This window comes from Scyliorhinus canicula, chromosome 27 (genome assembly GCF_902713615.1).
Source record: "Scyliorhinus canicula chromosome 27, sScyCan1.1, whole genome shotgun sequence".
NCBI lineage: Eukaryota > Metazoa > Chordata > Chondrichthyes > Carcharhiniformes > Scyliorhinidae > Scyliorhinus > Scyliorhinus canicula.
The window spans coordinates 19,834,181-19,906,269 of record NC_052172.1 but is presented as its reverse complement, the minus strand read 5'-3'; the positions used below and the strand labels follow the sequence as shown (position 1 = coordinate 19,906,269).

Below are 72,089 nucleotides of genomic sequence, written 5' to 3'. Positions count from 1 at the left end.
AAAAGTCCCTAAACACCCGATTCACCCTCACCAGGTTCAGGACTGTATTCCCCCTCCTGCTCTTCACTTTGCCAATTCCCCCTCGCCGCCTCCTGCTTCCTCAACTGGTGCGCCAGAATCCTGCTTGCCTTCTCCCCATATTCGTACACCGCCCCTCTCAGCTGCCTCACCGCCTTTCACGTAGATAGTAAACTAAACTCCAACTGCAGCTTCTGCCGCTCCTTCAGCAGCCCCACCTCCGGGGCTTCTGTGCCTCCTGTCCACCTGAAGGATTTCCACTAGCCTACCCATCCATCCACTAACCACCTGCTCACCCCCCACTGGGCTTCTGTGAACTAGCCCATCCATCTAGCTTGGTAGCCCCCGCCCATGGCACCTAGCATCCTACCACCCACTGATTCCCCTTCTCCGCTGCTCAACCATCCTCCCAGTGCAAACTTAACCACCTCCACCAAACACACAGAAAAGATCAGGAAAAAACAAACCCAAAACAAAACAAAGGCACCAAACACAGTGCAAAAGTGACCCAAACAAACCCTAAACGAACTGAATGGGAACATCTCCTCCAGAATTCAATGTCCTCCTTTTCCTGCCAGTTCATTAACTCTAACAAAATCCATCAACTCCACCGGCGTCCCAAAGTAGAGTCCGAACCTTTACATGTTACCTAATGGCCCACCGGTACAGCATGCCAAACTTCACCCCTTCTTAAAGAGAGCCACCTTCACCTTGTTGAAACTCTCCTTTTGGCCAGCTCCGCACGAAGGTCCTAAACCATGTCAGTTCACTACTTTCCCGGGTGCAGCGCCTCGTCTGGCTGGCCCACCTCAAAATCCGTTCCTTATCCAAGAACGGTGCAGGTACACCACTAACACCGTCGGTGGCTCGTTCCCCTATGGCTTCCATATTAGCGCCCTGTACACTTCCAAAGGCTGAACAATTGCCCCCTCTCCCAGCAGTTTCTCAAACATGCACTCCACATACACGTCGGTGTCGCTCTCCCTCACTGCCATCCAGCAGGCCCACAATCCTTAAATTCTGCCTGCACGCTAGATTCTCCAAATCCTCCACTTTCTCCTGCATCCTCCTTTGTTGATCCCGTTTCAACCCCATCTCCACTGCCATTGAGACCAGCTGCCCCTCATGTCCCACCACCACCTCCTGCACCTTGTGGATCGCCTGGCCATGGGCCTCCAACCTCATCTCCTTGCAGTCGATCCCCACTTTTATCAGGTCCACCACCCTGGCCAGGCCCTCCAAGTTCTCCTTCCTCTGCTAGGCAAATTTCTCATGGGGGAAGCCCATTATCTGCTCCGTCAACCACTAAGCGGTCAGGATCGTTTCCCTGACCCTCCGCCATCTTCTCCTGTTTCACAGGCACCACACCAGCTTTCAACGATTGTTCCCACCTTTTTCAACCACTTCTGGTCCACGAATCAATACACCAGTGGGACACTCTCTCCTTCCACCCCTTCTGCAACTTTTACAAACTCACAGCCCAGCCGTTAGCCAGGGAAAAGTTCCAAAAGGTCCACCACGAGCAGGAGCCACTAAACGTACAACCACTCACACCATGGTCACCACCAGAAGGGCTAGGCTCCCTTTCCAATCAAATCTGGCTGGTTCCTCCCTCATGTCTTTGTACTTACCCATATTTAATTCTAATGCCATTACATCTGATTCCAGCTCCTCCCTCTCGAACTGCAAGGTAAATTCTATGATATTGTGGTCACTGCTCCCTACGGGTTCCTTCACCTTAAGTTCCCTAATCAAGTCTGCCTCATTACACATCCCCAAATCCAGAATTGCCTGTTCCCCAGTAGGCTGACACAAGTGCTCCAAAAAACATCTTAGACATTCCACAAATTATTTTTCTTGGGGTCCACTACCAACCTGGTTTTCCCAATCCACCTGCATATTGTAGTCCCCATGATTCATGTAATATTGTCTGTATTACATGCCTTCTCTATATCCCGATTTATTTTCTGCCCCACATCCTGGCTACTGCTAGGGGACCTGTACATAACTCCCATCGGGGTCTTTTTACCTTTGCGATTCCTCAACTCTACCCACAGAGATTCTATGCCTTCTGATCATATATCGCTCCTTGCTATCGATTTAACTTTATTCCTTACTTACAATGCAACCCCGCCCCCTCTGCCTGTCCTTTCGATGGGACACATCTCGAAAACAAGGACTCCTACATCAGAATCCTATTTATTGACTACAGCTCCGCCTTCAACACCATAATCCCAGCCAAACTCATATCAAAGCTCCAAAACCTAGGACTTGGCTCTCCACTCTGCAACTGGATCCTTGATTTTCTGACCAACAGACCACAGTCAGTAAGAATGAACACCAACACCTCCTCCACAATAGTCCTCAATACCGGTGCCCCGCAAGGCTGCGTACTTAGCCCCCTACTCTACTCCCTGTACACACACGACTGCGTGGCAAAACTTGGTTCCAACTCCATCTACAAGTTTGCTGACGATATGACCATAGTGGGCCGGATCTCGAATAACGATGAGTCAGAATACAGGACGGAGATAGAGAACCTAGTGGAGTGGTGTACCGACAACAATCTCTCCCTCAATGCCAGCAAAACTAAAGAGCTGGTCTACGACTTCAGGAAGCAAAGTACTGTACACACCCCTGTCAGCATCAACGGGGCCGAGGTGGAGATGGTTAGCAGTTTCAAATTCCTAGGGGTGCACATCACCAAAAATCTGTCCTGGTCCACTCACATCGACGCTATCACCAAGAAAGCACAACAGAGCCTATACTTCCTCAGGAAACTAAGGAAATTCGGCATGTCCACATTAACCCTTACCAACTTTTACAGATGCATTATAGAAAGCATCCTATCGGGCTGCATCACAGCCTGGTATGGCAACTGCTCGGCCCAGGACCGCAAGGAACTTCAGAGAGTCGTGAATACCGCCCAGTCTATCACACGAACCTGCCTCCCATCCATGGACTCCATCTACACCTCCCGCTGCTGGGGGAAAGCGGGCAGCATAATCAAGGATCCCTCCCACCCGGCTTACTCACTTTTCCAACTTCTTCCATCGGGCAGGAGATACAGAAGTCTGAGAACACGCACAGACTCAAAAACAGCTTCTTCCCAGCTGTTACCAGACTCCTAAATTACCCTCTTATTGACTGACCTCATTAACACTACACCCTGTATGCTTCATCCGATGCCAAGGCTTATGTAGTTACATTGTATATCTTGTGTTGCCCTATTATGTATTTTCATGTATTTTGTTGAATTTTGTTTAATTCCCTTTTCTTCCGTGTACTGAATGATCTGTTGAGCTGCTTGCATAAAAATACTTTTCATTGTACCTCGGTACACGTGACAATAAACAAATCCAATCCAATCCAATATCCTTGGATATTTTGATCCTAGCCCTGATCCCCTTGCAGCCACATCTCTGTGATGCGCAACAAGTTAATTGACCTCGTTCCATATACTGCACGCATTTAGGTACAACACCCTAAGTCATGCATTGACCTTGCTTCTCATTACTTGTCACCTTTTTGGTTCTGCCTGAGATTAGATTCCTGCCACCTTCTATACTCCCTATTACGTGGTCTGGACACTTTACTGACCTCTCCTGAACCCTCGGCTCCTTTAGCTAGTTGAAAGTCCTCATCATTAACCTGCACTTCTACCCGCTCCTTTAAATCTACATCTAACTTCCATTCCGGGTGCTGTTCCCCCCTCACTATTTAGTTTAAAGCCCTATATGCAGCCCTAGTTATAAGAATTGCCAGGATTCTGGGCCCAGCATGAAGACCGTCCCATCGAAACAGGTCTTCTTCCCCAGTACTGGTTTCAATGACCCATGAATTCAAACCATTTCCCCCACACACCAATCTTTGAGCCACGCATTTACCTCCTTAATCTTATTGACTCTGTGCCAATTAGCTCATGGCTCAGGTAGTAATCCAGAGAGTACCACCTTTTTGGTTCTGCTTTTTAATTTAGCTCCTAGCTGTTCATACTCCCTTCGAGAACCTCTGTCTGTGTTCTACCTATGTTGTTGGTACCTACGTGGACCACGGGATCTTTACCCTCCCACTCCAAGTTCCTCTGCAGCCAAGATGAAATATCCCGAAACAGAGCACCAGGCATGCAACATAACCTTCGCAATTCTCGATCCTGGTCACAGAGAACAGTGTCACTGCCCCTAACTATACTACCCCCAATTACAACTATTTTTTCTCCCCCCACTTGAATGGCTCCCTGAACCATGGTGCTGTGGTCAGTTTGCTCATCATCCCTGCAGTCTCTGTTCCCGTCCACACAGAGAGCAAGAATCCCGAACCTGTTGGAAAGGTTCAGGGACTGAGGCTCCTACGACCCTACCTCCTGGATCCCTCTACCTGCCTCACGCGCAGCCAAACCCTCCTGTCCCTGACCACCGGCCGAATTCAAGGTATTTAACTAAGGGGTGTGACTGCCTTCCGGAACAGTTTCTAAGTATCTCTCCCTCTCCCTGATGTGTTGCAACTCAAAATCCAGCTCATTAACTCTGAGCCGGAGTTCCTCGAGCAACGCTCGACTGCGCAGACCCACCTACTGACACAGGAACTGCAAGCAAGGCAACAAATCCTCCTTCCACACACCGACCGGAGTGAAAAACCTCATTGGACACAACTATTCCCTTAACACTGGATACTCTCACCATCTCCCAGGCTCGAAAAGAAGCAGTCACTCCAGGAAGCATGGAAAACGTGCAGGCCTGCAGGTGAGAGTGAAACAACGCGGCCTCAAAGCCCCTCTGCTCAGCTTACTCCTAGCTAATGTCCAATCTCCAGAAAACAAGCTAGACAAACTTAAAGCCCGACTCACTTTCCAAAGAGAACTAAGGGACTGCTGTGTACTCTGTTTCACGGAGACATGGCTCACTCCTGCTTCACCGGACTGTGCCCTACAACCAGAGGGCTTCTCAATCCACCGAAAGGACCGTACGGCAGCCTCAGGCAAGGCCAGGGGAGGTGGAGTCTGCCTCCTAATCAACACCACCTGGTGCCTAGATGTAGCAACACTGACAAGTTTCTGCTCCCCGGACCTAGAATACCTGACGCTAAAATGCCGCCCCTACTACCTTCCATGGGATTTCAGCTCCGTTATCCTGATGGCAGTTTACATTCCACCCCATGCGAAGGTGAAAATCGCACTGGACGAAATATTCACCACCAAAAATAGCCTTGAAACAAAACATCCCGAGGCCTTGTTCATTGTAGCTGGGGACTTCAATCAGGTCAAGCTCAAGAGCATACTACCAAGTTACCACTAACAGGTCACCTGTTCCACCAGAGTCCCAAACATCCTGGACCACTGCTACACATTATCAAACATGCCTGCCGCTCTATCGCCCGCCCACACTTTGGCAAATCTGACCACAAGGTTGTGCTCCTGCTCCCGGCTTATAAGCAAAAACTGAAGCTGGAGAATCCGTCAAAGAAAGTTGTGCATTGTTGGTCTGAGGAATTCGGGACTGCTTGGAATCAGTGGACTGGTCAGTAATTTAAAAACTCTGCGACCAGCCTGAAGGACTACACCACTACAGTAACTGACTTCATTAGTAAGTGTGTAGAAGACTGTGTGCCAAAGAAGCAAATCCACGTGTTTTCCAACCGGAAACCATGGATGAACAGGGATATCCACTGCCTGCTGAAGTCTAGGTCTGAGGCGTTTAAGTCAGGCGACCCTGACCTCTACAAGAAAGCCAGATATGATCTAAAGAAATCCATCAAAGATACCAAAAGACAGTACCGGACCAAGCTCAAGTCCCAGGCCAGTCACATGGATCCCCACCATCTATGGCACGGTCTGCAAGACATAACGGGCTACAAGATGAAGGCATAAAAAATCATCAGCTTCAACGCACCCCTCCCTGATGAGCTCAACGCATTCTATGCACACTTTGAGCAAAAACTCAGCGAGAGCGAGCCCTCCACACCAGAAGCCGCGGATGAACTTGTATCTGAGATCACCACTGCAGACGTCAGAGCAGCCTTCTCGAAGGTCAACCCACGGAAAGCCATTGGCCTGAATGGGATACCCGGACGAGCACTCAGGTCTTGCACGGATCAGCTGGCGGGGGTATTCACAGACATCTTCAACCTCTCTTTACAACAATCTGAGGTCCATATCTGCATCAAGAAGACAACCATTATCCCTGTACCAAAAAAAGTCAAGCAGCGTGCCTGAATGACTATCATCCAGTGGCTTTGACATCCATCATCATAAAGTGGCACGAATCAACTCCAGCCTCCCGGACTGCCTTGATCCACTACAGTTCACCAACAGGTCTACAACAGACGCCATCCCCACGGCCCTGCACGCTACCCTGGAACACCTAGATAACAAAGACACCTATATCAAACTCCTATTAATCGACTACAGCTCAGCCTTCAACACCATCATTCCTACGAAACTCATCTCCAAACTCCGTGGCCTGGGCCTCGGCTCCTCCTTCTACGACTGGATCCTGAACTTTCTAACCCACAGGCCACAATCAGTAAAGATAGGCAACAACACCTCCTCCACGATCATCTTCAACACTGGTGCCCCACAAGACTGTGTCCTCAGCACCCTACTATACTCCTTATACACCTATGACTGTGTGGCCAAATTCCCCTCCAACTCGATTTTCAAATTTGCTGATGACACCACCGTAGTGAGTCGGATTTCAAACAATGACGAGACAGAGTACAGGAATGAGATAGAGAATCTGGTGAACTGGTGCGACGACAATAATCTCTCCCTCAATGTCAACAAAACTAAGGAGGTTGTCACCGACTTCAGGAAGCGTAGTGGAGAACATGCCCATGTCTACATCAATGAGAACGAAGTAGAAAGGGCCGAGAGCTTCAATTGTTAGGTGTACAGATTATCAACAGCCTGTCCTGGTCCCCCCATGCTGACACTAGAGTTAAGAAAGCCCACCAACGACTCCACTTTCTCAGAAGACTAAGGAAATTTGGCATGTCAGTTACGACCCTCACCAACTTCTACAGATGCACCATAGAAAGCATTCTTTCTGGTTGTATCACAGCTTGGTATGGAGCCTGCTCTACCCAAGACCGCAGGAAACTACAAAAGGTTGTGAATGTAGCCCTGTCCATCACACAAACCATTGACTGTCTATAATTCCCGCTGCCTCAGAAAGACAGCCAGCATAAGGACCCCACGCACCCCGGACATACTCTCTTCCACCTTCTTCCGTCAGGAAAAAGATAGCAAAGTTTGAGGTCACATAACAACCGACTCAAGAACAGCTTCTTACCTACTGCCATCAGACTTTTGAATGGACCTACCTCGTATTAAATTGATCTGTTCTCTACACTTTGCTATAACTGTAACATTATATTCTGGAGTCTCTCCTTCCTTCTCTATGTACGGTATGCATTGTTTGTATACCATGCAAGAAACAATATCTTTCACTGTATACTAATGCATGTGACAATAATAAATCAAATCAAATCAACCAACATTTACCACAGACGTGATCACTGGGAATCACAATGAGGTCCAAAAGCTCCCACATCATTCATGAACAACACAACAACCAACCCTCCATCTCTATTTTATTTAATTAGTTTTTAAAATTTGGTTTTTAAACTTTATATATCTCATTACCTCAGTCTCAACACAATTTCTAACCAGTAATTTAAACGGATATTCAAATTTAGCACAGCTCCCTATTAGCCAATCAAATCATAGCCCTCCTGTGATGTCACTTTTAAGTTTTTATTTAGTCCGAACTTGGTGACAGTTTAAGGGAATCAAGAGTAGCCACAGCCTCCCCCACACAGCACTCTGCTTCTCCTGGTCACTTACCTTCCCCCACACTGCACTCCGCTTCTCCTGGTCACTTACCTTCCCCCAAACAGCACTTCTCCTCGTCACAGCTCCTGAAATGAGGTTAGTTTTTATATCACTTACCCTCCCAGGATGCTCTCTAGATCTCTCCCTGCATATTAACAGTTACGTAGCAAGAAGAAAGTAAACAAATCGCCAAAAACACCTCCTCCCACTCTGCACCAAATTACCAAACTACTCCAAATTACTAAATTTCAATCCCCACTCTGGCTGCGTAATCGACCCTCAACATGATTTTTTTTTTTTTTAAACCCAATAGAGTTGTACTGGCACCTCGATGCGGGACCAGATGAAGGATCACATGTATGCTCTCTAGTGCTCGCGGGGGGGGGGGGGGGGGGGGGGGGGGGGCACAGTTTTCCAGCAGCAGCCTTCGCCAAGAAAACCAGTTGCTATGAGTGCTGAATAGCAAAAAGGTTCAGGGAAGAATGCATTCACTTGTCAATCAATTCCTCTTCCACCCACAAACCCCCTGTCAATTAAGTTACTCTGCAGTGTGTAGGATTTGTCCGAGGGCTGCAGGGGATTTTGTATTTCAATCAGAGAAATTGTACTGCCATATTCAAGCAGATTTTCCCTATGAAATAGGGAAAATCGGTGGTAGTTGGCAGTGCTGAATTGACCCAGAATTGAAAAAATTAGCATGTTTTTTATGACGTTGGTTGAGGGATTGCTATTGGACAATTATTCTTTAAATAGTAGTATTACATTAACACGAGATCAGGTCAGACTTTTCTCATCCAAAAGATGGAACTTATCTGCAGCACCCACTCAGTACTGGCTGACTGTGTTCGTCTCTAGAATGCAAGTAGGGAAAACTAGAACCCTAGGGCATAATCTTAGATTGAAGGGACAATCCTTTAAAATTAGATGAGGAGGAATTTCTTCAGCCAGAAGGTGATGAATCTGTGGAACTCTGCTGTAGAATGCTGTGGAGGCCAAATCACTAAGAGCCTTTAAAGGCATAGATAGGCACTTTTTGAAAAAATATTTTTATTAAGTCATTTATCTATACATTAAACGCAACCAATACAGCACCGTGTGCTCCCCATACCACAATCTAGTACAAGTTGTGGGTCAGGTGAACACCATGATACACTTTGGGGTTCTCTAAACCCTGGCCCATAATAAATTGGGGGCTCGTGGGGATTAAAGTCTATTGGATTGGCTTAGTGAACTTAAAGACAGTGAGGGGGGAGCATATTGTGGTTGCTTTTCAGGTGTGGCATTCCAGTTGAAGTGGGGAATTTGTTGTGGACAATGGCTCTTTCAGAGGCTCTGAAGTTTTTGGGGGTGGAGACGGTTACACGCAGTACCTTACGGACAGAGACTAAAAGCAGATTGTTAGATTTGGCAAAAACTTTGCAGTTAACATTACCTGACAAAATGCAAAAAGATGAGGTAATTATGGCGGTGGCTAAGCATTTAAAATTGCCTGAGATAAAGTTTTAAAGACTCATTGGAAATGGCAAAAATTCAGTTACAAATTAAACAAATGGAACATGAGAAAGAATTAAAGCAGCTTGAATATGAAAGAGATATAGGAAAAAGAAAAGGAGAGAGAAGAAAGGAGAAAAGAAAGAATAGCCCTAGCAGAACAAAAAGAGATACAGATCAGGGAAAAAGATAAAGAGAGTTTGAACTTCAGATAATGGCCATGAAACATGACAGTCAGTTAAAATTGGCAGATGTAAAGGGAAACATACAGTTGGATGATAGTGATGAGGATAGTGAGAAAGAGCGCCATAGTCGAAGGCTTGGTGGGGATCTATTTAAATATGTCCAAGCATTGCCAAAGATTGATGAGAAGGAGGTAGAAGCCTTTCTCATTTCATTTGAGAAGGTAGCTAAACAAATGAAATGGCCACAGGACATGTGGGTATTACTCATTCAAACAAAGCTGGTAGGTAGGGCGAGTGAAGTGTTTGCGTCACTACCGGAGGAGATATCTGGGACATATGAGGAGGTGAAAAAATCCATCTTCGGTGCATATGAACTAGTGCCTGAAGCCTACAGACAAAGGTTTAGAAATTTAAGGAAAGAATTTGGTCAAACACACATGGAGTTCAAAAGGCTCAAACAGAGTAATTTTGATAGATGGATAAGGGCTTTGAAAATAGACCAAACGTATGAAGCTCTCAGAGAAATTATACTTTTGGAGGAATTTAAAAATTCAATTCCTGATATAGTGAGTACTCATGTGGAAGAGCAGAGGGTTACAACTGCGAGATTAGCAGCAGAAATGGCAGATGGTTATGAATTAGTTCATAAATCAAAGCTTGGTTTCCGACATCAGTTTCAGCCTGTAAAGGATAGAAATTGGAGATGGTAGCGTCAAAGGTGATCTGATGGGAGATAATAAGGGGAGCGTATCTCAGACTAAAAAAGAAATTCAGGAGGGTGGAAAAGAAATGTTTTCACTGTAATAAACTAGACTATGTAAAGTCACAGGGTTGGTGGTTGACGAAAAGCACTGGGAAGGCTGATATGGTAAAACAGGATAAGACAGTGGGGTTTTTTAAAGTGGTAAAGGAAAGCCCAAGTGAAGCGAAGGAGGTGCAAAAGATTGCACAGCCTGATCAAGAGATGATTGATCAGAAGGTGCCAGATCTCTTTGAAGAGTTTACTTGTGTGGGTAAAGTTTACTCATGTGTATCAGGAGCAGGTAAAGAAGTCACAATTTTAAGAGATACAGGAGCTAATCGATCTTTAATGCTAAGAGATGAGGAGTTATGTAGTTTTGGAAGAATGTTGCCAGAAAAGGTGGTAATATATGGAATTCAGGGTGAGAGGAGTAGTGTTCCATTACATAAGGTACAGTTTGAAAGTCCAGTGAAGCGTGGTGAAGTGGTAGTAGGAGTAATAGAGAAACTATATTGTCCGGGAATACAGTTTATCTTGATTAACGATATAGCTGGATCGCAGGTGGGAGTGATGCTGACTGTCGTTGATAAGCCAGTGGAAAATCAGACAACTGAAGTGTTAAAGGTCGAATATCCTGGGATTTTTCCGGATTGTGTAGTAACAAGGTCGCAAAGTCACAGGTTAAGACAACAGGAGAAATCAGAGAGTGAAGATAAAGGTGAAGTGCAATTATCAGAAACAATTTTTGATCAGATGGTTGGAAAAGAACAGGTGGAAGATGAGGCTGATATTTTTAGTTCATGAAAATTGGCGGAGTTACAACAGAAAGATGTAGAAATGAAACGGATGTATCAGAAAGCATATACGGAAGAGGAATCTGAGTGTATACCAGAGTGTTATTACCATAAAAGGGAAGTTTTGATGAGAAAATGGAGACCTTTACATATGCAGGCAGATGAAAAGTGGGCAGAAGTTCATCAAGTAGTATTGCCGGTAGGGTATAGAAAGGAGGTGTTGGGAGTCGCACATGAAGTACCAGTGGAAGCTCATTTGGGAGTAAGGAAAACTCAAGCTAAAATACAAAACATTTTTATTGGCCTGGAATACATAAAAAATATTGTTAAATTTTGTCAATCATGTCACACATGTGAAGTGATAGGGAAACCTCAAGCTGTGATAAAACCTGCACCCTTACTACCCATTCCAGCATTTGAGGAACCTTTTACAAGGGTCCTAATTGATTGCGTCAGACCGCTTCCTAAAACGAAAAGTGGGAATCAATATCTTTTGACTATAAAGGATGTGTCTACTAGGTTTCCAGAGACGATTCCAGTACGTAATATTACAGCTAAAAAGATTGTGGAGAAGTTACTTAAATTCTTTACTAGATATGGACTACCCACAGAAATACAATTGGATCAAGGATCAAATTTTACCTCAAGGTTATTCAAAGAAGTTATGGATAGCTGAGGAATAAAATAATTGAAATCAACTGCGTACCATCCAGAATCGCAGGGAGCGTTAGAAAGGTGGCATCAGACCTTAAAGACATTGTTGAGGGCTTACTGTCACAATTATCCAGAGGATTGGTAGAAAGGAATTCCATTCGCACTGTTTGCAATTAGGGATGCACCTACTAAATCAACCAAATTCAGTCCTTTCGAACTAATTTTTCATCATGAGGTAAGAGGACCACTTAAATTGATTAAGGAAAAATTGGTGAGTGAGCAGTGGGAAATTACATTATTGAATTACGTGTCAAATTTTAAGGAACGATTAAATAGAGCAGGTGAATTGGCTAGACAACATTTAAAAGCTTCATAAAATGTGTTGAAACGGGTTGCTGACAAGACATCCAAAGTTCATAGTTTTGCCAGTGGAGATAAGAGTTTTAGTGTTACCAGTGGTCGGTGAACCTTTAAAAGCAAGGTTTTGTGGACCTTATCAGATTGAAAAGAAATTAAGTGAGGTGAATTATGTGGTAAAAACACCAGATAGAAGGAAGACTCATCGACTGTGTCATATGAATATGCTTTAAAGGTACTTTGAAAGGGAGGGAGAGAAAAAGGACGAGGTTTTAATGATTCTAACTCAAAGTGACAAACCAAATCCAGATGACTGTGAATTTGACATACCTCAAATTAAATTGGAAAATTAGGATGTTCTTAAAAATTGGGATATTGTTGAGTTACCTTCCAGAGGAAAAATGGACTGATCTGAAAGAGTTATTGATATCACGTGGGCAAGTTTGTAGAGATAAATTGGGAAGTACTAAAATGGCTATACATGATGTAGATGTGGGAAATGCTGTTCCTATCAAACATCCATATAGACTTAACCCTTTAAAATTGGCACAGGTTAACAAAGAGATTGAGAGTATGCTTAAAAATGGCATAATTGAAGTGGATTGCAGCCACTGGAGCTCACCCATAGTGATGGTATCTAAACCAGATGGTACCTAACGGTTGTGTGTGGACTATAAAAAGTTAATGCAGTTAAAAGAACGGACTCTTATCCTATCCCACGTTTGGAGGATTGCATTGAGAAAGTGGGACAATCTGCTTTTATTTCCAAACTGGGTTTACTTAAAGGTTACTGGCAGGTCTCCTTTATCCGAAAGGGCTAAGGAGATTTCAGCTTTTGTGGCACCAGATGGTATGTACCAATTCAAAGTTATGCCATTTGGCATGAAAAACGCCCCAGCCACATTTAAACGGCTAACTAACAAATCCTGTTTCAGGATCACCCAACTATGCAGCATACATCAACGGTCTGGTAATTTTCAGCCAGACATGGAAAGAACATTTAAAACATCTGATGGAGTTTTTCGATAGACTTCAGGAGGCGGGTTTGGTGATAAACCTAGCCAAAAGTGAATTTGGAAAAGCCCAAGTCACTTTCCTTGGCCAATCGGACAGGGTCGAATGGTCCCAAGGGATGTGAAAACAAAAGTTATTGGGGAGTTTTCAATATCCTCGAGACGAAGGGAAATAATGCAATTTCTTGGTATGAGTGGATTTTACCGGAAATTTGTACTGAATTTCAGCAGTGTAGTCACTCCACTGACGGACTTGCTCAAGAAGGATAACAAATTCCAGTGGACAGCGGAATTTCAACAGACATTTGACTGCCTGAAAGCTGTGATAACCAATGCTCCTGTGTTGGAGAATTACAAGGGACTCTGTGATCAGATTGAACTACAGTATCTGACTTTAAAGAGAAATGCCGAGACATAGAGAAATGGATGGATCGTGCAGAGACCTTCTTGTTCAAAGAGACTGTCAATCAAGAGGGATTCCAGTTGGAGGAAGAAGAACAAAAAAAAGACTATATTATTATACCTGCTTGTGTGTGTGTTTTTTTTTAAACAAAAAAGTGTATTCACTGTGTGCATTTCTGAAAGGATAGAGAAAAGGTGAAAAATGAAACCATCTTGACAAAGAACAAAGAAAATTACTGCACAGGAACAGGCCCTTCGGCCCTCCCAGCCTGCGCCAATCCAGATCCTTTATCTAAACCTGTTGCCTATTTTCCAATGTCTACTTCTCTCTGTTCCCCACCCGTTCATATATCTGTCCAGATGCATCTTAAATGATGCTATCATGCCCGCCTCTACCACCTCCGCTGGCAAAACATTCCAGGCACCCACCATCCACTGTGTAAAAAACTTTCCACGCACATCTCCCTTAAACTTTTCCCCTCTCACCTTGAAATAGTGACCCCTTGTAATTGACACCCCCACTCTTGGAAAAAGCTTCTTGCTATCCACCCTGTCCATACCTCTTATAATTTTGTAGACCTCAATCAGGTCTCCCCTCAACCTCCGTCTTTCCAATGAAAACAATCCTAATCTACTCAACCTTTCTTCATAGCTAGCACCCTCCATACCAGGCAACATCCTGGTGAACCTCCTCTGCACCCTCTCCAAGGCATCCACATCCTTCTGGTAATGTGGCGACCAGAACTGCACGCAGTATTCCAAATGTGGCCTAACCAAAGTCCGATACAACTGTAACATGACCTGCCGACTCTTGTACTCAATATCACGTCCAATGAAGGCAAGAATGCTGTATGCCTTCTTGACCACTCTATAGACCTGCACAGCCACCTTCAGGGTGCAATGGACCTGAACTCCCAGATCTCTCTGTACATCAATTTTCCCCAGGACTCTTCCATTGACCATATAAATGCATCACCTCGCATTTGCCTGGATTGAACTCCATCTGCCATTTCTCTGCCCAACTATCCAATCTATCTATATTTTGCTGTATTCTCTGACAGTCCGCCTCGCTACCTGCAACTCCACCAATCTTAGTATCATCTGCAAACTTGCTCATCAGACCACTTATACCTTTGTCCAGATCATTTATATATATCACAAACAACAGTGGTCCGAGCACGGATCCCTGTGGAACACCACTAGTCACCTTTCTCCATTTTGAAACGCTCCCTTCCACCACTACTCTCTGTCTCCTGTTGCCCAGCCAGTTCTTTATCCATCTAGCTAGTACACCCTGAACCCCATAAAGACGTAACTTTTTCCATCAACCTGCCATGGGAAACTTTATCAAATGCTTTACTGAAGTCCATGTATATGACATCTACAGCCCTTCCCTCATCAATTAACTTTGTCACTTCCTCAAAGAATTCTATTAGGTTTGTAAGACATGACTTTCCCTGCATAAAACCATGCTGCCTATCACTGATAAGTCTATTTTCTTCCAAATGTGAATAGATCCTATCCCTCAGTATCTTCTCCAACAGTTTGCCTACCACTGACGTCAAGCTCACAGGTCTATAACTCCTTGGATTATCCATGCTACCCTTCTTAAACAAAGGGACATTAGCAATTCTCCAGTCCTCCGGGACCTCACCCGTGCTCAAGGATGCTGCAAAGGTATCTGTTAAGGCCCCAGCTATTTCGTCCCTCGCTTTCCTCAGTAACCTGGGATAGATCCCATCCGGTCCTGGGGACTTGTCCACCTTAATGCCTTTTAGAATCCTCCCCCTTCCTTATGCCGACATGACCTAGAGTATTTAAACATCCATCCCTAGCCTCAACATCCATCATGTCCCTCTCCTTGGTGAAGGCCGATGCAAAGTACTCATTAAGAAGCTCACTCATTTCCTCTGCCTCCACGCATAAATTCCCTCTTTTGTCTTTGAGTGGGCCAATCCTTTCTCTAGTTACCCTCTTGCTCCTTATATACGAATAAAAGGCTTTGGGATTTTCCTTAACCCTGTTAGCCAAAGATATTTAATGACCCCTTTTAGCCCTCTTTATTGCGCGTTTGAGATTTGTCCTACTTTGCCGATATCCCTGCAAAGCTTCATCAGTTTTAAGTCGCCTCGATCTTATGTATGCTTCCTTTTTCATCTTAGCTAGTCTCATAATTCCACCCGTCATCCATGGTTCCCTAATCTTGCCATTTCTATCTCTCATTTTCACAGTAACATGTCTGTCCTGCACACTGATCAACCTTTCCTTAAAAGACTCCCACATTTCAAATGTGGATTTACCCTTAAACAGCTGCTCCCAATCCACATTCCTGAGCTCCTGCCGAATTTTGTTATAGTTGGCCTTTCCCCAATTTAGCACTCTTCCTTTCGGACCACTCTCGTCTTTGTCCATGAGTATTCTAAAACTTATGGAATTGTGATCGCTATTCCCAAAGTAATCACCGACTGAAATGTCAACCACCTGGCCGGGATCATTCCCCAATACCAGGTCCAGTATGGCCACTTCCCGAGTTGGACTATTTACATACTGCTCTAAAAAAACTCTCCTGGTTGACGTTGATGGTTTATTTTTTTTCTCTTAGGGGGAGGTGTCATGTGAGAGTACCTTTAAGGAATGGGTGTTTTTATAGAATACCTGTAGTGGGTGAACTGCAGTGACGTCAGAGTGTGGGTGGGGCTGGGCTGTCAGCTTTTTGTTTCACTTTGATAAAAGCTTGGGTGTGTCTGTATTTTTTTGGTTTCATTTCAGTGTTGGAGCTGAAGCCAGACAAAGCAGGTGTACTCTGTTGTTCTCTCTGCCATGAAAAGACTATCTCTTGATCATTTGGTGAATTCATAATTATAAATGTTCTCAGTAGTGAATTTAAACCTGACGTGCTTCTGTTTTAAAGGTTTTTTTAAAAAATCTTATGTATGTTAAAAGGAAAGTAAGGATTACTTATATTCATTGTATTACTTGTATTCTTTGGGGTTTGAATTAATGGTTGCTAGGATGTTCACTGTATGTTTTAAAAAGGTTAACTTGAATTAATAGAATAAACATTATTTTTTTTTAAAATACTTTTCCATTTCTGCTGTACCACATCTGTAGACTGGGCCATGTGCTCCCCATACCACAATTTATTAAAAGTTGTGGGTCAGTTCAACTCCTTGATACACTTTGGGGTTCTCTAAACCCTGGCCCATAACATTAGCAAGAAGTAATTGAGCACCTACTTTTTACCTTTTCCGCAAGCTAGACTCTCTGATATTGATGTTTGTTGGTACAGTCCTTTAGGCAGTTAAAAAAAACTCCAAGAATCTCCATCCAGACATTTCATAGATGCATCTGAAAAAATGACCAATTTTCTTTTTTTTAATTAATTCAAGGAATCTGGAATTCGCCAGCTAGAGGCCTGCATTCATTGCCCAGCTCTAATTGGTACACCCACAACGCTGTTAGGGAGGGAGTTTTGGGACCCGCCAGAATTTAAAATGAGGCAAATCCAACTGACTGCTGCATCGTAATTTTAAACAAAATGAAGTGTACTTAATATTTGGAGCTACTGAACTTGTGCAGTGAGGAGGTTCGGATCTGAACATATTAATAGAGTGACTGGTTAAATCAATCCACATTTTCATTCCATTAGATGATAAATGGTTGTATAGGATTTCTTTTCTTCTGCAATTTCTAACATTCCCTGAATCACCAGAGTGCAGATATGACTGTCTCTCCGTATGTAATTAGGGAATCCATATACACCAAAGCTGTAGCACCTTGAGTTATATGTTCAGGCATAGGGAAATGTCAGAATTATCTTTGTAAAGCTGTAATTAAAATCTCACTTAATTTGGGTCTGCACATTCGATGCTGTGTCTGTGCAGCATTAACACTGGGGTGAGAATACTCTTTACTTACTGTTTTTCAAATTAATGCTGTATTCAAAATTAGAGTCAGACTTTAATTTTTCATCACCCAGCAATGGCATCAAGAGCTCCAAAGGCAGCCACGGAATGGGAGATTCCTCTACTTTAGCTGAAAGTGTGCTACTGCCTGAAACTAAAGAGAATTAAGAAAAAAAGATGGTGCATCTTTACACAGAACTTCAATAAAGTACTGACATGTATTTCCTCATTTTTAAAATAAATCTAATTTTATCACTTCATGGTCATAACCACAGCCCAAACATTGGTCGGGATTTACTGGCTGTTCACACCGACAGCATATTCCGGTCCCACACCGGGATGCAAGTTTCCTGGCGACAAGAGGTGCAGTCAACGGGAAATACGGCAGGACTGGTACCGGGCCGCCTCCAACACTGAAAAACACTCGCGGGTTGGTGGGTAAATCCCACCATTTGTTCTGGAAAGAATCAGTAATATAGGAGAATTCAGGGGCTGGTTTAGCTCACTGAGCTAAATCGCTGGCTTTTAAAGCAGACCCAGCAGCACGGTTCGATTCCCGTACCAGCCTCCCCGGACAGGCGCCGGAATGTGGCAAATAGGGGCTTTTCACAGTAACTTCATTGAAGCCTACTCGTGACAATAAGCGATTTTCATTTTCATTTTTTCAACTGATTGTTGAATTACATAATGCAGTAACTGAATAGGTCATAATAATGGAAATCAGGAAGAGGCCACAACAATAGTTAGGGCAGTTTTATAGTTTTTCACTAAAATTATTTTAAAACTCAGGAGGCTGGGGTAGTTGTATGTGACTTTGTTTCAGCAATTTCCAACAATGACTGGATCACCTGAGACACAGGCTTGCTTGGTATAGAATTTAGCAACATAATCCAGAAAGGTTCCAGGTTTAATCCCAGCCAGTTCTGAGCAAGCTAACATTAGCAATATGGGCACTGGTATGGTTTCACCCAGGATAGGGAAAATGGAGATCGGAGAATGTGTGAAAGGTGTTTGTGCTCCTAGTCACCATTCAGTGACCCCCTTTGTATACATCTGAACATGGATAAGGGCAATATCACACTTAAAATTGGTTCTTTTTACAACTAAACAATCTGACAGCACTCAATTTATTGGTGTAAGCAAGGAACAAACATTCAGAGGCACCATCACAGAGGCACATCTATGGAACTTTCTGCCAAGAAATTGTTCCACATTTTCAGGAGAGATGGGAGGGAACCAAATGGGGAGTCGAGGCTTGCATCACAACATATACAAAAGAAAGAATTTCATTTCTATCTCCCCAGCAGTATGGTAGTTTTTAAAACCTTTGGCACGTAACGAATAGTCAGGGATATTCTTCTAGTTCTTCTGAAAACAGCCCCAAGTTTTGTGTTGCACAATTTCAGATTAGCGACCTTCTCTGTGACAATGTCCTCCATCACTGGCCTTATGCCATGCAGATACTTCATGTACATGTCATCCTGCAGCACCAGGAGGCTACGTGGCTCCAGGAGAAGAGACAGAAAGTAGCGGTTCTCTTCAGTCTGAGGAAAATAAACCTGGAAAAGGTTGGGGAAAGTTACGTAAAATCGAATTGAAAGTAAAATGATCTATTTTGCCAAATGTTTCTCTCCAAGCATTTCCTTCACACTTCTCCTAACACACCGCCTTTCTCTGTGATATATTTCTGGCTCCACTAGTATCAGCAGTCATCCAGTATTTCACCCAAGTGGTCTATATTTATGTATGAGGCAAGATGTTGAGCAGCAATACCATATCCTGTCCAAAGGCATGAATTTTTAAAATATTTTTATTCAAGGATTTAACATATATACACATACTACAGAATATCTGAAGAACACATCAATCCAACCAACACCCACAGACCTCAAAGCACCCAACACCCATCCACTACATCCCGCCTTCCCTTACCACCCCACAAACCCACCCTCCCCTTGCTGACCCCTCAATTCTCCTGAAGAAATTAATGAACGGTTTCCAACTCCAGGTGAACCCATCTACCAACCCCAAGAGCGAACTTGACCTTCTCCAACCTCAGGTATTCTGCCAGGTCGTTCACCCACACCCCTGCCTTCGGCAGCTCCAAGTCCCCCCAGTCCAACAAAACCCGTCTCCAGGCTATCAGGAACCCATGTCTGGGCTATCAGGGACACCCCACCCCTCCCCCTTTGGACTCCCAGGTCTTCTGACACACCAAATATTGCCAACTTTGGACTCAAGGCCAACCTCATACCCAGAGAATCCCTGCCAGAACCCGAACCCACACAGGTTTGGACACACCCAGAACATGGGGACGTGATTCGTGCCCCCCCTTTCCCCCCAGCAAACCACCCACACCTATCCTCAACCCCTGCAAATGTTAAGTAATGGGTTAAGAGACATTGCAATTAGTTGTCTCATTTATGTTAAGTGTTCAATGATTGTCTCATTTATGTTAAGTGTTCAATGATTGACACTAATATGTAAAGGGGCTTCAAGTGGACTCTGGGGCTTGTGATGATCTGTAGAGTTCTGTGCAGAGTGAGTTTGAACCATTAACGGTGTGTTGGTGAAAAAGGAGCTGAACTCTTGCCTCTTCATACCACAGCATCTAGTACATGTTAACAATGGTAGCAGAGAACGGTTGCTGTGTAAATGTGAAGGCTTGAAAGATACAATTTTTCCAGATCAAACCAAGGAGTGAAAAAAAAAAAGAAAAGGGAAACATGGCTGAACCCAGGACAAAGATGGCTGGTTATGATTATCCTCCCCTATTTTCTGAAAGGGAATCATACGACCAATGGAGAAGTGCAGTAGTTATGTGGACTAAGGTGACTGCTTCAGGAAAGAGAAAACAAGGTATGGCATTGGCTCTTTCTTTACCATATGGCAGTAAAATCCAAAACAAAGTGATTTCTGACCTGGAGTTGGAAGAGTTAGACTCAGAAGAAGGTCTGGCGACTTTATTACTTTATATGGACAAGATTTATAAGAAAGATGACTTGTTTATTACGTATGAAGCATGGTCGGATTTTGATAAGTTCCGGAAAATGGAGGATTTATCTATGGAAGAATATATAATGGAATTTGGCAGACTATATAAAAGGCTGCAGAAACACAGGCTGGAATTTCCACAGTCTGTCTTGGCCTTTAAATTACTTGACTGTGCTAGAGTGAGCAACATGGATAGGCTCCTGGTTTGGACAGGAGTTCAGTTTACGGATAACGATACCTTATTCGAACAGATGACAACAGCTTTAAAAACAATTTTGGGGAAACATTCGATTCCAATGGCTCTGATGACCCAAATAGGTCAGCCTGCTATAAGGCAGAATATGGAAGATACACTCCTAACAGGATGGCGAAATTGAATGGCTACAAACAGGCCTCAAGACTATAAAAGACCGAGACAAGGAAATTATGAAGACAGAAACCCAGTTAGAACCTACAATAGGAGGATGAACCCCAGAAATGCACAGGGCATGATAAATCGATGTTTTCGATGTGACTCTCAATACCATTATGCTTTCAACTGTCCAACTCGTTATGAGAGTAATGTTCCAAAACTGGAAAACAATGCAGCAAAATGACAGAAATAGTTTGCACAGCTCCAGTTGAAGGTCTGGAACCAGTATTGACAAGATGGCTGAGTGAGCTTTCCGTTTTATTATTTTATTATTAAATAAATGTTCCACAATCCCAGGAACTGAGTGATTCAGCCCTTGTTACACCTCTGTGGCATATTCAAACATGCTGATACCTTGCCTTGATGTAATATGCATTAATCACTTTGCTGTCACATTTGGACTGTGCAAGCTGAATGGTAGGTTCACTTTACCCATGAAGTTTTTATGCATGTCTTGTTTTCATTTTCCAGTCAGGGCTTTCCCAATGCTAGGCAGCATAAGTTGAGGCCAGCAAGGATTGCTGCCCAGTAGAGATGGCTGAGAATTCATCTATCTTGCGCCAAGATGATGACTATGATGGAACGGCTACCCATCAGCAATTATACCACCAGAGGTTTCCAATGGAACCATTTCTCTACGGGAACTTTACTAACTCCTATGCCATTAACAGGATCATGTTGTACAACTGACTCCAGCAGCACTCCTGTCATAATGTCAAATCAATGGGAAATGAATATGAAAGAATAAAACTTTTTTTGTAGCAATGTAAAAAATATGTCCAATGTATAAGTGAAGCTCGATTACTAACCTCTCCCTCTTCAGCCTCTCTCTCAATGGGATGATAGAAATCTAATAGAGCTTGAGACCCAAGGGTGATAGTGGTTACTGTTGGAAAGTACAAAGGCCCATCCTCGTGAGGCTATAAAGGCAAGAGATTGATTTTACTCAACAGCTTGATAACAATCCTAGCTAAAGTTATGTTAATCTACCATTAAGTAATTTGCATTTACGTCATAACTTTTGTAGCCTTCTGGAGTGGCCACTTAAAGGATCCCGGGAAATATGGCCACCTGCAAAGGACCATGGGAAATATGGTCAACCCAGGACTCAGAGCTTATGTATATTAGCAACTCAGATAACTAGATGCGACACGCCCCGCCATCAAGGCACCCGCCCCTTTATTGGCCAATAGCGAAGGCAGTAATCGAAGCCTGCCAAATTATTGGGTCCAAAGCTAAGGACCGCCCATAAGAGCTTGAAACCCCAGGATAAAGAGAGACACTGCCATGTGTTCAGTCTCTCTTGGCCCCGGGGCTCGGTCTCTCTTGGCCCTGACCTACATCTAAAACCAAGTGTAGCATCACGACCAGAAGACAAGATCAAGACCAACGATCGCTACCAGACGAATGAGCCAAGCAGAAACGAGGTCACTTCTCCAGACCCAGCCACGCAAGATCAAAACAAAGGCCTTGTTCCTCTGCCTAAAGCCGGGTGCCTGAAGTTAAGTATAGGTTGTTGTAGTGTTATGTGTAATTTAGCTTGTAGTGTTTTATGTTGCCTGTCAAAGTAATTCTTGTGTGTAAATAAACTATCATTGAACTTGAACTAAGTAACTCGTTGTTTGGTCTTTGATCGCTATCCGGTAAAACCTTGTGGTGGTATCATTTGATACATGGCGACTCTGAAAAGCAATATCATCATGAATAACCATCATATCAGTATCCAGCTAAAAAGAGCAACACTTTAATGTAGCAAATTGTTTCAAGGTGTTAACAGACAATTCCGTTAATGTTAATCAACACCTTATGTAAAAGTACTTCTTCCTTCATTTAGGATACACCTTAAATTTTTACCCAGAAGGTAGTGGTATGAAGAGTAGGGCGAGGGAGAGAGATGAAGTGAGAAAACGAGAACAAGAGAAAAATAGTAGAAAACTGTGTTTGTAAAACATTTTAAAGTAACATTTCCCAAGGAGATTCAGTTAGACTAAAGAAGAACATAAGTCAGAAAAGGGAGGGATGTAAAAGAGGAAATAAAGCAGCAGACCATAAGAAGCAAATTAAATTGAAAATGAAAGAGCAAAATGATGAACGGAAGGAGAAAGCATGGAATGAGAGAGCTGGAGAGAAAGCAAGACAGAAACATGGAGAGAGCATAAAAGTATAGAGATAAAGCCGGCACATAAACTTGAAAGTTGAAAAGGATAGACGCCAGAGCCTCACCGCTGCTGATTGTGTTCCCTGAATTGTATAACTGGAAATGTTGTGATAATTAAACTTCAGGTAATCAGAAAACTTAGGAAACAATTATTGATTAATGGCTATCAAAAACCAACAAGTTAATTATTGTTGAATCACACCAATACCATTATTCCTTCACCAGGGTTGTACTCATTCACCAACACATGATTAGCAACTTTTCCTTCAAAAGGTCCCAGGGATGAGATTTTCTTTGCATAGTAGTCCAGCCAGTCAGGCAGTTTCTCAGCAAGCATTCCTTTTGAGTGAGGTAAACCACCTGCAGGAGATCAGGAAAACCGACTAAATAAAAGCATAACTATACCAGATTCAATTCATATTTTCGTTTTTTCCCTCATCCTTCAAAGTCACTGATTCCACAGGCAGGTTGCAAACTAGAATATTGCTGCATCTTCACTGATCTTTTTTTTAAATTTAGAGTACCCAATTATTTTATTCAATTAAGGGGCAATTTAGTGTGGCCAATCCATCTACCCTGCATATCTTTGGGGTTGTGGGGGTGAGACCCAAAGACAGGGGAAGAATGTGCAAACTCCACACAGGCAGTGACCCGGGGCCGGGATCAAATTCATGTCCTCGAAGCCGTGAGACAGCCATGCTAACCACTGCATCACCGTGCTACCCTCATCACTGATTGCAAATTGAGGGAGGGAAATTTGTAAGATAGAGACTTTGAATCATAAGAGAGAATCTTAAGGTAGACTGAATGTTGAAAGAACTCCCTGCCAACTCTCACCATCAAAGCTCACACATCAAGAAACTTGGGCAGGATATCAGAGGCTGCTGGCCCAGGCAGCCATTGTCAACTTCCAGGAGAGAAAATTTAAAGTACAATTTTAAAAAAAATTCATGCATAAGCAATCAAAAGCTTCAACGCAAAGATAGTAGTGCATCTTGTTAGTTTGAATAGGGGATAATGCATCCAATTCTATCTTAGCACAACCTCTCTCAATAATGCTCCCCTCTGCAATAAAATCAGGGTGGGTTTTCTGCATATTGGCTTTCATCACTCAGGTCTCCACTCACCCCAGTTCTGCAGTCTCCTTCCTGACAACTGAGTCCATTTGGGTTTGGGCGAGTTGTAAACCTGAAAAATCACATATTAAAACAGCGAAAAACAAAACTTTCTCAACTTGTCAATTTATCCAAATAACTTGAGACTAACAAAATCACAATACCAAAAAGTCTAGATGATGCACCTATTTTTCTCTAGATCTACTGAAACCTGTCTCAAAAAATCCATGTTACCTTCCTACCTAGGGAGATAGGTTTCTTCACAATTGTCAAGATATTTCTGGCAAGATGGGGTTGATTCTTACTCGGGCATAGCCACAAAATAGGAGTGAAGTTTGGGGTTATTTATCAACCTGAATATGTAATTGAGGCAATTTTGTTAAGTTATTTAATTAAGTGGTTTAAAAATAACAAAAAACAGCAGAATGACTTAAGAGAAATTTACCTCTAGAGTCCTTGGAAATCATGCAAGACCAGTACTGTGGATAATCAAATTCAACAGACTGTTTTCCTTTCCAGATTAATTCATTTGGTTTCAAGTTATAAACGTAAATTATTGGCTGATGCAAATTTAGTTGATCTCAACGCTGTGGCAATGGGGAAATTACAATGGCCGAGTACCCTTAGGTTGAGGGACACTTCCCAGGACACCTGCTGGGAATAACATGTACGATATCAGGGAGAGCAGACCTCAACGATTAAACAGCCGGCTAACACTGGTCTTACACATGACAAATAACCACACATGCCAGGCGCCAGTGGGAATCCTTGGCCCTTGAATCCAAACCCGAGTATGATTGCAAAATAACATTTCAAATAACAATGTTGTGATAAAAGTCTCTCTGCATTCACCCTCCAAATCAATTAATTTTGTTACTGTGATGAATCAAAATGCAGTAACATACCTGCTGTAGAAGATAATTTTCTTCTGGAGCAGTGATAAAGTTGGGGATGTAACACACAGTAGCTGGAGCCTAAAAGGGTTTCAAAACAATACGTAAATACAATTAGCATGACATACAGGATACTATAACATTAGCTTGGCTGCATCGAGTAATACACAAACTTCCCACATAATTTTGCAGATATTTATTTCCTACACCAATGTGAGCATACAGTAGAAATGGCTTAACATATTATAATGCAAACAACTACAAGCTTTGATTTAAATAGTTTCCCTATATACCTCAATAGATCAGCATTTCAGTTTGGCTACTGTTGACATAACTAATAGTGGTTAGTAGTTTAATCATTTTTTTAAAGTTCATAGGATTTGGGTGGCATTACAAGGTCTTATTTGTTGCTCCTCTTTTAAGTAAAGTCAGGGGAGGAGTTGATGGGTGGTGATTTAACCTGATGATCATCACACCTCAGGCGAGGAGCAAGATTGAGAAGGTGGGTGTTCTTGAATACCCTCAGATAGTACAGGAATTGAACCCGCACTGTTGGCCTCACTCTGTAACACAAACCAGCTGTCCAGTCAACTGAGCTAAACCGGCCCCTTGTTCATCTTCAGTTGCTCTGAGAACGCACTGGTCAGCACTGTCTTTGAATCACTACAATACAAAGTCCCATGAGCGATTTTCTGGTAATTCAAATTAATACACTTTCACTATGAAATATATTCCTTTTATATTCTCATTAACACTACACCCCTGTATGCTTCACCCAAAGCTGGTGTTTATATAGTAACATTGTGTACCTTGTGTTGCCCTATTATGTATTTTATTTTATTTTCATGTACTTAATGATTTGTTGAGCTGCTCAAAGAAAAATACTTTTCACTGTACCTCGGTACATGTGACAATAAACAAAATTCAATCCACATCTTTTTAAGGCAGCTAATTTCTAATTGAAGGCCAGACATTACCCCTCCGAAAAAAGATACAGTGGGCGAGATTTAATGGCCACACTTTTTTAAAAACAAATGAAATGAAAATCACTTATTGTCACGAGTAGGCTTCAATGAAGTTACTGTGAAAAGCCCCTCGTCGCCACATTCTGGTGCCTGTTCGGGGAGGCTGGTACGGGAATTGAACCGTGCTGCTGGCCTGCCTTGGTCTGCTTTAAAAGCCAGTGATTTAGCCCAGTGTGCTAAACCAGCCCCTATTTTCCAATTAAGGGGCAATTTAGTATGGCCAATCCACCTAGCCTGCACATCTTTGGGTTGTGGGGGAGAAACCCACACAGACACGGGGAGAATTTGCAAATTCGACACTGACAGTCACCCAGAGCCAGGATTCGAACCCGGGTCCTCAGCGCTGTAGGCAGCAATGCTAACCACTGTGCCACCATGCTGCCCATATGGCCACACTGTTGCCAATCGGCATCGGAGTAAGGTTGCCAATTAATAATGACGCACTTTAGAGTCGTCACATATCAAATGATACCACCACAAGGCATTACCGAATATCAATCAAAGACCAAACAACCAGTTAGTCAGTTCAAGTTCAAAGACGGTTTATTTACACACAAAGATTACTTCGACATGCAACACAAAACATTACAAGTTAAACTACACCTAACAACTACAATAACCTAACTTCAGGCAACCGGCTCTATGCAATGAACAAGGCCTTTGTTCAGATCTTGCGTGGCTGGGTAGAAGAAGTGGCTTAGTTTCTGCTGGGCTCATCGTCTGGTAGCGATCGTTGGTCTTGAACTTGTCTTCTGGTCGTAATGCTACACTTGCATTTAGGCGTAGGCCAGGGCCAAGAGAAACCGAACACATGGCTGTGTCTCTTTTTATCCCTCTGGGATTTTGCGCTCTTTGGGGTGGTCCTTAACTTTGGACCCAATAATTAGACAGGCTTCGATCAATGCCTTCGATTTTGGCCAATAAAGGGGCGGGTGCCTTGAGGGATGGGCGTGTCCTGAGCGATCATTGACCTTGACTGTTTGGTCTTTCTTAGCAAAGGGAGTGGCACCGGTTAGTCTGCATCTGCATCGGTTACCTGAGTACAGTTGCCTACAGTTATAAACAACTACGAAACAGAACATCCGGAGGCCTTGTTCATCGTGGCTGGAGACTTCAATAAAGCCAACCTCAAGAGTGTACTGCCAAAATTCCACCAGCACATCTCCTGGCCCACCAGGGGCGACAACACTCTTGACCACTGCTACTCAAAAAATCAAGGGCGCCTACCGTTCCACTCCCCAACGCACTTTGGGAAATCAGACCATAAGACGGTGCTCCTTCTCCCGGCATAAAAGCAGAAACTCAAGCGAGAGAATCCAGCTAAGAAGGTCGTGTAGTGCTGGTCCGAGAAACAGAAGAGCTCTGACGTGACTGCTTAGAGACAGTGGACTGGTCCATATTTAAGAACTCAGCGACCAACTTAAATGAGTATGCCACCACTGTCACAGAATTCATCAGCAAAAGTGCGGACGACTGCATGCCAAAGAAAGCAGTACGTAGGTTCCCCAACCGGAAACCATGGCTCAATCACGAGATTGACTCCCTACTGAAGGACAGATCTGAGGCGTTCAAGTCAGATGACCCTGACCTATACAAGAAATCCAGGTACGACCTCCGCAAAGTCATCCGAGATGCCAAGAGAGAATGTCAAGCCAAGCTAGAGTCACAGACAGACACTCGGCGACTGTGGCAAGGACTAAACATAACGGGTTACAAAGCGAAGCCGAGCAGTATCTCCGGCAGCAGTGCACCCCTCCCTGATGAACTCAATGCATTCTATGCTGGTTCGAGCAGGTAACCAACAATCTGTTGAGTGCCACAGCAGCATAACTCACCCATACCCACCATCACAGCTTCCGAACTCAGATAGGCCTTCCTGAAAGTGACGGGAGTTGGAAGTTGGAAGGCGACGGGCCTGAACGGGATCCCTGGTCGTGCACTCAGAGCCTGCAGGGACCAGCTGCCGGAGGTAATCACGGACATCTTTAACCTGTCCCTACTCCACTCCGAGGTCTCCACCTGCCTCAAGAAGACTACCATTATACCGGTGCCAAAGAAGAACCAGCCAACGCGCCTCAATGACTACCATCCGGTGGCACTGACTTCAGTGGTAACGAAGTGCTTCAAGAAGTTGTTCATGAAGCGCATCACCTCCATACTCCCAGAACACCTTGATCCACTGCAATTCGCATACCGTCGCAACCGGTCCACAGCAGACGCCATTTCCCAGGCCCTACACTCATCCCTAGAGTATCTCGACAACTCCTACATCAGACTCCTATTTATTGACTACAGCTCCGCCTTCAATACCATAACCCCAGCCAAGCTCATATCAAAGTTCCAAAACCTAAGACTTGGCTCTCCACTCTGCAACTGGATCCTCGATTTTCTTTTTTTTTTTAATTTTAGAGTACCCAATTTTTTCCAATTAAGGGGCAATTTAGCGTGGCCAATCCACCTACCCTGCACATCTTTTGGGTTGTGGGGGGTGAAACCCACGCAGACACGGGGAGAATGTGTAAACTCCACACGGACAGTGACCCAGGGCCGGGATTCGAACCCGGGTCCTCAGCGCCGTAGGCGACAATGCTAACCACTGCGCCACCGTGCTGCCCGATCCTCGATTTTCTGACCAACAGGCCACAATTAGCAAAAATCAACAACACCACCTCCACAATTATCCTCAATACCGGGGTCCCGCAAGGCTGCGTACTTAGCCTCCTACTCTACTCCCTATACACACACGACTGCATGGCAAAATTTGGTTCCAACTCCATCTACAAGTTTGCTGACGATACGACAATAGAGGGCCGGATCTCGAATAACGACAAGTCAGAATACAGGAGGGAGATAGAGAACCTAGTGGAGTGGTGCAGCGACAACAATCTCTCCCTCAATGCCAGCAAAACTAAAGAGATGGTCATTGACTTCAGGAAGCAAAGTACTGTACACACCCCGATCAGCATCAATGGGGCTGAGGTGGAGATGGTGAGCAGTTTCAAATTCCTAGGGGTGCACATCTCCAAAAATCTGTCCTGGCCCACCCACGTCGATGCTTCCACCAAGAAAGCACAACAGCGCCTATACATCCTCAAGAAACTAAGGAAATTCGGCATGTCCACATTAACCCTTACCAACTTTTACAGATGCACCATCGAAAGCATCACAGCCTGGTATGGCAACTGCTCGGCCCAGGACCACAAGAAACTTCAGAGAGTCGTGAACACAGCCCAGTCCATCACACAAACCTGCCTCCCATCCATTGAGTCCATCTACACTTCCCGCTGCCTGGGGAAAGTGGGCAACATAATCAAACACTCCTCCCACCCAGCTTATTCACTCTTCCAACTTCTTCCATTGGGCAGGAGATAGAGAAGTCTGAGAACACGTATAAACAGACTCAAATACAGCTTCTTCCCCGATGTTACCAGACTCCTAAATGACCCTGTTATGGACTGACCTCATTAACATTACACCCTATATGCTTCATGTGATGCCGGTGCTTATGTAGCTACATTGTTAAGGAGCTGGTTTAGCAAGGGGCTGGTTTAGCAAGGGGCTGGTTTAGCACACTGGGCTAAATCGCTGGCTTTTAAAGCAGACCGAGGCAGGCCAGCAGCACGGTTCGATTCCCGTACCAGCCTCCCCGAACAGGCGCCAGAATATGGTGACTAGGAGCTTTTCACAGTAACTTAATTGAAGCCTACTTGGGACAATAAGCGATTTTCATTTCATTTGTATACCTTGTGTTGCCCTATTATGTATTTTTTATTATTCCTTGTTCTTCTCATGTACTTAATGATCTGTTGAGCTGCTTGCAGAAAAACACTTTTCACTGTACCTCGGTACACGTGACAATAAATAAATCCAAGCCAATCCTTTTGTTCTGGGGAAATGGGCCATTAGAATGCAAATGAGCGGGAGTTTCGATCGCGTCTAGCTATCTGGGTTGCAAATACACACACAATCTTGGAGTGTGTCTGTCCTGGGTTGGCCATATTTCCCATGGTTCTTTGCAGGTGGCCATCTGAGATGGCGTCATCCCGTCCTCTTGATGCTGAACACGAAGCGTGGTGGATCACACGGTTGATCCCTCATTCATCCTCGGTGTGCCGGTTACCATTGGTCAAGGACAGGTTCTACACTACTCTGACCTATGCTTTGATGCATTTACCCAAGTTTTATTAACACATCACACATTCATAACCTCTGAGGGGTCACTATAAAACATTCAAGTATTACACATTTAACTTATTCGCACAGGGGAATATCTTACAATCACTATCTAAGGTACTCTCATGCTGCTGGCAAATATAACTTATGTACCATACAAAATTTTAAACCAACGGCAGCATCACATTTCTACTTAACTTATCAAAGTTACAGAGGTGTACAATTTTTATTTTTATCGGTGGTTACATTGTTTATTGCGTTGGGTGAATTCCGAAGAAGGGGGCTCGGAGTGTATATATCGGGGAGCGGGAGGCTCTTTTTCGCCATTTGTGGAGTCCATGTGTCTGGATGACATTGCAGATTATCGCTATCACCAGAACGGCCTCTACCGTGTATGAAAGTGCATACCATTTAACAGTGTTTTCGCATCAAGTGGGGGGTTATCAGTGTTTCTCTCTAATGTGTGGTGTGGTGTCCGAGAACTTGTCTTCTGGTCGTAATGCTACACTTGCATTTAGGCGTAGGCTGGGGCCAAGAGAAACCGAACACATGGCTGTGTCTCCTTTTTATCCCTCTGGGATTTTGCGCTCTTTGGGGCGGTCCTTAGCTTTGGACCCAATAATTCAACGGCTTCGATCACTGCCTTCGATTTTGGCTAATAAATGGGGGGGTGCCTTGATGGCTGGGCATGTCCTGAGCGGTCATTGACCTTGGCTGTTTGGGCTTTCTTAGCAAAGGGAGTGGCGCCGGTTAGTCTGCATCTGTATCGGTTACCTTTTGTTCTGGGGAAATGGGCCATTAGGATGCAAACGAGTGGGGGTTTCGATCGTGTCTAGCTATCCGAGTTGCAATTACACACACAAGTTCTGAGTGTGTCTGAGTCCTGGGTTGGCCATAATTCTCATGGTCCTTGCAGGTGGCCATCTGAGATGGCTACAACACTAGGCCCGAAAAACAGCTCTCCAGGGCAACGTGGCTGACAGAAACTAGTAGACCCCGCTCCCGGTCACACCTCACAAGATCTAATGCGATCTTGTAAGTCACTGCAATGTAAAACCCGCCTTTTTAGCAATCTGCATATTAAAGAGAGACAGCTAGTCACTTTCGAGGGCCCTCAGAGACCAGGATGCCATACACTGAGGAGTTCTGGTGAGCGGAGCACTTCAGTGTAGAAAACAAGGCTATGTGCAGCCTCAGTCACGCAAGTCGCATTTTATAGCCTTGTGTTTCTCACGCTGGAAAATACGTGGCCAAACGCATTTGCTATGGGATTTTGTTCCCATTTAATAAGATCGCACCCTTTTAATAGGACCCTTTCAGCTGTAAAATGGAGGGTAGCATTAACTTGCCTCTGCCAGTGTTCCCTCATGTTATTTTTGCAGGTACATAAAAAAGGAACACTACTAAATTACAGCCTGGTCATTCAGCCAGCAGGCAGACCATGAACGTAAGGCTAAATATAAAGGAAGCAGTAAATCTACTGAGACCAACAGATGCAAAGGCTGTGAGTGCCCCTTCTCGCCCTGTCCATTTAATGCACTAACCTGATGCACATAGTGACACTCCAACTCACAAGGCCGACAGCTTTGAGTATCCATTACAAGTTCAAACCAGTGACGTTGACATCCCTTCTACATGTCACGGTCATGAACAGCAGTATTGTACCTTTATCAAAATATAAGAAACAGAAGGTTAAATTGGGAACCAATTAAACATATTTACAACATATCATGGGCGAAATTCTCCGACCCCCAGTAGGGTCGGAGAATCGCCCGGGGGCGCCTAAAATCCCGCCCCCGCCATGGCAGAGATTCTCCACCGGGAAGTGGCGGCGGCGGAATCTCGCCACTCCGATCGGAGAGGCCCCTGCGGTGATTCTCCGGCCCGGATGGGCCGAAGTCCCGCCGCTGGGAGGCCTCTCGCGCCGCCGAGGTTTAAACCACCTCTGGAACGGCGGGCTCAGCGGCGCGAGCAGGCCCCCGGGGTCCTGGGGGGGGGGGCAATCGAACCCCGGGGGGTGCCCCCACGGTGGCCTGGCCCGAGATCGGGGCCCCCCGCTCAGACTCCGGGCCAGTGCTCTGGCTGCACTATGTTCTTCCGCGTCCGCCATGGCCTCCGCTAAGATGTTCACTGTATGTTTTAAAAAGGTTAACTTGAGTTCATAGAACAAACATTGTTTTGCTTTTAAAAAATACTTTTCCATTTCTGCTGTACCACACCTGTACAGTGTGTGTGTGCGCCCCATACCACAATCTATTAAAAGTTGTGGGTCAGGTGAACTCCATGCTACACTTTGGGGTTCTCTAAACCCTGGCCCATAACATCAAAAAGTCTCAAATCCAATTTAGAGTATTTATTGCTTCTTTATGTATACTCCTAAATTCTGTTCCACGTGTTCTAGACAAGAGGATTCCATAGGCTGGATTTTCCCAAAATGGGACACGGTCCCCACGCCGACATAAAAACGCTGGCGGTTCACTCTGGAGTTTCCTTTAAAAAAGATCAGCAGGGTAGCACGGTGGCGCAGTGGGTTAGCCCTGTTGCCTCACGGCACCGAGGTCCCAGGTTCGATCCCGGCTCTGGGTCACTGTCTGTACGGAGTTTGCACATTCTCCCCGTGTTTGCGTGGGTTTCGCCCCCACAACCCAAAGATGTGCAGAGTAGGTGGTTTGGCCAAGTTAAATTGCCCCTTAATTGGAAAAAATTAATTGGGTACTCTAAATTTATTTTAAAAATCAGCCAATTCAATCACCTGCAGGAGGCTACCAGGGACCCAGAATGATTCGCCAGCTTTGGCTGTGGATACGGGCACCTACACTTCCGGTTTTGAGTCCATGCATGCGCACAGGGGCAGCCTCGCCAAGCGCCATGGTGGACTCAGACCGCGGAATAGGGCTCCCCGATCAGCTGTGCGCCTGAAGATCCGACCACCCTGATCTGTCCCCCGGCCACCTATAAGGCCCCTCCACCCCTCGTCCGGTGTCCAAACCCCCCCCCCGTCCGCTGCTGCCTCGCGGGCTTACCGAACTGCGATAGGTGGTTAGAGCCACGCCGTCGGGAACTCAGTCAGTTGGGAGTGGAGGATCGCTGGGCGGGCCTCTAGCAATAGTGAATACGCCGATTCTTGGACATGAGGGGGAGGGGTCCAGAGTGCCTTCTGGGGCCATCACTTAGGTTGTTGGACCTGGTTGGGCATGGGGATACGCACCATGTTCTGCCTTTTGAACCAGCAATGGTAGTCATCGTCCTCATCATGGCAGCCCTGAGGAATGTCCTGCAGTAGGAGCTGGCACTGCTCGAGGAGGAAGCTGCAGCAGCAGAGTGTGCCCCGGGGAATCAGGAGGCAGCCCCCAACAGGTCAAGGAGGAGGTGATGCAAAGGAGGCATGAGGCTTCATGTGCACTGGCAGAGCCTTTCATCCGAGGGACAGCCGGACCGGGCATGTCGAAGAGTCCGGCTGTGTACGCTGACAGTATGACATCTCAGCCACAGCATAGCGCACCTGGCACTGCAGGGGAATGGGGGAGGATGCTTACTCCCAGTGGCCGTCAAGGTTGACGGTCACCCTGAACTTTTATGCCACGGGCTCCTTCCAGGCGCCAAGTGGGGACCTGTCCGTGATCTCACGGAGCTCGGTGCACAAGTGCATCCGCGCTATCACGGAGTCCACAGATCTGATGACGCCTACCCAACAGACTGATGCAGAGACCCACTACAACGACGTCCATGCAGCAACCAGGGTGCGATCGAGCGGTGCTTCAGCATCCTGAAGATGCCGTTCAGGTGCCCGAGAAGGCTACCCGCATTGTGGCAGCCAGCTGTGTCCTCCACAACATCACGCAGCAGAGGGGTGATGTGCTGGAGGAGGAAGATGTGGTGGAGGGGGAGGATGGGCACGACAGAAGGTTGTGCCAGGGGGCAACATTCACAGGACGCGCTGATCGCCTCCAGGTTCACCGACTGGGATGTGGGGGGCAGGGCTCAGACCCCTTCCCTGATACATACCTGTCACACTACAGGGTGCGGGCCCTGGGTTGGCAGTAACCGGGTCTGGTCCATGGGATGGAGGATGATGACAACCCACTCTGCGATGAGCTCTGGTGCTCTGCATCATACGATGAGCTCCACATCATACGCTAATCATACGATAACGTCTTGCCCACCGTCCACCTGGGTGATCCCTACATTCGAGCTGGCCATTCCATCACACGGAGCCATCGGATCCCTGTGGTGACGGTGGTGGGGATAGTCGAGGAGGTGGGTGGGCAGCCAAGACCACCCACAATGTCTGCCCCCCCCCCTCTCTGGCCAGCCCAGACTTCCTTCAAGCCCATCTGACAGGGGCAGATTGTAACAGCATTAACAGGTGTTTAATTTGCACAAATATTAACAGATATGTGTCCTAACCCCTATAAATAAACTGCGCCCTGCATCCATGTTGACTTAACTGGTGTCTAACTACTCAGACCTAACGGGCCCTAACACTATGGCTAGGTGGATCTCCAGATGGTACCTCAGGAGTGGAGGCGGCCTGCTGTGATTCCTGCCCGTGACCTGGGTTCCCATTCGCGGCCGTCTTCTAGGGAGACAAGGTCTGGATGGGCCCAGCTGCTACTCGGGTGTCCTAGGTGTGGCGCCGCCGATGTTCTGCCTGCTGCCGATGTGATAAGCCAGGGGCAGGGCGTGGGGGGGATTCAACGCGCTGCAGTGTTCCATCACCTCCCCTGCGGGAGTCACCGGCACGGGCCCTTTCATCTTCTCCTCTCTCGGGGTGCCCTATCGCCCCCGGGCTACTCTATGGGAGTGGGAGAGGCGCATACCCGGGAGGTTCACCCGCCACTGACAGTCCTGGAGACCCACTCTCATCTCGGTCAAGATCTGCATCCTCGCGGCCATGGAACACTGGAAGTAGACCATCGCCATCCAGGACTGCGCCACATTGACTGTGCTACCACCTTTGGGCCTGTGTTACATCAGCCAGTGACTACGCCATCTCCCACCGAGACTGGGCCACGTCCCTGTATCTGCGCCATGTAGGCCAGCGCTCAGCCAATGCCGCCGACGTTGGCCTGCTGTGGGCCACGCTCAGGAGTTCCCCAGACCTTGGACATGCTGATCTTTTACCAAAACACTCGCCCCCAATGCTTCCATTGTGGATGCCACCCATGCAGTATTGGCCCGAGTAGCACGCCTGATCGGCACCACCTCCTGTCGTGCAGGTAGATGCACTGCAACTGCACCTGTAGGATCTGGATGCTCGCCGACAACCTCTCATGTCATGCATGGCTCTGTAAATGCATCTCCATCATAGATGGGACTGTCCATTCCAGAAACTCAAAATCCATCTGGAAGGCAGCTGGTTCCTGGGGTTGGCCCGCCCTCCGACCGTCCGCCCCCTCAGGCATTCTTATCTCCAGCTGATGTTCCAGAACAGCTGTGTGTTGCGAACTAGAGAGTGTCCGAGGAGCCTCTTCACAAAAGTGTCCAACCGAGGTGAGTTGGATCTGTGGATGGTGGGAGACAGCTGTGATGGGAAATTTGTGTCATTCAAGAACTTGAGCTCCAGGCTGTCTTGCGTCTCTTGTCGAGGGCTGCCGACCGTGCTGCTCTCCTCATCGTTGGTCGGCACACAGGGGAGCTCAGGCAGTTGCTGGCGACACCAAATGGACCCGCCCATTCACTAGAAAAATACAAGGCGCATGATTAGACCACGGGCCTGGCAATTTTTTCTTGGGGGGAGGGGGGAGGAGGAGACACACAGAAGACGCACAGTGTTTGGCAGATCACCTAGCCATGGCGGCCAGTATGGGTGCCGGCATGTAGTGTAGGGTGCGGGCTCGTGCTTGGGGCACAATGCTGCCTATTCAACCTGACGGCCCTGGAGGTTGTGCAGTTCTTTTCCTGCACTGCAGGTTAATCCAGACCATGTTGCCGGTGTCCCTAACCACCTCGGCCACCTGCACCCAGGCACGGCGAATGGTGGCAGTTGAGATTCCTTCACGGGTACAGGGTGGCCCGCCTCTCCTCCACCGCGTCCAGTAGGGTCTCCAGCTCAGTGTCCGTGAAATGGGGTGCCGGTCTCCTCGCTGCCAACTTGCTGGCTGGGAAGGTTTGTGTGGGGAGTGGTGTGTGTATATGCGGCTGCAACTTGCCCGCCTCCTGAATGTCAATTGCGAAACCGGCACCACATCTCATTGGAATCAGTTGTGTTCCACGTGACCGCTTAACAGTCGCTGAATTGGGCCAGGTGTGGGGCCAGTTTTGCTGTCCACAAATCCTGTCCAGCGTCAACACAGTCTTAGAAATGGAGAATCCAGCCCACGGTTGATCAGTTGGTAACCAGAGGGCATAGCATTAAGACTACAAAAGGAGCAAATGGAGTATTTTTAAGCAGATTCTTGTTAAGATATGGAACGTCTCATCAAAAATGGTGGAAGCAGAATTCATCATAGATAGTAACAAGTGGATAAATAATTGAAAACCAACATTTAAAAGGCTGGCATTAATGGGATCAGATGAATTGTCACCAGTTCAATAAGCAAAATTACTACTTCTGTGCTGAAAAACCAATGAATTAGTCTTAGCAATCTGAGCTAATGAGAAAAATCCACTGCTGACCACCATTTAATGAACTCTGATGGAAAATTCTTTAAGTAAGTTGAGCAGAGAATTCAGCTCCTGTGTGAGGTCTCCCGATGAATGTCCACTTTTATTACCAACAAAATACAATAACTATTTGTGGACACACATTGGGGCTGTTTAGCACTGGGCTAAATAGCTGGATTTGAAAGCAGACCAAGGCAGGCCAGCAGCATGGTTCGTGTCCCGTAACAGCCTGCCCGAACAGGCGCCGGAATGTGGCGACTAGGGGCTTCTCACAGTTACTTCATTTGAAGCCTACTTGTGACAATAAGCGATTTTCATTTCACATTATGTGATCCGTGTGCAGTAAAGTGACACAGATAGCTCGCGACATTACCCTTTCCCAAATTTTGAAAATCCCTTTCCTCCCCAATAGATGATCAAACAGGCACATTTTTGCACCAGTTAAAAAACAACGTTTCAGCAAAATTTTCAAGAAAGAAACTGGATCATCCAGACAGTTTTTCAGATGAGATGTCAGAATGTGTCCCGTCTGCCTGCACTTCCTGTGGCTGTAAAATACATTACTCAGGGAAAATAAAGCTGAATTCTCCTGCTGCCCTGCCCAAAATTCCTGCCTTAAATCAACACCAACAGAAATATCTAATATACGGTTTGTATATTTGTTTATGCAAATCGGTAGTACATTTTGCATACAGCGTTATAAATAATTTATTGGCAGAGTTGGGGTTGATGATTATGGGTTACAATTAGTCTTGGGGTAATTAGCATTAGCTATTGATTAGGATTAGAAATGGAATTGTCACATGATGCCAAGTCTTCATTGAATCTTTTACATTTAATACACGTTTTAAAGCAGGTTCATTTGAGGAACATGGGGCAGCACGGCAACACAGTGGTTAGCACTGTTGTTTCACAGCTCCGGGGTCCAAGGTTCGATTCCCGGCTTGGGTCACTGTCTGTGGAGAGTCCGCACATTCTCCCCGTGTCTGCGTAGATTTCCTCCAGGCGCTCCGGTTTCCTCCATCACAGCTTCCGAAGTCAGATCAGCCTTCCTGAAAAAGTGAAACCTCGGAAGGTGACGGGCCCGGACGGGATCCCTGGTCGTGCACTCAGAGCCTGCACGGACCAGCTGGCAGAGGTATTCACAGACATCTTTTAACCTGTCCCTACTCCACTCAGAGGTCCCCACCTGCTTCAAGAAGACCACCATCATACCGGTATCAAAGAAGAACCAGGCAACGTGCCTCAATGACTACCGTCCGGTGGCCCCGACTTCAGTCGTGATGAAGTACTTAAAGAGGTTGATCATGAAGCGCATCACCTCCATATTCCCAGAAATGCCTTGATCCACTGCAATTCGCATACCGTTGCAACCGGTCCACGAGACGCCATTTGCCTGGACCTACACTCATCCCGAGAGCATCTCGAAAACAAGGACTCCTACATCAGACTCCTATTTATTGACTACAGCTCCGCCTTCAACACCATAATCCCAGCCAAGCTCATATCAAAGCTCCAAAACCTAGGACTTGACTCCCCACTCTGCAACTGAATCCTCGATTTGCTGACCAACAGAACACAATCAGCACGAATGAACACCTCCTCCACAATTATCCTCAGTACCGGGGTCCCGTAAGGCTGCGTACTTAGCCCCATACTCTACTCCCTGTACATACAGGACTGCATGGCAAAATTTGGTTCCAACTCCATCTACATCTGATGATACGACCACAGTGGGCCGGATCTCGAATAACGACGAGTCAGAATACAGGAGGGAGATAGGGAACCTTGTGGAGTGGTGCAGTGACAACAATCTCTCCCTCAATGCCAGCAAAACTAAAGAGCTGGTCATTGATTTCATAGAATTTACAGTGCAGAAGGAGGCCATTCGGACCATCGAGTCTGCACCGGCTCTTGGAAAGAGCACCCTACCCAAGGTCAATACCTCCACCCTATCCCCATAACCCCACCCAACACTAAGGGCAATTTTGGACACCAAGGGCAATTTATCATGGCCAATCCACATAACCTGCACATCTTTATGACTGTGGGAGGAAACCGGAGCACCCGGAGGAAACCCACGCACACACGGGGAGGATGTGCAGACTCCTCACAGACAGTGACCCAAGTCGGAATCGAACCTGGGACCCTGGAGCTGTGAAGCGATTGTGCTATCCACAATGCTACCGTGCTGCCCCCAAAACTTACTTCAGGAAGCAAAGTACTGTACACACCCCCATCAGCATCAATGGGGCCGAGGTAGAGATGGTGAGCAGTTTCAAATTCCTAGGGGTGCACATATCCAAAAATCTGGCTTGGTCCACCCACGTCGACGCTACCACCAAGAAAGCACAGCAGCGCCTATACTTCCTCAGGAAACTAAGGAAATTCGGCATGTCTAACTTTTACAGATGCACCATAGAAAGCATCCTATTGGGCTGCATCACAGCCTGGTATGGCAACTGCTTGGCACAGGACAGCAAGAAACTTCAGAGTCATGAATACCGCCCAGTCCATCACACGAACCTGCCTCCCGTCCATTGACTCCATCTACACCTCCCACTGCCTGGGGAAAGCGGGCAGCATAATCAAAGACCCCCTCCCACCCGGCTTACTCACTCCTCCAACTTCTTCCATCGGGCAGGAGATAGAGAAGTCTGAGAACACACACGGACAGACTCAAAAACAGCTTCTTCCCCACCGTCACCAGACTCCTAAATGACCCTGTTATGGACTGGCCTTATTAACACTACACCCTGTATGCTTCACCTGATGACTGTGTTTATGTAGTTACATTGTGTACCTTGTGTTGCCCTATTATGTATTTTCTTTTATTCCCTTTTCTTCCCATGTACGTAATGATCTGTTGAGCTGCTCGCAGAAAAATACCTTTCACTGTACCTCGGTAAACGTGACAATAAACAAATCCAACCCAATCCAATGGAAGCCTACTTGTGACAATAAAGATTATTATTAAATCTGCCAAGTGGCGGCAATGATGGTTGATTGCTGCTGTGCTCAAGACGATACTCCCGCGCTTTCCTTCAGGATCTTCCGAGTCCAGCGTTCGCAGAAATGCACCTCACAGCGTCCCTCAGGGGATGGAGGTTATTTTAGGGCACAATCAACTCAATAGAACGACACAAACAAACTCGGGGGGGGGGGGGGATGAAAAAAGGGGGCGGGCGCTCCCACACACGCAAGAGTAACGGAAACTTAGCCAAAACGTCAAATCAAGATGGTGATTTGAGGGGGGGATAATGCAATCCAAAACCGGCGGTGCTCTCACCGAACATGGGAAGCAACATTGCCCAAAGATGACGCACGTGCACTCCCTCACCAGGGACACCGGGGCAAATGAGGTAAGGACAGTCTGGCTGGATGACTCCCATCTGTCCCCATGGCGAGTTTGCGCGGGAGGGACTGGAAAGAGCGGGAGCGAGGAAGGGGAGCCCTGATTGGAGGAGAAACCAGCACGTGCTGCTTGGGCAGGGGCGGGGCTGAGCGTTGAATATCCAACCGCCCGAGCGCGAGGAGCTGGAAAGAGCGGGAACGAGGAAGGGGAGCCCTGATTGGAGGAGGAGCTAGCACGTGCTGCTGGGGGGGGGGGGGGGGGGGGGCTGAGCGTTGAATATCCAACCGCCCGAGCGCGAGGGGCTAAAAAGAGCGGGAACGAGGAAGGGGGGCCCTGATTGGAGGAGAGGCCAGCACGTGAGCTGGTATAGGGCGCTGAGCGTTCAAAGCCCAACGGCCGGAGCGCGAGGGGCTGGATAGAGCGGGAGGAAGGGGCAGCACTGATTGGAGGAGGAGGACGCCAGCGCGCAGGCGTGGCCAGTGAGCGCCTGCCGGGGAAACTCACCCTGCCCGGCTCGTCCCGCCGGACCCGACCTCGGGAGGTTTCAGAACAGCGGCCTTTCCAAATCCAGCTGCGGCCGAGTAATCAAAGCGGGTTTTAAAACGAGACATAAAAAATCATCTCAGCCCGGATCTGCCGGTTTAACATCCGTAATTTACCCTCAAAGCGGTTCCCCATAGCGAGCGGTGGGAATCTCAACGGCGCTTCGACTTTCAGAAGCCTTCCCCTTGCCAGAGATTCAAAATGTAAAGATTCAGGAAGGAAACCTATCTGGGGAGCCAGGCGGCCGAGCTGCGCGTACACGTGCGTGCGACGTCGCGCTCGTGTTGATTGACAGAGGATCTGTCCAATCAGCCGCAGCCTCGCCTCCAGCGATCTAGCCAATGGGAGACGGGCAAGGCCCTGTGGTTCCGCCCCTCGAGGACGTGACGCGCCAAGAGCGAACCCTGCCCCACCTTGCTTCAGCCCCGCTGCTGCCCCCTGGCCAGGCTGAGCGAGAGGGAGGAATTGCACCCACGAATCCAATCTGAGTTAACTCCAGAGCCACAGGAGTAAGTTAATTTTATACTTTCGCCTGAGACTTTGATCCCATTTTTTGGGGGGACTTTTTGATCAAATGTAAAAAAGAACAGCACACATAACCGGGAGTTATGATTTGAGGACAAATTGAACAGGCGGGATGTTCGCATTGTTGCTGAACAGCGTCATGGACCCGGGTTCGATTCCCGGCTCGGGTCACTGTCTGTACGGAGTCTGCACATTTTACCCGTGTCTGCGTGGGTTTCCTCCGGGGTGCTCCGGTTTCCACCCCACAAGTCCCGAAAGATGTGCTGTTAGGTGAATTGGGCATTCTGAATTCTCCCTCAGTGTACCCGAACAGGCGCCGGAATGTGGCGACCAGGGGATTTTTACAGTAACTTAATTGTAGTTTAATGTAAGCCTTCTTGTGACAATAATAAAGATTATTATTTACTTTGTTTCTCCAGGAGAAAACGTTGGAAAGTCACCTGGCAGAGGACTTAAAATCATGAAAGGATGAGCAGATGCTTCCACTTGCCGGGCAGGCCAGAAGTAGGGATCATGAATATAAATTAGTTATTAATAAATTTATTCAGCAGAAACTTGTTTACCTAGAGAGTGGTAAGAATGGAAATTGCGACCACATGGAACATGATAGCTACCTTAAAGAAAGGTGAAGCTAGAAGGTGGTCACATGCCTTAAGATAGGCAGCAGAATTCTCCATCAGTGAAATCCTCAGCTCCGCCGGCAACACACCCACATCCACGGGTTTCTCAACCGTGTTAGAACATAGAACAGTACAGCACAGAACAGGCCCTTCGGCCCTCAGTGTTGTGCCGAGCCATGATCACCCTACTCAAACCCACGTATCCACCCTATACCTGTAACCCAACAACCCCCCCCCCCTTAACCTTACTTTTATTAGGACACTACGGGCAATTTAGCATGGCCAATCCACCTAACCCGCACATCTTTGGACTGTGGGAGGAAACCAGAGCACCCGGAGGAAACCCACGCACACGGGGAGGACGTGCAGACTCCACACAGACAGTGACCCAGCCGGGAATCGAACCTGGGACCCTGGAGCTGTGAAGCATTTATGCTAACCACCATGCTACCCTGCTGCCCTAATGGTCGCCATAATGGGGAACCCCATTGGGAGGCTATGGGAGCGGAAAATTCCACTGCTGTGGGGGGAGGGGGGTTGCTGCACTGGAAAACGAGGCTGGCGGACTGGAGAATACCAGAGTTAACTGCCAGGGACCGGAATGTTTAACCATGACTGAGGCAGGAAAGGGACTCGAGCAGGAGTAAAGAATCCACAGGGCACGATCCTCCGTGGACCCCCACCCGTCAACCCCCCCCCCCAAACTTCTCAAAGGCCCCTTCTTTACTGCCCTTCCCTGCAACACCCCCTCCCCCCACCCATCATACCCCCCCCACCCACCTTTCATAGGCATTGTTCCCCTCGGGCCCTGATTCCTGCCAATGCCACCCTGGGCACCCTGACATTGGCACCCTCGCAGTGCTCCTGTCAGCTTGGTAGTGCCACTTGACAGTGCCAGGGTGGAAGTGCCAAGGTGCCCACATTCCAGGGGGAGGGCCAGGGGCCTCCCATAGCCTGGGAGACCCCCTGAGTGCCGTTCCTCCTGGTCACGTTTGTGTGGACTGTCATGATATGCAACCAATGAACACTCAGAATAGGACACAGCCAATGGAGAGTCAGGACACTCAGAGGTGGCATGACGACAAGGGGGCAGGACATAAACTATAAAAGGGATGAGGCACTCACACCCTGCCTTTTTCCACCGACAGACATCTAGCGAGTTAGACAGGGTTGATCAGCAGCATCACACCCCAGCATGTGGCTTCGAGCAAGCTGGGACAGTTAGACTGAGTTACTACAGTTAGATTAGCAGAGAGTCGAACTCATTTGAGAACTGTGTTAATCGTTCAATAAACACGTTGAACTCATTTCAGAGTCTGGAGCATCCTTTAGTTAAGACTGCATCAAGTAGCAACCTGTGTTATCCGAAGCAGCATAACACAACATGATACCAGGAGTGACTGTTCAATCTATTTGGTTCAACTCAGCAAGATCTGTGACAACCAGCTACTGAATACAGACACAATGGACAGGATTCAGGCTCCTCATCAGCTCAGGACCAGCAGCAATCTTAGTGCCAACTGGCGATCATTCAAGCAGAAATTGCAACTATATGTAGAAGCATCCGACCTCAATGGCGCGACCAATGCTGGGAAGATAGTTCATCTACTCACAACTGCGGGTGACCGTGCGATAGAGATCTTCAACTCCTTTCACTTTTCCGAAGAGCAAGACAAAGCAAAGTACCAAACGATCCTGGACAAATTCGACAGCCGTTGCGAGGTGGACACCAATGAAATCTTCGAGCGCTACATCTTCAAGCAGGGGATGCAAGGTAAAGACGACTCCATGATCCGAGACCAAATCGTATTTGGAGTCCACTCTGATCCTCTGCGAGAGCAATTGTTGAAAATCAAGCACATGACCCTGCCAGTCGCGATTGAAACGTGTACTATGCATGACCACTCTAAAAATCGTTATTCACAGTACAAAACTGCAGAAAGTGAAAAACAAGCCCCCCACGAGGTGGAGTGTGTTCAGGCCATCTCCCGGACGCAGTGCCTCCACATTGACGAAAGCGGCCATTTTGCGCGCTCTTCCCGGGGCCTGACGCATGCGCAATGCGATCGGAACACAAAGCGGCCGAAAACCGCACTGTGCAGGTGCAAACGTCCGAGAACCTCACAGCGCATGCGCAACGACGCACTGAGCATCATGATGCCGACGTCATGACGTGTGCGAACTGCGGCACCACCCATTTTTTAAAAAACTGCCCAGCAAGAGGCAAACGCTGTTTAAACTGTGGATAACCAAACCACTATGCAGCCCTGTGCAGATCTGGACCAGTCAGGAGCCAGCGCTCCCAATTCCGACAGCAGAGCATCAGAAGTGTGCAACACCGAATGCATAACTCTGATCCAGGCAGGGCGACTGATGCAGATGATGAATACCCGGACAACACTTGCCAAGTGGGCATTATTGCGAAAGTGCGAATATGCCACACTGCACACATTGCGAGTCTAATCAATCCTGGCCGTGGATTCCGAGGACGAATGGCATGCAGTGATGAAGGTCAACCACTGCCCCATCCAGTTCAAACTGGACACAGGTGCCTCCGCCAACCTGATTTCGCAGGTGGACTTCAAGAGAATCAAGAAGCCCCCACGATCCTTCCAGCTGCCTGCAAACTCCTGGACTACAATGGAAATGCAATCAAGGCACTGGGGTCCTGCCAACAGCAGGTGTCCAGCCGACACACACAAGCAAGCTTACACTTCGAGATTGTTAAACCAGACAGGGCATCCCTGCTGGGTGCGCCCGCCTGCAAGCAACTGAACCCCATTCAAAGGGTCTACACCATGACGCCGTCCCATTCAGATCTTCAGGCCAACATCGACGACATCCTAACCCAGTACCCAGATGTACTTAGCGGGGTGGGCATGCTGCCGTATGAGTAGTGCCCTTAGTGCTCAAACAATGGTTAGCCGGGGTTACTGGGATAGGGTGGAGGCGTGGGTGCTCTTTCAAAGAGCCGGTGCAGACTCGATGGGCCGAATGGCCTTCTACACTGTAAATTTTATTTATGTGTATGAGTACAAAATTCTACTGCAGCCGATGCCAGGCCAGTGGTCCACGCCATCACAATGTGTCCCTGCTCCACTGAGAGAGCCCCTGAAGGCAGAGCTCACGAGTCTACAACAAAAAGGCTTAATCTCCAAGGTCACTGAATCAACCAACTGGGCCAGCTCGATGGTGTGCGTAAAGAAGCCTTCGGGGGACCTACGCATTTGCATTGACCACAGGGATCTAAACAAAAATTCTGCGGGAACATTACCCTGTCCCAAAGAGGGAAGAAATCACGAGTGAGATGGCAGCGAGCTTCTTCACAAAATTGGACACATTCCAAGGATTTTGGCAAATCCAACTTGAAGAGTCCAGCAGAAGGCTCTGCACCAACATGCTTTTTGGTCAGATTCTGCTACAACCAAATGCCATTTGGCATCTCGGCATCAGAGATTTTCCATCGCATCATGGAACAGATAATGGAGGAAATAGAAGGGGTTTGTGTCTATGTTGACGATATCATATCTGGTCCACAACCCCAGAGGAACCTGTGTTGCGACTCAAGAAAGTACTCCAACATACATGAACATGGCCTCAAGCTAACAGGTCCAAGTGCTGTTTTAGGACATCCCACGCTGAAGTTCCTGGGCGATCAGATTTCGCAACACAGTGTGCGCACCGGGCACAGACAAAATTAAATCCACCAAGGCAATGAAAGTCCCCGGGGACAAGAAGGCAGTGCTGCGCTTCCTGGGAATTGTCAATTTCCTTGGCAAGTTCATCCCGAATAACTACAGTTAGATTAGCAGAGAGTCAAACTCATTTGAGAACTGTGTTAACAATTCATAAACGCGTTGAACTCATTTCAGAGTCTGAAGCATCCTTTAGTTAAGACTGCATCAAGTAGCAGCCTGTGTATCCGAAGCAGCATACCCAACATGGACCAGGACTGAACGCGCCCGGTTTGAGGAATCCTGTTTGTGTGCTGGCAGATCGGTATATCTTGGATGAGTAGGCATTTGTATGTTTAAGGCCTACTTAAGCGAGTGCAGCTTCATCCAGCCCACTGTGGGCAGAATTCTAGTTGCGCCGCTTCGTGATACTTGGGTAGATCCTGTGAGGCGCAGTTACTGCTGGGAAGCCCAAGGGAGTCTACTTGATTTCTGTGGGGAGGAAGTGGAAAACCTCCTGCCCACAGGTAGGAGGACCAGAATTTAGAAAGCATAAGGAAATACCAAGGGTCGAGGAGTGCCTGAGAAAGAGATGTGTTTGAGAGATGCTATACCATCACTGAAAGAAACTAAATAAAGAGTAAATTGTCGCTCGCTTTTCTTACAGTTACAGTATCTTAATCCTTTGAATCCCTTTGGTCATCTCTAACCTCTATCCCCTACCTTTTATACAGGTTTGCTTTGTACGTGCACACAAAGGTTGATTGATACTCAAATCGAATGTGCAGTAGGGGGCACTGCTTCACTAGGAACAACATTAAAACTAAAGTAAAATGTACCAATTTATGCAGAAGCCCTTTAACATATGGAGAAAGAGCTTCAGTACGTGCCTACTGCACGCCATTATACCTGCCTCAGAAAGTGTGAGATAGGGCAATGATTGGGGCCCACTGTGTCCTGCTTACAGAGTTCCAATTCTAGCTGGTCCCTCAGTGCCAGGCAAAGGATCCATCTCCCATCCCTCATTGGAGTAACATAAAAAATCAACAAGATAGTCGCCTCACAACTTTATTTGGCCATTATTGTCCTCTATAATACAGGCAATGTCCGAACCTCAATCTGTGGAGCTGCCATTATGAGATACGGAACCAATGCAGTTAAATGGACTTGAGATACATTCAGCTTTGATCTAATTGAATAATGGAAAAGTCTTGAAGGGTTGAATTACCTTCCACTTCTGTGTAACATAGGGAGATTTCCAGTAAATCTAGCCATTTAAATAGTTGTTCAGTAAATTAGGCCTTTCTGTAAATTAAATCTCTCGCTGACTAATTGCTCCAGCAGCAGTTCAGGCAAATGGACTGACCAGTTGGCCCCGCAAGCTCATTAATAGAAGCTGAGTAGCTGATGGCCGGCACGGTAGTACCAATGGTTAACACTGTTGGTTCACAGCTCCAGGGTCCCAGATTCGATTCCAGCTTGGGTCACTGTCTGCTGTGGGTCTGCACGTTCTCCCGTGTCTGCGTGGGTTTCCTCCGGGTGCTCCGGTTTCCTCCCGTGGTGCAAAGATGTGCAGGTTAGTTGGATTGGCCGTGCTAAATTGCCCTTTAGTGTCCAAAAAAGTTAGGTGGGGTTACGGGGATATGGTGGTGGTGTGGCTTTCCAAAGGTCGGCGCAGACTCGATGGGCCAAATGGCCTCCTGTACTGTAAATTCATGTCTATCTCAGCTAAGATTCCACTAAGAAAGTGTCATTCCGTATCATACCTGAATCACACTGGATGCGGAGGGAGTGAAAATCAGCCAAAGCTCTTGTTCCTCATCCAGATAACTAAATAAAAAAGTATTGGTATGCATTAGATGAGAGCAAGCTTTACTCAGCTGGAACAGACCACAGGCAGTCAGTTGAAGAATAACCACTAATCTATTCCCCACTCCATGTCGGTGTCTTCAAGAGAAGTGAGGGGAGAAACTGGTATCAAATTATTAAACTTGAGTTAAAAATAATTGATTGTAGTTCAGTGTTGTGGGGGAAATTTTAGCCTAAACCGCACATCGGGATTGTGACAGGATTGGGTGTAACGCTTGTTTCTCACTGGACCCGAGTTTTGCTTCCAGTGTTCCACTCAATTCTCTGAGGTTTCCCACCCTATGAGTCAAGTATAAATTTCCTCCATGGATCACTATCCTATCAGCAATCATGGATAAGGGAGGTAATTTAGTCAGAACAGTTCATCCTTCACAAAAGAAAACCACAACGCTTCTCACTACAGCATCTGGCTAGCTTTGCATTCCACCCAATATACTTTTGTCTTCTAAATTTCATTCATGTCACAGAGTTAGATAGCTTTTAGTTCCCAGAAAGTCTTCTTATGAGTATATTTTATAGCAGTGTCTCAAGTTGGATATATATAAGTCAGACGCTGGGGGTCACACCTTTAAATCTGCTGACCGGATCTTTCCTCTTTTCCCCTCATTCTACTTGCTACCTCTCCTCCATGTATTTACTCCAGCCACAACCAGTGTAAACATGGATATGCACTTTAGGAACTTTCAAGCGGTTATTGGATAGGCACATGGAGCACATCAGAATGACAGGGAGTGGGATAGCTTGATCTTGGTTTTGGACAATGCTCGGCACAATATTGGGGGCCAAAGGGCCTGTTTCTGTGTTGTAATGTTCTATGGGGGAAATTGTGTTTAACTAATTTTCTGAAGATTTTAGAGGTAACAGAGAGGGTTGATGAGGGCAATGCTGTTGATGTGGTGTATATGGACTTTCAAAAGGCATTTGATGCAGTGCCACATAAGAGCTAGGAGCAGGAGTAGGCCACCTGCCCTCGCGCCTGCTCCGCCATTCAATAAGATCATGGCTGATCTTTTTGTGGACTTAGCCCCATTTGCGCACCCACTCACTATAACTTTTTATTTCTTAATTGTTCAAAAATCTACCTACCTTTGCCTTAAAAACATTTAACGAGGTAGCCTCAACTGCTTCACTAGGCAGATTCACGATTCTTTGGGTGCAGAAGTTCCTCCTGAACTCAGTCCTAAATCTGCTCCCACTGTTCTTGTGGCCCCTAGTTCTTGTTTCACCCACGAGTAGAAACAACCTCCCTGCTCCTATCCTATCTATTCCCTTCTTATCCTGCTACCGAACAACCCCGCATGCCACAAGAGGCATTGTGTCAGCCGAGATGTTGATGAGTCGCCGTCTCCGCATCCATTTGAGTCCATTCTTCAGGATATTGGCGGAAAGGTCCATCACATTCAGGACCATATCGAGGCAGGTTTCCACAGGCCACTGCGCAAGATCGTACCAGGAGAGACAGTACACGTCCGGAACTTCAGCGGAGGGGCCGCTTGGATACCGGGCGGCGTGTTGCCGAAAACAAGTCCGGTTTCTTACCAAATATGGTCACAGGGCCGTGAGTCTAATTGCCATGTGGACCATCTCCAAAGCCACTTGCAGGATACTCCTGCTATGCCTGCCGTTGATTCAGACGTCTCGTCTTCACCGCTGCCCTGGCGCACCAAGTTAGCTCCTGTTAGCACCACTATTCCGCCGGTTGGCAAAGATTCAGCAGTACCTTTTGAAGACACTGAGATGCCGGACGACGAATCACCTAGCTCCGACTCGGAAACTGAGATGGACATTCTGCGACAGTGGCTACGCCGGAATTGGCGCCACCGCCCAGATGTTCGTCATATAAACACCACTCACTGGTCCGATACATGTTTCCTGATACTGCGAGGTCAGCACCTGCACACCATTCACAGGCGAAATGGTTGAAAGGCCCAGTGCACTTAACCCACGGATATCAACTTTGCTCTGGACTTAGTCGAGAGGAGTGTTATAATCCCAATGGAGGTCCTCTGATCAGGACTATGATTGCCGTGACCACCCCAGAATATGACCTTCCCCTTTAAGACTGGCAGGCCTTCCCCTTAAAGGGGACAGAATTTCCCCTTTACAAGGAGAGCCCCAGTTGTATAAAAACCCCGCCGAGCTGCAGGTCAGGGAAGGGGACCCTTAGGAGAGTGGAGGAGTATTGTAATTCTACCAAAATAAGGGGCAACACAGTGATTAAGTGATTTACACTGCTGTTCACAGCGCTGAGGACCCAGGTTTGATCCTGGTCCAGGTCACTGTGTGGAGTTTGAACATTCTCCCCGTGTCTGCATGGGTTTCATCCCCACAACCCAAAGATGTACAGGGTAGGTGGATTGGCCACGCTAAATTGCCCCGTCATTGTAAAAAGATAATTGGGTACTGTAAATTCTGTATTGTAAAATTTGAAAAATAGTTCTATCAAAATAAGCCTTGTTCTGTAATTTCTACTTTTGTCTCTGCGTTCAAAGAAAAAAAGCTTATCGTAGGCTGTAATTGACAGGGTAATAACTTCCAGACAGCCGGGTGTCTATTGTTTCTTTTAATTTCCCTTCATGTTTGAATGCATCTAAAGTACCCCGCTTTGAACCTAACCTCAATGTTTATAAACATCAGAAGTTAAGGGGCGGGATTCTGCGGGAATTGGTGGGGCACCGATCGTGGGCCAGGCCACTGTAGGGGCACCTCGCGGGGCCAGATCCCCGCCGTGCCCCCCCCCCCCCCCTCTCTCTGAGGACCCCAGAGGCCACCTGCGCCACCAGGTCCCACCGGTAAGGACCTACTCTAATTTACGCCGATAGGCCCGGCAAGAAAATGGGCGGCACTCGTCTCAACGTGGGCTGGAGAATAGCGGGGGGGGGGGGTGCACTGCCAGCGGCCGCCGACTGGCGCAGCGCGATTCTCCCCCCCCCCCCCCCCCGCCAAATCTACGGCGCCGGAGAATACGGTAGCCGGAATGCCGCCCCCGGCGATTCTCCTACCCGGCGGGGGTTCGGAGAATCCCGCCCCTGATCTTTCACTTCCTCTTTTTCTCTGCAGAAAGCACTTAACTGCTTCTAATGTGGTCAGGAGCTGTCAATCATAGCTGGATGATTTGAATAAGTTTGAGCAGGCAATCCGACAATGGGATTCAAAACAAGATCCTTTGCATTCCACACCATACATAAATGTGTATGTCAAGGTGAGTGAATCACTTGTGGGTTCCACTCTCAGCACCAGCACAAACCAGAAGCAATTCCGCTCTGGTGGAGTCTCCCAAACAGAATGCAGCCCAAAATTGACTGTATAGGCAGTAGTGAGTAATGGTCAATGGATATTTTTCGGACTGCAGGAAGGTTTGTAGTAGTCTTCCCCAGGGGTCAGTATTGGAACCCTTGCTTTTCCTGATATATATTAATAACTTAGATGTTGGTGGAATGATACAAAAACTTGGGAAGCATTGTTAACTCGAGAGAGGACAGTATAGAACTTCAAAAGAACAGAGACAAGTTGGTGGAGTGGGCAGAGAGGTGGCAGATGATGTTCAAAGCTCCTTCTTCAAGCGGGTGAACAGGATTATCACGGGATTTGTGTGGGCAAACAAGACCCCACGGGTTAAAAGACTTCTTAGAGTGCAGTTGGGGGGGGCGGGGGGGTTGGCTGCAGCGAACATATCCATGATTCGGAAATGGGTAGTGGGGGGTGTGGCGTAGAAGTGGCTGGAGGCGGCGTCTTGCAGGGATACTAGCTTGAGGGCACTGATAAGGGCACCACCGCCGCTCTCGCCGGCACGGTACACCACAAACCCGGTAGTGATGGCAGCACTGAGGATTAGGGGGCTGTGGAGAAGGCATAGAGGGAGGTAGGGGCCTCAGTCTGGACCCCGATACAAAACAACCACAGGTTTGTCCCGGGTAGAATAGACGGAGGGTCTCTAAGCTGGCACAGAGCGGGTATCAAAAGGATGGGGGACTTGTTTATAGATGGGACTTTTGCCAGCCTGAAGGCGCTGGAGGAGAAATTCAGGTTGCACCTGGGGAATACCTTTAGGTACCTGCAAGTCCACGCTTTCTTGAAGAAGCAGGTGGTGGAATTTCCGTTGCTACCTTCCCGCAGGATAAAGGACAGGGTGGTCTCGGGCATGTGGGTAGGAGACAGAAAGGTATCAGACATATACCAGGAGCTACAGGAGGCGGAGGAGGCCTCGGCGGAGGAGCTGAAGGGCAAGTGGGAGGAGGAGCTGGGTGAGGAGCTGGATGAGGGCTTGTGGGCGGACGCCCAGGGCAGGATCAATTCCTCCTCATCTTGTGCCAGGCTTAGCTTGATTCCATTTAAGGTGGTCCTCCAGGCACACATGACAGTGGCAAGAATGAGCAAGTTCTTTGGGGTGGAGGACAGGTGTGTGAGGTGTTCTGGGAGCCCAGCAAACCATGTCCATATGTTTTGGGCATGCCCGGCGCTTAAAGAATTCTGGCGAGGCTTTGCAAAGGCTATGTCCAAGGTCTTGGACACTCGGGTAAAGCCGAGCTGGGGGATAGCAATATTTGGGGTGTCAGAAGATCCGGGAGTGCAGGAGCCGAAAGAGGCCGGAGTCCTGGCCTTTGCCTACTTGGTAACCCGGAGACGGATCTTGTTAATGTGGAGGGATGCAAAACCCCCAAGTGTGGAGACTTGGGTCAGTGGCATGGCTGGGTTTCTAAGTTTGGAGAGGATAAAGTTTGCCTTGAGAGGGTCCTTGCTGGGGTTCTCCAGGCGGTGGCAACCGTTCCTTGACTTTCTCATGGAACGTTAAGTGAGGAGGTCAGCAGCAGCAGCAAACCGGGTTGGGGGGGTGGGGGGGAACTGTATGGGTTGTGGATAGATTTTTCTTGTAAATGGTAGTTATCCCACCTTGCTTTGTTAAGTTGTTCATTTTTTTTTTCCTTCTTTAAGTAGTGGTTTTGTAAAAATTGTGGAAAATTTTGAATAAAAACAAGTTTTAAAAAAAAAGATGATGTTCAATGCGGAGAAGGGCAAGTTGATCCCTTTTGGTAGGACAGCTTGATTAACAGGGTAATGGAACCATCAATTCACCAGACACGTGTTTCCAATGTGAATCTAGGCTTTAATCGACTTACTTCAGAGCCAGCCTGTTACCTGTTGATGAACTCGCAGTGACCCAGGCTGACTCTGGACACGGGTACTTATACAGCTGCACTAGGGGGAGGAGTAGTGGGCGGAACCAAGGGTGGAGCCCAGTACAAGTTCCTAGGTGCTCCCAGCGCTACTCCCCCTAGTGGTAGGACAGCGCTACTGCGCTTACAACAACAGTGTGAATTTCGTATATATTAACATATATTACATTCACCCCCTTCAAAAAAATCAAGTCCGGCGGGGTGGTGGTCTACTCTATAAAGTCAGTCTGTCCGGCGGTCGAATTGTCCGCTGAGATCTGCGGAGCACCGGGGTTGCAGCCTCTTGCGGTGGCTGGATGGGTGTGGTGTGCTAGGGTACGATGGGAGACTCCAGAGAGGGTTGTATCCGAGCTTCATACTCCCTTGGTTCGACTGGGGGCTGGCTGGCGCGGGGGCGTGGAACTGGTGGACGAGCTCGTGGGCTCGGGAGCGCAAGGGGGCGGCAGCGTGGGGTGAGAGATCCTTCTGTGGGGGTAGGGGGGGCGCTGGATCCGGCGGGTGCCAGATCCCGGAGAGATACTGTGTCCTGACGGCCGTCAGGGAACTCGACAAATGCGTACTGGGGTTGGAGTGGAGCAGGCGCACCTTCTCAACAAGGGGGTCGGTTTTGTGTGCCCTGATGTGTTTCCTCAGGAGTACGGGACCCGGCGTCCTCAGCCATGCCGGAAGTGAGACCCCCGTGGTAGTGCCCCTGGAAAAAATGAAGAGCCTGTCGTGAGGGGTCTGGTTGGTCGCCGTACACAAAAGGGACCTAATAGCGTGGAGCGCGTCTGGGAGGACTTCCTGCCACTGGGAGACTTGGAGCTTTCTAGACCGGAGGGTCAGTAGGACGGTCTTCCAGACCGTCGCGTTCTCCCTTTCCACCTGCCGTTCCCCTGGGGTTGTAGCTGGTAGTCCTGCTCGAGGCAATGCCCTTTTCGAGCAGGTACTGACGCAGCTCGTCCTCATGAAGGACGAACCCCGGTCACTGTGTATGTAGCTGGGGAAACCAAACAGGGTGAAGATTCTATGCAGGGCCATAATAACTGTGTGGGAGGTCATGTCGGAGCACGGGATAGCGAATGGAAAACGGGAGAATTTGTCTACAACGTTTAAGAAGTAAATGTTCTTGTTAGTTGAGGGGAGTGGCCCTTTCAAATAAATCGCGAGGCGTTCAAAGGGCCTAGAAGCCTTGACCAGGTGGGCCCTGTCTGGTCTATAGAAGTGCGGTTTGCACTCCGCACAGATCGGGCAGTCCCTGGTGACCGCTTTTACCTCCTCGTTGGAGAAAGGCAGGTTTCGAGCCCTAATGTAGTGGGCGAGCCGGGTGACCCCTGGGTGGCAGAGTCATTGTGGATGCTTTTTTAATTTGCCCCTTTGCGAGTTGTCGAACATGAAGGCAACCGATCTTTGGTCGGTGATGAGGGTGAACCTCCTACCTGCGAGGTAGTGCCTCCAGTGACGGATAGCCTCCACAATGGCTTATGCTTCTTTCTCGACTGAAGAGCGTCGGAGTTCTGAAGCGGAGAGGGTACGGGAGAAAAATGCAACTGGTCTCCCTGCCTGATTTAGCGTGGCTGCAAGAGCTACCTCTGAGGCGTCGCTCTCTACCTGAAATGGGGTGGATTTATCCACCGCCCGCATGGCCACTTTGGCGATGTCCTCCTTGATGCTGTCGAAGGCCTGGCGTGCCTCGGCTGACAGGGGAAATCGTGTGGTCCTAAAGAGTGGGCGGGCTTTGTCTGCATATTGAGGGACCCACTGGGCGTAGTAGGAAAAATATCCCAAGCACCGTTTGAGGGCCTTGGGACAATGAGGGGGAGGGAGTTCTAAGAGGGGGCGCATACGGTCCGGGTCGGGGCCCAGGACTTTGTTTTCCATGACATAGCCGAGGATGGTTAGTCTGGATGTGCGGAAAACACATTTCTCCTTGTACATGAGATTCAGTTTCTGTGCCGTCTGGAGAAAACGGCGGAGGTTGGCGTCGTGATCCTGCTGGTCATAGCCGCAGATGGTGACATTGTCCAAGTACGGAAATGTGGCCCGCAGCCCGTACTGGTCCACTATTCGGTCCATTGCTCGTTGGAACACCGAGACCCCATTGGTGACGCCGAAAGGGACCCGGAGGAAATGGAAGAGGCGGCCATCGGCCTCGAATGCCGTGTAGTGGAGGTCCTCCAGGCGGATTGGGAGCTGGTGGTATGCAGACTTCAGATCCATCGTGGAAAAGAGACGGTACTGGGCGATCTGGTTTACCATGTCTGCAATCCTGGGGAGGGGATACGCGTCGAGGAGTGTAAATCTATTTATAGTCTGACTGTAGTCGACCACCATATGGAATTTTTCCCCGGTCTTAACAACCACCACCTGATTTCTCCAGGGACTATCGCTGGCCTCTATAACCCTCTCACTGAGTATCCTTCGGACCTCTGCTCTGACAAATACCCTATCCTGCAGGCTATACCGCCTCCTACGAGTGGCTACGGGTTTACAGTCCTTAGTGAGATTGGCAAAGAGAGGAGGGTGGGGGGGGATTCGCAGCGTAGCGAGGCTGCAGATCGTGAGTGGAGGCAGGGGCCCTCCGAAGCTGAGGGTGAGGCTCTTGAGGTTACATTGAAAGTCTAGGCCTAATAAGAGTGGCGCGCAGAGTTCGGGCAAAACGTAGAGTTTGAACTTGAGTAACTAGTGCCTCGGATTGTGAGTGTTGCGGCGGTGCGTCCCTGGATTTGGACTGAATGGGAGCCTGAAGCGAGCGCGATAGTTTGCTGCGTGGGGAAAACGGGGAGCGAACAGCGTCTTACCAGGTCTGGATGTATGAAGCTCTCTGTGCTCCCGGAGTCGGAGAGGCATGGCGTTTTGTAACCGTTGATATGGACCTCTGCCATCGAGTTTCGTAGATTCTTTGGTCGTCATTGGTCCAGGGTGACCGCGCTGAGTTGCGGGTAGTCAGTGGCTCGATCAGCTGTGCTGGAGTGGCCCCATGATGACTGCCCTCTGAGTTCATAGTTTAGTTCGAATTCCTCCGCTGAGTTGTCCGAGCGCGGAGATGCCGATCGGGCCCGTGGATCGCACGTGGTGGGCGGCGAGGGAGATGGCGTCCAAGATGGTGGCCCCCATGAGTCGCACATGGCGGGCGGCGAGGAAGATGGCGTCCAAGATGGCGGCCCCCATGAGTCGCACGTGGCCGGCCGCGTGGTGGAGGTTTTCCAAGATGGCGGCCCCCATGAATCGCACATGGCTGGAGGGGGCGGAGGGCGCATAGGCAGCAGCGTTTCGGGCCCTGCGGGGCTGAGAGTGCGGGGAGCGGTTACTGCGAGTCGCTGGGGAGTTGAAAGCTGGGTCCCTTTTTGCGAGGCACATTCTTGCGTAGTGCCCTTTTCGCCCGCAGTTGCTGCAGATCGCGTTGCGGGCCGGGCAGTGCTGCCGCGGGTGCAAGTTCTGGCCACAGAAATGGCAGGCTGGAGCAACATAGTGGCTGGCTGGGGCAGCATAGTGGCTAGCTGGGGCAGCATGGTGGCTGGGCGGCCGGGTAGCACAGGCCTGTGGGAGTCACTGGTCGGGGGCCCATGATGGGGTCCGCGGGGAACGAGTTAAGGCTGCGGAAGGAGACCTCCATCATGGTCGCAGCTTCCACAGACGTTTCTAAGTCCTGGGCCCCCTTTTCCAGGAGTCGTTGGCGCACATAGTTAGACCTGAGGCCCGCTACAAAAACATCGCGTACTGCCAATTCCCTGTGTTCGGCCGCGGTAACCGCTTGGTAATTACAGTCATTGGACAAATTGTTAAGTTCTCTTAGGAATTTGGCGAGTGATTCCGTAGGCCGCTGACGGCGAGTCGTAAACACATGGCGAGCGTAAACTTCATTAATTGGCCATACATACATTTTTTCGAGAACTGCTAGCGCCGCAGTATATGAACTGGCCGAGTTTAGTTGCATTGAGATTCTATGGCTCACCCTCACGTGCAGTAGACTCAGCTTCTGATCCTCTGTAGTTTCGGCTGTGCTTGCTTCGGCCAGGTAGGCCTTGAAGCACCGGATCCAGTGGGAGAAGATTTCTTTAGCTTCTGCATCCTGCGGGTTGAGTTCCAGGCGTCCAGGCTTGAGGGCCGATTCCATAATCGATCTTACTGTTCTTAAGTCGATTAAATTGATGGAACCATCAATTCACCAGACACATGCTTCCAATGTGAATCTAGGCTTTAATCGACTTACTTCAGAGCCAGCTTGTTACCTGTTGATGAACTCGTAGTGACCCAGGCTGACTCTGGACACGGGTACTTATACAGCTGCACTAGGGGGAGGAGTCATGGGCGGAACCAATGGTGGAGCCCAGTACAAGTTCCTAGGTGCTCCCAGCGCTACTCTCCCTAGTGGTAGGACAGCGCTACTGCGCTTACAACAACAGTGTGAATTAACATATATTACATTCACGACACAGGGGCATCAAGTACAAGAGCAAGGAGGTTTATTTCAACTTATACAAGACACTAGTTAGACCTCAGCTGGAATATTGTGTACAGTTCTGCACACCACACTATGACAAGGATGTGAAGGCACTGCAGAAAGTGCAGAAGAGGTTGACAAGAATGGGTTGAGAAACTTATTTTTTCCCATCTCTTCCTCCCCTTCTCCGTCATTTGTTCGTGTTGCCTTTCTTGTTTCCAATATAAATGAGATATTTGAGAATCACTTTCATTCAATTTACACCTCATCTCACATTTAATGCGGTCTGGCTAATACATTCTCATTCAAGACATCAGTGGTGAAATGATTCATTATTATTAGTTTGTGGTGGAGCTGTGATGAAGTCAGATGTGTAGGCTCTGTGTTTTTATATTTGTTGTCTGAAGGTGAATGGAAGTTTAACATGTAATCCCCTGGCAATTTGCGGAGGTGTTACTGATGGGAGTTGAATGTCAGCAAAATACTTCAGGAATGAACCGTGGAGCTTTATTCTTTAAACACCATCTCTGATCCTGCTCTTCGTGATTGCAGACAAAATATTCGACAAAGTGTTGATGTTGGCTGTAACACACAAAGGCATCATTAATTCTAGTCTGAGTGGGCTGTCCAGATAGTTCTAAAATTATATACCAGACATAAAAGGCTGAGTTTCTTTTGTCTTTTTTCCCACTTCCTTCTGCATCTCTTGAATTGCAGACTTTATTAAATGTTTTCAGTCAATTCTCATCAAAAGCCAGGCAGATGTCTGGACTTCAGGATCCCCCATTTTCACCTAAACTGCTAAATTAACCGTTAGCGCCCAACAGTTAGGTTAGGTGGGGTTACAGGGACCCTGGCGAGGGTCCTCTTTCGGAGGGTCCTGCAGAGTTGATGGGCCGAATGGCCTCCTCCTGCACTGTAGGTATTCTATGATTTATACTCCCAGTTCTCTGCAACAGTATTTCTTCCCTGAGATACATATGAGTACAGAGGGAGAGCCAATTCAGCAGGTAAATGCAGGTTAGATTGTCTGAAAGCAAAAATCAGATTCGCTCCAAGGTGCCTTGAAACCATGCAGCAGGTAGGCTGCGCCCAAGAACTTTAACCCTTTGTAGGGTGTTCATGTGTAAAGCAAGATATCTGCAGGACATTTGGTCATAAGAGGACCACCAGCCCTGTGACCAATACTCTCCTCACCCAACTTCCATGCCCATGCAGTTTCCAGCAAAGATCGTTACAAAGTAAAAAGACTTGAGATCATATAACCCAGTACAGAGCAAGGATCAAAATTTGGGCTTGCCTGGTAAAAGTTCGGACCACACCGAGAGATATCTTCAACCACCAGGCCACCAGCAGAGCTGAAAGATTGATTTAATTAGAACAAGTACAAATTAGTCGTATTAAAACCAGCAACATTAAATTCCCCATCAGAGGATCCCAATACAGCAGGTATTTGCCAAGAAACGTATCAAGATTCAATTGGATTATCCTTTGCATGAGCTATATGTGTTCTTCCAGTGAAGGCTAAGTTGCAAGAACCTATGGGAACTTGATTTGTCTTGGGGTGGTGGGGAACGGTGCTTGCTGCCATGGTAGGTTGTTACAATCTCTGCTTGTATACAGAGAAAGAGGATGCAAAGATGTAGCCTGCAGCCTTAACAACTAACCAGGCCTGTTGCTGCAGATTCAGTTTTAACATTTCTGTTTGCCTTATTCCCCCAGCAAAGGCTGGTTTCACAGACACTCAAGGCATTAGTCCTATATATTTGTGTGCAGAATTGCATGAATTACGAATCTCTTTCTATTCCGAGCTCTAAATTGGATTTAAAACCACCACCCCAGTCACCAATATGGAGAGTTCCCAGCTGTTGGTATCTATACCATAGGGATAGACTGTGCTCTTACAAGTTCTCCCCCTTATCCTGCTAACAAGTTACCAGATTCTGAAGAATCAATTGAGACACAAATCCTTTACTTGATAATTGGCTTATTTACAGAATATAGCATTACATATCTCTGCCTCCTTCCGAGCTGCCAATCAACCCATTGTTCCAGCAGTCCCTTTTTTCTACTCTTTTGAACTGGTCAAAAGATCAATAAATTAAACTAATCAAACTAAAGTATAATTCCCAGAGGCAACCAGCCCCCACGGCAACCATTGGTCACAGAACAGTCCATTTTCCCATGCATTCAAAATACTTAATCAATATCCTCCGCTTGTTTAACGCTAACTGCAACGATACAATTAATATAACATTATCAGCCATGCTTCACATGTGAGAACAGGCAATGAATGAACTATTCGACTATAGAGGGCATCACATCAATCCCTACACTCCGGTTCACACACATGCACTTTCCTGCAGGGATCCCAGGATACCAATCCAGAAAGGGAACCGTGATTTGACCTTTCTCCCCAATAAGTGAGGGTGTCAGCTGGTTGATGGGCATATCACATTGCAGCATAGTTGAGCTGGGAGCATTGCTCGCCCAATATTAGCTCGTACTGCATCTTATCTTCAATGCATTTTAAGCATTCAAAAGACAGCTGGTTTTACCATCAACTTGGGTTTTTAAGCAAAGCACGCAGAGTACAACGCAGCAGCTTTTTCTCCTATTGCTTTGGCCAACCTATCAATAATTATCATCAGATTAGCTAGTCATTAATCTCTTTGTTGTTTATGGGATCACAATGTGTCCCAGATATTTTCCATCCTCTTTAATGTTTATTGAATAACAAAGGATATGTATTGTGTTTGTCTCCATAATGACAATGACTATCCAGCATTTTAAAGATGCTAAGTGTAATTTTGTATGATGTGTTGGCACTCTTATTTCTGTGATAGAGGGTTGTGGGCTTCATCCTCACACCACAGATTTTTTTATTCATTTGAGGGACATGGGCATCGCTGGTTAGACCAACATTTATTGCCCATCCTTAATTGCCTTTGCGATGGTAGTGGTGAGTTTCCTTCTTGAAACGCTGCAGTCCATACAATTTAGGAACTCCCACAGTGCCGTTTAGGAACGGAGTTCCATGGGGATATCAATTGGGGAGTATGGAGTGAGACGCTGCGTAGGGTAAATGGGACCTCCTCCCGTGCAAGGATGAGCCTGATACAATTTAAGGTGGTGCATATGACTCTGGTGAGATTGAGTGGATTCTTTCAGGGGGTAACAGATGAGTGTGAGATATGTGGGCAGGAGTGTTTGCGGTCTTCGCCAGGATAGTGGAGGAGGAGGTGGACCTTTGATGGCGATATTTGGGGTCTCGGAGAAGCCGGAGCTCATGGAGAGGAGGAAGGCCGATGTCGTGGCCTTTGCCTCTCTGATTGCACGGCGGCAAATTTTACTGGAGTGTCGGTCAGCATCGCCACCAGGGGTGGCAGCTTGGTTGGGTGACCTGTTCAACTTCCTGTGGTTGGAGAAGATAAAATATGAGTTAAGGGGCTCTGCAGAGGGGCTTGAGAAAAGGTGGGGAAAGTTTTTGACTGTGTTTGAGGAGCTGTTCGTCGCAGGGGGGTTAGTGAAAAGGTGAAAGAATTTGTACAGACTCTATAGTTGATTGCTGCAAAGGACTTTTTCAGGGGTGTTTATGTGTTGTAACCTCTTTTGATACATGTTGGTAATAAAATATGTTTTTAAAATAAGGAACTGAGTTCCTGGTCTTGTCCTTTCAATGGCCAATTTTGGGGTGTCGAACTCGGGCTGCAGATGGGGGTGAAGGTAGACGACCTCGCCTTTACCTCGCCAATAGCATGGAAGTGAGTTCTGGTCTTCTACCCAGTGCCTTGGTCTGATTGGGTGACCTCATTGAATTTTTGCATCTGGAGAAGGTCAAGTACACCGTCAGGGAGTCGGTTGAGGGGTTCTACCGGAGATGGAAGCCATTCATTTCCTTTAAAGAATTAGTCACCGTCAGTAGTTGGTGGGTGGGGGGGTTAGTTTATTGCTTTGCATGGGGTTTTTTCTTTCGGACTTGATTTATATGGTTGGCTATAGTATTGTGTAACAACTGTCTTTTGTGTTGTTAATTATAAATTTAAAATCTTCAAAAAAATTTTAAAGAAAATGTGAGGGATTTGCAGGATTTTGACCCAGTGACAGTGAACCGGCGATATAGTTACAGTAAGGATGGTGTGTGACTTGGAGGGAAAGTTGAAGGTTGTGCTGTTCCTATGCATATACTGTCCTTCTAGATGGTAGGGGTCACGAGTTTGGAAGTTGCTGCCAAAGGAGCCTTGGTGAGTTGCTGCAGTGTATCTTGTGTTTTTCCAAACTTTTTTTCCCAGGGTCCGGGAGTGGCCTGTGGGGAGGGAGGGGATGTCCGACCCCAGGGGGGGCCTCCGATGTGGCCTCTCTGTCTCCCGGCGTCCTTTCTTCCTCTCCGGCACCTGTACTCCTGCGCCATGTTGGGTCAGGGCTGGTGCAGACAAGGGAGATACCGCGCGTGTGCGGAAATCACACCGGTGGGACTGTGCATGCGCGGGTTTGCGCCGGACCCACTGCGCATGCACGCATCCCCGGGCGCCCATTGCACGGTCGGATCACAAACCACTCCAGCACAGCCTGCTGGCCCCCTGTAGTGGCCAGAATTGCTGATCCTGGGGCCCTGTTGACGCAGTCAGGAAACGCAACGGCATTTCCAACAGCGTTAACACTTCGCCTCAGGTTCAGAGAATCCCACCCAATATTTTGTGATTGGTATGCAAATGATTTTTAGACAGGAAATGTATTAAACGTAGCATGCTTGCGAGGGTAAAGGTGATTTTGAAGCTGTGTGTCCACTGTTGGGGTTTTCCTAGCCTCGTGGCTAGGTCTCTTGTGGATTTATTAGTGGAGATTGATTGCCATGATGAATCAACAACACAGTTATCGCTGTAGCACATGACCACACAGGCAAACTAGATGGAAAATAGTCTCTTTTCACCCAGAAATTGCCATGTCCCAGAAATATCTGGAGCAAAATAGTAATTCAAGAATCCCTGTTGTGCACTTCTTAGGAGCCATTTCTGAAACGTGATGCTAGAGATTTGGAAGCAGGACAGTTGGCGAGAATACAACAGCAGGAAATGTAATCACACAACTCGTATATCAAGCAGCAGGCTGCACAAGTTAACATCAGCTCTATAAAATTACACTTCAATCCTGATAATCCGGCCAGGAAACGGTACATTTGGATTAGGATCTGTGAAGCTAAAGAGGGGAAATTTGGAATACTTCTACCTTGGCTCATTTCAGCATGCATTCTCTACTGGCATTTAGGTTTTAACTAGAAACCTCTGTTATTTTATCTATTTCTGTACAAAATGAATAAATATCAATATAAATAACTTGACACGAGTAGCAAAGCCTAATTCTGAGTTTCTGTAAGTTAATTTTGAGTGAACGGTGCCTTTTATTTACAAATATTAGCCATGAACGTAGAAAAAGAGACGTCAGTTGTTAATTTATGTTATGGTGTAGCCACCTGGGGTGGCCATGTCCTGATTACAAAATGGACACTTTGCAAAGAATGAAGGGAAAATGGACAATGCTGAGAAAGCAAGCAGGTGCAAGGTTTGTCTGTTGATTGGAGCTGTAGCTCCCAGACAGGACCGATACTGCAAAGCCATTACCATACTACTGACCCATCTCCGGGGACAAAAGGGAAACATTTCGATAAACGATACTAAAGCAGACACTTTGGCGCCAGAGGAGACTAGAACAAAGCAGGCCAACGGCCACCTAGGGCCCTCTCAGCAATCAGGGCAGCCACCCCTTTATTGGAGGAAATCGATAACGATGATCAGGATACGGTCCAATTAATTGGGACCAAGTTCAAGGCCCGCCCAAAAGCGCGCGAAGCCCCCTTTGGGTATAAGAAGAAGCCCTCAAGAGAGAATCGTTCTTCTTGGCCTTGGCTCTCAGCGACGAGAGGCCTGCCAGCAGCTGCACCAGAACAAGTAAGTCCAAAGTCAACGCACGCTATGAGATTGACGTTCCTAGCTACTATTCCATACCAGCTCGACCCCAGCAGCCTCAGAACCGGACAACGGCCATTATTCCTCTGACTGAGTGGACGCCCGAAGCTAAGTATAGGCTTTAGTAGTAGTGATAGTTTAGTTGGTAGACTTTGTGCATGAGTATATTTGACTGTGTGTGTAAATAAATGAGCATTGATTTTGAACTTACTAACTGGTGTATCGAGTCTTTGATCAGTATTCGGTTTTGAACCTTGTGGCGGTATCAGAAAGATACCTGGCGACTCTTGAGCAAACGTAATTAGAATTAAGGAAGGCAATCATATTAACTGCCATAAACAGAGCCAATTAAAGAGAGAACACAACGAGCAACAATGGCTTTCTCCACCGTGGTACAGCATGGTAGCACGGTGGTTAGCATAAATGCTTCACAGCTCCAGGGTCCCAGGTTTGGTTCCCGGCTGGGTCACTGTCTGCGCGGAGTCTGCACGTCCTCCCCGTGTGTGCGTGGGTTTCCTCTGGGTGCTCCGGTTTCCTCCCACAGTCCAAAGATGTGCGGGTTAGGTGGATTGGCGATGCTAAATTGCCCGTAGTGTCCTAAAAAGTAAGGTTAAGGGGGGGTTGTTGGGTTACGGGTATAGGGTGGATACGTGGGTTTGAGTAGGGTGATCATTGTTCGGCACAACATCGAGGGCCGAAGGGCCTGTTCTGTGCTGTACTGTTCTATCTATCTATCTATCTATCTATCTATCTATCAGTTAGAGATGCCCAAAACAGTTCAATAAAATGAATTATGTTTTGAATGACCTGTTTTCAGGTAAATACTGCAACCATTTTGCTCAAATAAAAGTGAATGAATGACAGGTTAATCTGATTTTGTATTTGGTATTTGTTAAGACAACAATATTGATATTGGGTGAACTACCCTGCTCTTCTTCAATCATTAACATTCTTTAATTTTAAGTTTTTTTTATATGCTTCCTTTTTACTCCTCTTGCCAAAATGGACAATTTCATATTTTCCCACGTAATACTCCAGATCTTTGCCCACTCATTTAATCTATGTATATTCCTTTGTAGCCTCTTTATATCCTCTTCACCACCACTCACTTTCCTACCTGCCTTCAACCATGCCTTTAGGGGCAAGACGGTGACTCAATGGGTTAGCCCTGCTGCCTCACGGCGCCGAGGTCCCAGGTTCGATCCCAGCTCTGGGTCACTGTCCGTGTGGAGTTTGCACATTCTCCCCGTGTCTGCGTGGGTTTCACCCCCACAACCCAAAGATGTGCAGGATAGGTGGATTGGCCACATTAAATTGCCCCTTAATTGGAAAAAATTAATTGGGTACTCTTAAATTTAACAAAAAAAAACATGCCTTCAGTCCATTCATCCAAGGTCATTTATATAAATTGAAAAAAGTTGAAGCTCCAGCACTCATCCCTGTGGCATATCACTTGTCACATCCTGCCTACAAAGAAAAACATCCATTTATGCCTACCCTCTTCTTCTTGTTAGTTAGTTCCAGCGAGTGGAGCTCCTTAGTGCAGAAAACGTGGCTATGTGCGGCCTCAGCCATGCGCTCCCCGATGAGTCCCCCTATTTAACCCGAGTGCTGTTCGATAGCTTTGTGTTTGGGGCCTCACGGTAGCATGGTGGTTAGCATCAATGCTTCACAGCTCCAGGGTCCCAGGTTCGATTCCTGGCTGGGTCACTGTCTGTGTGGAGTCTGCATGTCCTCCCCGTGTGCGCGTGGGTTTCCTCCGGGTGCTCCAGTTTCCTCCCACAGTCCAAAGATGTGCGGGTTAGGTGGATTGGCCATGCTAAATTGCCCGTAGTGTAAGGTTAATGGGGGGATTGTTGGGTTACGGGTATGTGGGTTTAAGTGGGGTGATCATTGTTCGGCACAACATCGAGGGCCGAAGGGCCTGTTCTGTCCTGTACTGTTCTATGTTCTATGTTTCTCAGCACTGTGAACGCTGGGAAACACATGGACAAAGGTGCTCTTTATTGAAATTTGTTCCCATTTAGTTAAATCGCACCCATAATTTCCACATTCTTTTGATGGGACATTAAACCGTAGCCTCATCTGGTCTCTCAGGTGAACATAAAATATTCTGTGCCACTAGTTAAAGGAGAGGAGAGTTCTCCCAATGCCTTGGTAAATATGTTCCCCACAAGCAACATATAAAAATGATTATCTGTTCAATTACTTCATTTTTGTTTGTGGATTCCAACAGTGCACAGAATGGCTGCTATGTTTCCCTATATTACAACAGTGATTTCACTTCAGGTACTACATTTGCTGCAAGATGTATCCTGAGGTCCTGAAAGATGCTACAGAAAGACAAGTTCCTCCTTTCTTCCTTAATTTTGCTAGATTTTCTGATTTATTGATTAGATATTGCATTCAGGAAGACAACCAATCTTCTATTACTAAATAACTCTTCATGAACACTCCATTCTCTCATTATGCTATGGGCCCTGAATGGAAAGCATCATTTCCTTTGCATTAAAGTGTTGGGTAAAATAAAATAGATCTGCTCTGGAGTTTCAGACTTGTAATAAAAGCAGTGACCTAGAAATTACACAGCCTGTTTAACATAATTTCAGTTTACAATTGGGTCCAGTTATTTGTTTTGGATAGTAAAATGTGGCCATGTCGGTGGTGCAGTGGTTAGCACTGCTGCCTCACGGCGCTGAGGACCAGGGTTTGATCTCGACCCCGGGTCACTATCCGTGTAGCGTTTGCACATTCTCCACGTGTCTGCATTGGTCTCACCCCCACAACCCAAAGATGTGCAGGGAAGGTGGATTGGCCATGCTGAATTGCCCCACATTTGGATTTTAAAAATAATATGGCAACATTTTGTTGGTTTTCTGCCCCACATCCTAAATTTCTTTGTGCTTTTGTCCCAAAATCACACAAAGCACCTGCTGAACCCTGAGTGCATTTTATGAGGGCCTATGCTCTGAATTTCCTCCTTTTGCATTTGCAGTAATGTGCTATGGGTACCTTAAGCTGAGAAAAAGATTCACAGCCTTCCGAGTACAGGACGTCCACCAAAATTCCACAAGAATTATAATTGGCAGAGCGGGAGAAGCTCATTGAAGTTCCTGGTAAAGATGTCTTAGATTGCAACCTACTGCACATATGTTTATAACAAGGACACTGGGCGGGATTCTCCGACCCCACCGTGTCCCGAATTCTCCGCCCCCCGAGATTCGACGGGGGCTGGAATCGCACCGCGCCGGTCGGCGGGCCCGCCACGCTGGTCGGCTGGACCCTGCGGCGATTCTCCGGCCCGTGATAGGCCGAAGTCCCGCCGCTGACAGGCCTCTGCCACCAGCGTGGATTAAACCACCTACCTAACCGGCAGGATTGGTGGCACGGGCAGGCTCCGGGGTCCTGGCGGGGGCGCGGGGCGATCTGACCACGGGGGGGTGCCCCCACGGTGGCCTGGCCCACGATCAGGACCCACCGATTGGCGGGCGAGCCTGTGCCTTGGGGGCACTCTTTTTCTTCCGTCTTCGCCATGGTCTCCATCATGGTGGAGGCGGAAGAGACCCCCTACCCTGCGCATGCGCCAGTATGACGCCAGCAGCCGCTGACACTCCGGCGCAGGCGCGGACTTACGCCGGCCGGCGAAGTCCTTTCGGCCCCGGCTGGCATGGCGCCAAAGGCCATTCACGCCAGCCGGCGGAGTGGGAACCACTCCGGTGCGGAGCTAGCCCCTCAATGTGAGGGCTTGGCCCCTAAAGGTGCAGAGACGTCCGCACCTTTGGGGCGGCCCGACACCGGAGTGGTTCATGCCACTCCGACACGCTGGGACCCTACGCCCCGCCAGGTAGGGAAGAATCCCGGCCACTATCTTAAAATAAATGAAACATAATTAATTGAGCTGTTGAAGAGAGATAGTCACTTTGGGAAATAAGAATATGCAGCAAGATTTAAAAAGGGCAGGAATGAGCATTAAGTACGTACAGAGCAGTCAGTGTTTGAAAATAGTACAGAAGCCTTGATGGGCCAAAGACTTTTGTCACCTTGGCATCGCAAATCGTATTTGTTGCACTTTTTCGTCTGTCTGATCACAAAGATGTTGCTATTCAGTCTCAGACAAATTGCCATGAGAGAAGGGAGAATGAAAAGACCCTGCAGCTATAGTTTGGGGGCCAAGGGTCGACATATTTCAAGCATGAGTTATTACTTCAGAAAGATTTATTTAGATGCAACTTGATTATGGCCAGAGGTGGTATGATGTCGCAGTGCTCAACCTGTCAAAGCTCTGAGGGGCAGGAGCAGGCATTTTTACCCTGATCATTTGCACCTGGCTTGTGTATATCATCTGTGGAATTCCATCAAATATAAAATAAATATTATAAGTCATATTTTCTGTTCCTGTCACTGAATTTATTGAAGCAATTTTCACAGCCGTTAATTAAAATGTCCTGCCTTTCTTTCTAAATTGACCAGCCTCACCACACCCCTATGCATTCTGAGGTACGAGACCATACCATGTTTCTACAACTGTCAGCTTCCCTCAAAATAAATTCTATTAGGGTGCATCTAAGAGTGAGTGTTAGTAGGTTGCTGAACCCGTGATTCTAGCAGGATTTGCCCACGGCCCCACCAGCGGGTTCAGTGATGTCCCGAAAGACGTGCTTCTTAGGTGAATTGGACATTCTGAATTCCCCTCTGTGTACAGGCGCCAGAATTTGGCAACTACGGGATTTTCACAGTAACTTAAGTGCAGTGTTAATGTAAGCCGACTTGTGACACTATAATAAAGATTATTATTATCGTGTTGGAGGAGGGAGAATTTGGTGGGAGTGCAAAAATCGGCTTCATGCTGGCAGAATTTTTCACCGTAAGTTCTGTTGGAGACTGCCATGCAAATTTGTGAAACACACTGGAGGACGGTATGAAACTGATTTGCATCCCGCTAATGGGATGTAAATGAATGCCACCCAGAATCAGGCCCCTACATCTGATTCTCATGATAGAGGGAAAAGACATTGGAGCGAAACACGTCTGGAACACGTAGCATGCAGATGTTGGCAATCAGCTGAACAATGCCTGGGGGGCTGCCTCCGGAGTTCGGAATAGAGGCCACTAGCAACCATAGACCTACAGCAGTGGGTGTGTGGAACATCTACAGGTGGATCTTCCAGATTCAGTGTCATAGAGGAGGTTTTCCAGTCCAGACCTCACAATTCTGTAGCCTCACGGGCATTGGCACATCCATACGAAAGCTGCCACTAACAAACTGAAAGGGTGGGAAACTCCTCCCCAGCAGCCATTTTTGAGATGCTTCTGTTGTGGTGTGAAAACCCAGTATAGGCACCAATACTGGACACTTCAAGCATTTCTGCAAATCCAGCAATTTCATTTGAAGTCGCAGACCAGCAAATATTTATGAAAGACATTCCTTCCAAGAAATAGAATTTCCAGGAAATGACAATGCTACAGATTTCCTAGAGGAATTAGGTAGTCTTAATTCAGACTACTGGTCAGTTCCAGTACACGTCTTTGATACTTCTTTTGAAATGAAAATGAAATGAAAATCGCTTATTGTCACGAGTAGGCTTCAATGAAGTTACTGTGAAAAGCCCCTAGTCGCCACATTCCGGCGCCTGTCCGGGGAGGCTGGTACGGGAATCGAACCGTGCTGCTGGCCTGCTTGGTCTGCTTTAAAAGCCAGCGATTAGCCCTGTGAGCTAAACCAGTGACGTTGGAGCAACTGTTAATATATTAGCAGGTTACCTCGACTGAGCTTCGCCTTTGACCCTCTATCCATCAGACACCAAGTTACAAAGTCCAGGCAGCATTGATCTTGCAATTAAAGGCAGAATTATTGCTCCTCTTAGCTACAAGGGACAATAGATAATTGATTATCCCTATGTTCTTCGTAATTAGTGTTAATCCTTATTGAGTGGCACTGTTGGCATACTTGTAGGAATCTGAGAAAAATCTGATGATGCTCATTATTTGAGTTGATAACTGTTCTTCATGCAACAGATTTCAACTTTTATTTAGAAGCAGTGGAAAGTCATCTTTCAGAAGCTGAGGAAGTTTATACATTCAGCTGTAAATTCCTTTCTTTCACAGAGACACCATCCACTAGAACTAGGCCCAGGGCAGACAAGGAATTTATGAATCCTGTCGAAATAAGGCCAGAGGTGGAAGATACAAATAGACACTGCAGTGTCTGTGATGGTGACCATCCTCATGAAGACCTGCTGGATCTGTATTGCTCTTCCAAGAGAGTGATGACGGAGAATCCCTTGCAGTACTGAGTCACTTCTTGGAAGTTGAGGTCCTAGAGAATGATTCATCTTTTCTGTCAGATGCACCTTATGGTGTCTGATATGTTTTTAGAAGAATTAGCTGTGCTTTTAGTTGCTTTGGTGTCTTCAGAGATCTTGGCCACAATCCATACCTTGATCTCCGGGTGGCCCCCACCCATGTCAGTCAGCCAGCCAGCACTTCTGGTCTCAGTTGCTAAGGTTCAGCTAGGCCTGTGATAGGCCAGGAATGTGGGATCTCCTGGGCTTGGGAATCTGCCGGCACACTATGGGTCTCCTTTAGCGTGGATGGAAGCTCTGCCCCTTACAAGGCCCACAGAATCCCTGGACCGTGGCACAATGACGTCAGATTTCAGGCCCCTGTAAATTAAGTGCAAAGTAATATTACAATAATAGCAATCTTCTGTTTCTCACAACCACTAGGAATAAAGTAAAGGCTATCCAAACCAGTTAGTTACAACTGTGATGCGGCCATCAATTCACTCGAGACATGAGTAGAAGTAAACCGCGGCTTTAATCAACTTAGAACAGTGCCTGCCTGCGACTGAACCAATACTGAGAACTGTCTACAGGTTGACTGCTCTTTCTACCCCCTTCAAGGGGAGGAGCCATGAGTGGGGCCCATACATGCCCCAACATGTTCCCCTATGGATAATGCCATACAATGGCCCAAAGGAGAAGCCCACAAGGGCAACAGCACAGATACAAATACAAGGGCAACAGCACAGATACAAATACACTGGTGGGTTATTGGTATAATACATTCACCACATTGACCCCCTGTTAGAAAAAATGAAGTCCAGTGGGGGTGACAGGTTCATATGTTCAGCCGGTCCAGCGCACAGTTTGTGCGCTGTGATCGCCAAAGCTCTGGCGTTGTTGTTGGCCCGGGTGTCGAACTCGTCCGTGCTGGCATCGGTAGTGAGGGCGCCGGTGCGGGTACAGATGTGGACTCTGGGAGCGTCTCTTCTGGAGCTTCATTCCTGTGGGTCAGTGAAGGGGGGATGGCGGGCGGGAGGGAGCACGGGAGCCATATAGGGGCTCTGGTCATGGTAGGTTGGGTGGGATATGGTGGAGGGGCGGTGGTGGTGATGATTGAACCGCAGGCGCCAGGTCCCGGAGGGAGACCGTATATTGTCGGCCATCGGGGTGGTCGATATAAGCGTACTGGGGGTTGGAGTGTAGGAGCTGGACCCTCTCTACCAGAGAATTGGACTTATGGCTCCTGACGTGCTTTCTGAGTAGGATTGGCCCCTGTGTCTTCATCCAGGACAGAAGCGAGGCCCCTGAGGTGGATCTCCTAGGGAAAACAAATAGGCGGTCATGAGGGGTCTCGTTTGTGGCCGTGCAAAGTAGGGACCTAATAGAGTGGAGCGCATCGGGGAGGACCTCCTGCCAGTGAGAAAATGGGAGATTCCTGGACCGCAGGGTCAGTAGGACGGTCTTCCAGACCGTCACGTTCTCCCTCTCCACCTGCCCGTTTCCCCTGGGGTTATAATGTGTAGTCCTGCCCGAGGCGACTGAGCAGGTACTGACGCAGTTCGTTGCTCATGAATGATGAGCCCCGGTCACCGTGAACATAATTGGGGAAACCAAACAGGGTGAAGACACTATGTAGGGCTTTAATGACGGTGGACGTGGTCATGACGGGGCAAGGGATTGCAAAGGGGAAGCAGGAGAACTCATCAATAATTTTGAGGAAATATGTATTGTGGTTATTGGAGTGGAGGAGCCCTTTGAAATCGATACTGATGCGCTCAGAGGGCCGGGATGCCTTTACCAGATGGGCCTTATCTGGTTGATAGAAGGGGCTGTTTAGCACAGGGCTAAATCGCTAGCTTTGAAAGCAGGCCAGCAACATGGTTCCATTCCCGTAACAGCCTCACCAAACAGGCGCCGGAATGTGGCGACTAGGGGCTTTTCACAGTAACTTCATTTGAAGCCTACTCATGACAATAAACGATTTTCATTTTTTTTTTCAAGTGCGGTTTACGCTCCGCACAGATCTGGCAGTCCCTAGTCCTGGCTCTGACCTCCTTGATGGAGTAGAGCAGGTTGCGGGACTTGATATAGTGGATAAGCCGGGTGACCCCCGGGTGGCAGAGGTCATCGTGGATAGCTCGTAGTTGGTCATCTGGCGCATGTGCCGCAGGACAGGGCATCTGGGGGCTCGTTGAGCTTCCCAGGACGATATACTATATCGTAATTATAGGTGGAGAGTTCGATCCTCCACCTCAAGATCTTATCGTTCTTGATTTTGCCCCACTGCATAATGTCGAGCATGAAGGCTACCGATCGTTAGTCGGTGACGAGGGTAAACCTCCTACCAGCGAGGTAGTTCCTCCAGTGCCGTACGGCTTCCACGATGGCTTAGGCCTCCTTCTCGACTGAGGAGTGCTGAATTTCGGAGGTCGTGAGGGTACGCAAAAAAAAACGCTACCGGTCTGCCTGCTTGATTGAGGGTAGCGGCGAGAGCGACCTCTGATGCGTCCTCTCCACCTGGAAGGGGACGGACTCGTCCACCGTATGCATCGCGGCTTTGCCGATGTCCGCCTTGATGCAGCTGAAGGCCTGGCGGGCCTCAGTTGCCAGTGGGAAGGTGGTGGCCTTGATTAGTGGGCGGGCTTTGTCCACATAGTTGGGGACCCACTGGGCATTATATGAAAAGAACCCGAGGCACCTTTTCAGGGCCTTGGGGCAGTGGGGGTGGGGAAGTTGCAGGAGAGGGCGCATACGCTCAGGGTCGGGTCCTAGAACCCCGTTTTCCACGACGTACCACGACGTGGGGCAGCACGGTAGCATAGTGGTTAGCACAAATGCTTCACAGCTCTAGGGTCCCAGGTTCGATTCCCGGCTTGGGCCACTGTCTGTGT

At 47.4% G+C, this 72,089-nt stretch overlaps 1 protein-coding gene across 3 annotated transcripts; it reads right to left on the bottom strand.

Moving 5' to 3' along the window:
- Positions 1–18,486: 18,486 nt before the first annotated feature.
- On the bottom strand, positions 18,487–40,964 carry alkbh6 (alkB homolog 6). 3 transcript variants are annotated; one of them, XM_038786185.1, is made up of 7 exons: positions 40,783–40,964; positions 31,707–31,827; positions 24,977–25,045; positions 24,084–24,144; positions 23,165–23,316; positions 21,608–21,718; positions 18,487–18,951 (listed from the first exon to the last, which is right to left on the bottom strand). In XM_038786185.1, the coding sequence occupies exons 2-7, from the start codon at positions 31,758–31,760 to the stop codon at positions 18,685–18,687; spliced, it is 714 nt and encodes a 237-aa protein (XP_038642113.1). In that variant the 5' UTR covers positions 31,761–31,827; positions 40,783–40,964; the 3' UTR covers positions 18,487–18,684. The 3 variants fall into 3 exon arrangements, with proteins under 3 accessions (XP_038642113.1, XP_038642114.1, XP_038642115.1); XM_038786186.1 differs by having other exon boundaries at positions 18,501–18,951; positions 40,628–40,822; XM_038786187.1 differs by lacking the exon at positions 21,608–21,718 and having other exon boundaries at positions 18,501–18,951.
- Between the last annotated feature and the right edge of the window lie 31,125 nt (positions 40,965–72,089).

What these genes read in the sequence shown, in the direction of transcription:
- alkbh6 (XM_038786185.1), bottom strand. Translation starts at nt 31,760, where the DNA reads ATGGATACTCAAAGCTGTCGGCCTTGTGAGTTGGAGTGTCACTATGTG. An exon ending in AAAATTATCTTCTACAGCAG is followed by an intron (nt 24,145 to 24,976) that starts GTATGTTACTGC and finishes GTGATTTTTCAG; the next exon opens with GTTTACAACTCGCCCAAACC. An exon ending in ACCCTGGTGAAGGAATAATG is followed by an intron (nt 21,719 to 23,164) that starts GTATTGGTGTGA and finishes TTGCCTTTATAG; the next exon opens with CCTCACGAGGATGGGCCTTT.